Source organism: Microcaecilia unicolor, chromosome 8, assembly GCF_901765095.1.
Source record: "Microcaecilia unicolor chromosome 8, aMicUni1.1, whole genome shotgun sequence".
Classification (NCBI taxonomy): Eukaryota; Metazoa; Chordata; class Amphibia; order Gymnophiona; family Siphonopidae; genus Microcaecilia; species Microcaecilia unicolor.
In genome coordinates this window covers 229,863,850-229,935,938 of record NC_044038.1, presented here as the reverse complement: position 1 = coordinate 229,935,938, position 72,089 = coordinate 229,863,850, and the positions used below count along the sequence as shown (strand labels likewise).

The following is a 72,089-nucleotide window of genomic DNA, read 5'->3' as shown; positions in this document are numbered from 1 at the left end:
TGAATCATGATACATACATAATCACAGCCTTAATTTTAAGAGTATGCATAGAATGCTGCTATCTGTCCTCTTAACTCCGTTTCCAGGGCTTCCTTTCCATTTATTTCTTTCCTTTCCTCCTTTCTTCTTGATTTCTTGCTCTATATCCATTTCCAGCAATTTCTCCTCTCTCCCTGGGTCCTGCCCTCCCATCCATGTCCATCCTTGTCCCTCTCTGCCCTTCCCTCCTCCATCCAGAGCCAGCAATTCTCCTCTCTCCCCTCCCCTCCATTTCCAGCAATTTCTCCTCTCCCTGGGCCCTGTCCTCCCATCCATGTCCATCCTTGTCCCTCTCTGCCCTTCCCTCCTCCATCCATAGCCAGCAAATCTTCTCTTTCCCCTCCCCTCCATTTCCAGCAATTTCTCCTCTCCCTGGGCCCTGCCCTCCCATTCATGCCCATCCTTGTCCCTCTCTGCTTCCCTCCTCCATCCATAGCCAGCAATTCTCCTCTCTCCCCTCCCCTCCATTTCCAGCAATTTCTCCTCTCCCTGGGCCCTGCCCTCCCATCCATGCCTCTCTTCCCTTCCCTTACCTCAGCTCCACGCCCTGGGGCCTTTAAATCTTTTACCTCCGGTTGCAGCAGCGTCAGTGAAAGCGCTGCCAACGTCTTTGTTCCCTTCGCGCTCGTTGGTTCCCTCAGTGTCCCGCCTTCTTCTGCGACCGTCGGAGCCTCGGAGGTAAAAGGTTTAAAGGCCTCGGCGGCGCGGAGCTCAGGTAAGCGGCGAGGGTAAGCACTGCTTACCGTATTGGCACGGCCCTGAGTGAAAAGCTATTTTGACCCAGTCAGCTGCAGCAATGTGCTATCCTGTTCACTTTTATGCCTTGGGCTCTGCCAGAGAGATGAGTTTATGATGAGATAGAAAATAAGATATTGTTGTAGAGCTAAATATGAATGGGAGACTCCAACTAATATTACAGAAATGGGCACAAAATAGACAGAGGAAGGTAACACCTTGTATAGGTTGAAGCAAAAAAAAAAAAAAAACAACCCATAGAGTCTTTTGCCATTTTCTCAGCAACCTCTTTGAATATTAATGAGAATTTTATACACTTATTTAGTCATCGTACTTACAAATTAATATTTAAACAACATTTAGTGCTCTGCTTACTAAGATATACTAGTGTTTTTAGTGCACAATTAAAAGTAGTGCATGCTAAACACTAGAGACACCCATATATTCCTATAGGTGCCTTTAGCATTTAGTGAGCACTGAAAACACTAGTGTACCCTTACTGCTGATTAGTAAACAGGGCCCTTAATTATCTTAAGCTATGTTAATGTTACTTTAATTTTTTATCGTTATTACCTAGCGATTTTTGTGTATTAGAAATGTTTGAGCTAAAGCACGATACCATAATGTCATTTAAATGATACAATTAACGATGTGTCAGAATTTTGCAGTCACTGTGACTGCTCAAAGTGTCCATCCCAAGCTTTAACACAGGCCTTCAGTCGCTTTGGGAAGTTCTTAGCAGGCTTGTTGGCTGCTCCCTGTTGCAGGAAGTTCGTATCCAATCAGTTCACAGCTGTAAAGTGATGTCATCAGGGAAGCCCTGCAGGGAGGAGGAGTTGGGACAGCAGCCAGCCAATGAGAGTCCATCTTCAGTGAGATGGGTGTTCTAGGATGTCAGCCAGCCAATAGAAGGAAGCAGCAGGAACAGCTGGGGGTGGAACCAAGCCCGTGTCCCACAGACGCTGTTTTTTTGATGGACCCTTAACTTCCTTGCATTTTTGGTAAGTCACCATTACTTTTCTGCTTTACATTTCACTCCCCCCCCCACCCCCACCAATTTCTTGCCAGAAAATGTAATTTGAAAAAGAAACATATGTGGCGCGACTTTCATACACGCAAAGAAGCTGCGTGTATGCTGTTATACTATTTTTTTTGTGCTCCATCTTCCCTGCCTTGATTCTCCCCTTCTCCTACTTGCAATAATGAAGAACCGGCAGGTCCACACCTCATGTTAAAATTTCCATGGTAAAGGTAGGGACTGCTTGTGATAGGCCTCCAACATTGTTCCAGCACTGTGAAGTCATTAACACCCTCCTGACATGTTTCCATCACCTCTGTTTGGTTATGTGTTACCCATTTTGTTTTTTTTTTCTCAAATAATGGTAGTTTTTACACCCACACATTTTTGAATGTGTGAAAATCGCTGGGTGGTCACACTACAAAGTCTATAACCTCACCGTGTTTAGAGATAACCTCATTCCAATCCACAAATAAAGGTAGATGGAGTTTGGAAAGGGAGAGATAAGGGTTGCATTGTTCAGTTAACTGACAGCTGTGGCGGTAAGAGAGATCAAAAGACAGGATGATCACAGAGTAGTTAAGTCATCACAGATGAATTTATTGGGGTTCTATGTCCCCCAAGTCTCTAATTGTATAGAGAAGGCTGTTACCTCTTTCATCTGACTCCTATCTTTGACCCCTTATTTTCTGGTCATTATTCAACAACACTAAACCAAGCATGTCACTGAATAGTATAGAAAACTCCCTATTAATCTCTTACAATCCCCTAAGTCTGACGGAGATGTGTACTTTCTCTTGTCTTACATTAGACTCTAGGAACTTCTAAAAGAACCCCTACTTTTGCACAGATGGCCGAATGGCACAGGTGTCAGAATGACACTTAACCGAAGATTTGCAAATTTGATATTTTTACACTTGGAAAAAATCCTCTACCCTTTCTGACTTCTGCTTTTCTTCATGCACCTGCTATACGGCTCCTCCCTGCTATCTCTGTGCTCAGAGTCTATTTTCATCATTCTAAACTGTCAACCTAATGTCACAGTTAGAAAATGCTTTTTGATTTCAATTCTTCCTTGACCTATCTTCCTTTCCCAGTAGCCTTTGAGGCCAGGCTCTTCCAGTCGGTCCCCAAACTGGGTATTAGCTCTCAGGCCTGTACTGTGTGGCAGAGACTGGGAAGTGAGAAACTGATTTAATCTAACGAACCCCTCCAGTGCTCGGGTTTTATTATGTGGTTTCTGAGGTCAGGTGATAGTAGTTGGGCCAGATCTCAGAACCCACTGTGAAACACTGGAGAAGTTGTAGACTCACTAACCTCGTCTTCCATCTTTGTAAGGCAGAAGACGAAAATTAATCTAATTCAGGATAAGAATGTTAAACTTCCCAATATTCAGTGGCTCCAGACACGAACTGCTGAAAATCTCTTGTACACTTTATTCAATATAACAAGAAAAATTTAAGATAAATGTACATTACAACAAAATTTGAATTAAGAAAAATTTACTCTATATATTTTCAAAAACTACAATAACATTAACTCAGGTTTTCTTTTCTTTACAGGTTAATTCAACACAATATCAATTTCACATGTATCAGATAAGTATTTTGTATTTACTTCCCTTAAAGCTCTATTCCTAAACTAATATATTTAACTAAGAGTCAATTAATATGTTTAATTAAAACCAATGCAAGAATTTGATTCTTTGTGTATATTTTTCTCTTTCTAGGATTCTCTCTCCTCCGATGGAACCCAGGTTTTCAGGTAAGTATGTGTAATTAAATTGTTTTGTTTCACAGGTCACTTAGCTGGCTTCCAGGTAGATTTTCTCTGTAGCTCTGAAGTCTGTCTTGCGTTGGGGCCCAGCTGTATTTTCCGCACTCCATCCAAACGTTCCTCTCTTCACCCTACACGTTTCTTAATAACCAAAAGGGAAAGAAACCCTTTCTCCCTAAGGGAACCCTCCTATAAAGCTCCTAGGTGTTATTAGGGAAATACTTTGGCCATATATATATATATATATATATATATATATATATATATATATATATATTCAAAAATAAATTAAATTAAATATCCCTATTCTTCCAGATCTATTCTATTTTTTTTTCCTTCCCTGCACTAGAGGAGCACTGGAGTCTTTCACTCATACCTCACTCCCACTTCAGTCAATCCACTCTAATTCCTATTAACTCCCAATCCAATCCCTTTAAAATTTAACTTAAATTCCCTATGACACCCACCTTACACACAATTTTCCCCTTACTCTACCAGCATTCAAATAATTTTTATTATTTATTTCCCCAATCACACCATTCAGTCACATTAAGTCCTTATACACTTTCTCAGCACCCGACACACAACAAAGCACAACCACTCTCCACGGTGTCTTCCGCTCCTCTGATCAACTGTCCACAGCCCCGTTGCCTAAGCAACGGAACTGTGGCCAGAGTTCCGGAGACCCCTCAGCCAATCAGTTGTACTCCCCAAGGTTCCGTGCCTTCCCGCTGACCAACGGAACCCTGGGCAGCACAACTGAATCTCCATTTTATTTTATCTTTTTCCATAGGAAATAATGGAAAAAATATTTAAACCTGAATTAAAAAGTCCCAATTCACTCGAATTTCACCAAAATCACCCCCACATACTAAACACTACCTCCTCTTTTAAACCCTGTTTTTAAAATTTAAATCTAACATTTTTTTCCTCGTCCGCCCTATTTTTGCTCCCAAAACACCCCCTTAAAAATCCCAAAATTATTTTAAAAATACCCCAAAAATTCACTCACTTCCCCCTTAATCTACCCCATCGAATTTAAAAAATTAACCCTTTTATAACCACCTAAAACTAAACCCCCTCCAAAAGACCCCTTAAAAATATCAAAATTCAAAAATTAACCCGGCAGAAAAATCAACAAAAATTCCCCGAACCCGAATCTGAAAACAGAATTTAAATTAAACAAATCCCTGATTTTTAAAAAATAAAAAATCGCATTTACACAATTGTAAAATAATTAAATTAAAATTTTGGGTCAACAAACCCCTTACCTCCTGAGCCTGAAATGACTCCGATGTAGTTCTTCAGTCCCGGAGACGCTCTCAGTCATCCCCGGGACTCCAAAAACAGCGACTGCCCCAATCGTCTCCGGGACCCTCCCTTAAAAAAAACCCCGAAACCGGCCAAAATGGCCCTCTCCACCTCTCTCCTCCCTGACGCTACGGAGCTAACAGCGCTCCCTCCAACGGGCCTCACTACCTAACCCACATTGATCCCGGCCCCACTAGGCTCCTAAAATGGCCCCGGAGCCCTTCCAGGTAAGTAAAAAAAACTTTATATTATTTTTTTTCCCGCTCTTAACCCCCTGTCACATTAAATGTTCTAGGGAGTCATTGAAATAGCTGAAAGGGATGTGCAGGGATAAGGGAGTGTGACAGGATAGAAGGAAAGTGTGGACTGGGAAATTCTGAATGTAGGAAATTAGATCTGGGTTGCCTGTAGTGAGGTGTTCTGGAACAGTGGGAACAGCTGTGCTGTGAGTCTAAAAGTTGTGATGTGTGATTTAATGGGGAATTGATAGGGAGAGAGTTACAAAAATCTGCATGCTGTGGACTGGAATGGTTGCAACAGTGTATACATGCTGAGTGTGTCTAATAGAATAGGGAAAACAAAGTACAGACTAGGTTTTAGAAGTAAGGGATTGTTTGGTTACTTTTATTTCCTGCAAGTTTACTGAGGCCCAGTATTTCTGAAAAATTATTAAAGCCACCTAGTGAAGTGATTGTTAAGTCTAAGGAGTTAGGGTATTGCTTCCATTTCATTTGGTTAAAGTTGAAGTGAAGGGAGAAAAAACCGAACAGGAGGACGAGAACCTGGATCCTATCCTGGGCCCAGTGGCGTACCAAGGGAGGGGGGCGGTCCGCCCCGGGTGCACGCCGCTGGGGGGTGCCGCGGCGTGCGCCTGCTCCTCCGCGTTCGCTAAACTTTGTTCGTTCGCTGCAGCTCCCTGTGCCACGGAACAGGTTACTTCCTGTTCCGGGGCAGAGGGAGCTGCAGCGAATGAACGAAGTTTAGTGAACACGGTAGAGCAGGCGCGCGCAGCGGCACCCCCCAGCGGGGTGCACTTGGGAGGGGGTGTCATTTCGCCGGAGGGGGGGGAAGGTGTCATCTAGCAGGGGGGGGGGGCGCATCGGCGCTCTGCCCCGGGTGCCATCCAGGCCAGGAACACCACTGCCTGGGCCCCCAAGCAAAAAAGATTACAGAGGAAAACAACCTATAAAGAAAATCAGCCACAGCTAAGTTGCAACAAGGTTGAAGGACAAAGAGAGTCAGATACTTACCTGAGTTGAGAGGTGGAGGGTGCACTGAAGTCCTGGGAAAATACAAAGAGAGAGCACAAAGAATCAATTCTTTGCAATTAAAGGGGTTAACTATTTAGAATATTTAAGTACATATATTTATCTGATAGGGATGAAGCAGGTACCGAGGAAAGATTCTGTGAAGGAAAGAGAATAAAACAAAGACTGTAGGATTAATTCTATACTGTGTTAAAATAAAAGTGTTGAGTTTAGACTGAATATTGGGAATTTGGAAAATTGGGGAACAAGAACCACTGATAAATATGAATGTTATAATAAAATTACAATAGATGATAAAGGTTGATAGAAATATTTATTCTTACCTCATTTTGAACAAAATAAAAAACTATTGTTATTTATTCACCATTATTCAGTTTGGTTCTCTTCTAAGCAGGACAAATCCTAATTTAGTTTATTTTCCCCTCCCATTCTTCGGGAGTGAGAGGCGAGGTTAGTTTTGTTGTTCCCTCTCCGTTCCTGGGTACTGGGTTCCTGGAAAGCTGCCTCGACTACTAACATCAGGCTAACCGGAACCCTGTTCTTATCATACATCTCACCCCAAAAAAGGCAGTTTTTACAGGCGTGCTGAAAAATAGATCTGCATGCATCCAAAACAAGTGCCTTACACTAGCGCAGGCCATTTTTCAGTGCACCTTAGTAAAAGGACCCTTTAGTTTCAAGGTTCACTAAGGTCTTTTCTCCAGTTGCTGATTCCTGCCTCCTGGTGGCTTATCCACCTTTCTTTCTTGCCAGCCTCAGCAGCATGAACTTGCACCCCTGTACCCTCATCCTCCAACCCCTTCAAAGTTTAGCCCCTTTTCCCGGTCACTGACATACAGTGGCCAAGTGTGAATATTACAAAATATTAGGAACAGCTGTGATTAAGCAAACATAGAAAAGCTTGAACTGCATGTTAGAACAGAGATGTTTACTTTAAATAGTGGGTGGAAAGAAATGAGTACAGTAACAGAGTAGCTTGTTCAAAAGTGGAAAGTATTAGATATGTGAGCATAAAGGAAGAGAAGATGTTATGGTAACAAGTAAAAACTTGAAAAAGATTGGGAAAGGAGCCTAAGGGTCTGGTAGTTGGACTTTAAAAAATTGGGACCTGAATTGTGCAGACAGGTGGAATGAGTAAGGCTGTATCCAGCCTGCTCCTTTATTCTACTTCAAATGCTCAATGTATTCAAATGCTCAACTAGGATGTTAACATAGAAATCCGGGAACATTGGTACACTATGTTCATTTGATTATCATCCAAACACGTTGTACTGTCAAAAACTGAATGAAGAATGACTTAAGAGATGGAGCAATTAAATATAACCACTTTCTTCTCCTGTGCATAGGGTTATATGGCTTGGACTGGACACCACCAGCTTATGTAGAGGAAAATAACTTCGATCCAATTCTCCAAGCGCCCAAGTTTCAGAATATATGATGGCCAAAATTATAACAAGATCAAGATTTGTATCCAAGTGCTACAAAATGGGAAGTGTATTTCTTTTGCTTAACATATGAATATGGTCTGTGCCAGAACCGGTGGTGGGAGGCGTGGATAGTCTGGGCAGACTTATACGGTCTGTGCCCTGAAAAGGACAGGTGCAAATCAAGGTATACACAAAAAGTAGCACATATGAGTTTTTCTTGTTGGGCAGACTGGATGGACCGTGCAGATCGTTTTCTGCCATCATCTACTATGTTACTATGTATATGAATGGATGCCAACTATTTGGCAGTTCTGAGGCTTCAGCCACTATAGACTTAGTTTTGCAGGTGTCCAGTAGCCATGAGCCAAGCCAAATCCTTCTCCTTACAGAAGGATACCATTTCTGCTATTCAAGGCACTGTTTATTCTAAACCCAGCTCTCTTCCTCCCGTTCTTGTAAATTCATCTTTTGGATGGTAGATGTAGAAGAAAACCTATCCTTGCTAATTGAAGTACGACTATCCCTCACCCACTGTACACACTAACCTTTCTTAGATCCTTTCTGTCATAGCTGTAATGGGGAAATCAAGATGGCAAAGTGATAGAAACTGTTTGCTAGCTGTTTAGATTATCACAAAGATAGGTGACCAGATCTACAGTGTGGGATCAGTAATAGAAAAAGCCTGAAAAACATTTTCCAAAATGTTTACCCTCTCTCACAGGTTCACATAATACTTCAACCAGGTTTCATCCCAGGTTTCCAGGGCCTGAAATCTTGCCTCAAATGTTGCAGTTTTGCTTTCAAACTCATCACCCCTTGTTTTCAAGGCAGAAGATTCAACAACTACAGTTTCTAAATGTGAAGGTAGCTTCTGCAGCTGGGTGTTCAGAATAGCCTAAAGACCAAAGATTGCTTTCCAAACAGTCTCTGGATTAAATATCTGAAATTGTGGCCAAGATCAAATTTGCCACCCACGTGAAGAACTGGAACACTCCAAGTATGTGTCAGACAATTGTCTATGGAATTTTCCTTTAGGAAGCCATCCAAACCTTTTTTACGCCCTGCTAAGCTAACTGATTTCACTGCATTCTCTGGCAATGAATTCCAGAGTTTAATTACACGTTGAGTGAAAAAAAATGTTCTTTGATTCATTTTAAATTTACTACTTTGGAGCTTCATCGCATGCCCCCTCGTCCTAATATTTTTGGAAAGAGTAAACAAGCGATTCACGTCTACCCGTTCCAGTCCACTCATTATTTTATAGAGCTCTATCATATCTCCCCTCAGCCATATTTTTTCCAAGCTGAAGAGCCCTAGCCATTTTAGCCTTTCCTCATAGGTAAGTCATCCCATCCTCTTTATCATTTTTGTCGCCCTTCTCTGCACCTCTTCTAATTCCATTATATCTTTTGGAGATGCGGTGACCAGAAGTGAGCACAATAGTTGAGGTGCGGTCGCACCATGGAGTGATACAAAGGCATTATTTTTGTTTTCCACTCCTTTCCTAATAATACCTAACATTCTATTTGCTTTCTTAGCCGCCGCTGCACATTGAGCAGAGGGTTTCAACATATCATCAATGATGACACCTAGATCCCTTTCCTAGTCGGTGACTCCTAAAGTGGAACCTTGCATTACGTAGCTATAATTTGGGTTCCTTTTTCCCACATGCATCACTTTGCACTTGTTCACATTAAATATCATCTGCCATTTAGATGCCCAATCTCCCGATCTTGTAAGGTCCTTTTGTAATTTTATACATACATAAGGAGCCCTTTTATCATTTATTGTGTGCTGTTTGAGCTAAATGTCATGTGACCCATAGGTAAAAAATGCGATGTGCTGCAATATCAATTAGTGAACAATAAGGGCATAGGTGCCCAGTGTAAGAGGCTTGGGGAGGCTAAGCCTCCCCAGATGCAGCAGGATGGATCAGCTGTTTCTCATTCTCCGACGGTCTTTATCTTTTCCGTTCTCCGAGAGTAGACGAGTCCTGACTGACTCCAGTCCTCTCTCTTCTTTGCAGTGCTGCCAGCTCACCATCACCTGAGCGCCATGCCCATGCCCAATTCCGCCCGCCCGGGGCTACTCGGTCTCTCACCAGCGCGCCGCGTCCCTCTTCCTCCTCTTTTGCCTCCACACCGCCGATCTGCCTTAAACTGGCTTTGGGCTTCCCAACGTCACCGATCATCATCATGATGTGCTTCTTCACCTCAGGCTCAGCCAGTCAGAGTCAGCCTTCCCTACGAGAGCTCCCCTCCCATCATGATGCAACTTCCTGTTCCGCATAGGCGGGAACGCGCGGGAAGGGCCGTCACTGAGTAGGGAAGGATCAAGACTGGTTAAGAGTGGCTGTCTGAGGTGTTCCCACTTCCTTACCAGACCCAGACCATAATAATTTGAGGAAATTGTGGCATGCAGCGCACGTTGGATTTCAGGAGAGGTAGGTGCTGACTCTGAAGGTTTTAAGTCAAAATAAAAAATAAATATTTTGATCATAGTAACATAGTAGATGATGGCAGAAAAAGACCTGCATGGTCCATCCAGTCTGCCCAAGAAGATAAATTCATATATGCTACTTTTTTATTTGTACTGTCCTCTTCAGTGCACAGACCGTATAAGTCTGGCCAGCCCTATCCCCGCCTCCCAACCACGAACCCCGCCTCCCAAGCACCAGCTCTGGCACAGACCGTATAAGTCTGCCCAGCACTATCCCTGCCTCCCACCACCGGCTCTGGCACAGACCGTATAAGTCTGCCCAGCACTATCCCCGCCTCCCAACCACCAGCCCCAGCACAGACCGTATATGTCTGCCCAGGACTAGCCCCGCCTCCCAACCACCAGCTCTGCCACCCATTCTAGGCTAAGCTCCTGAGGATCCCTTCCTTCTGCACAGGATTCCCTTATGTCTATCCCACGCATGTTTGAATTCCATTACCGTTTTCATCTCCACCACCTCCCGCGGGAGGGCATTCCAAGCATCCACCACCCTCTCCGTGAAAAAATACTTCCTGACATTCTTCTTGAGTCTAGATCTCTTTTGTTTAAACATAACTAAATGGGCTATAAGCCCCTAATGCTTTTAGTTTCCTATATTTTGTTTGTGATGACTTTTACTGTGCCAAAATTGAAATCTGGTTGTTAATAAAAGGAGCTCATTGTGAATACTATCCACCCTAAAAGGATGTTTTGTGGCTGTACATGAGAATTGTGATATGATCCCTTGTTTCATATTGTTGACGGTTTGCGATGTTGTCCGTTTGGGTGGTATATTGGTGTATTAGGGTCTGCCCAGTGTAATATTTATCTGAGGTGGCACCAAAACATCAGAAAGGGTTTTAGAGCCTAAATCATGACACACTACTTCTTGAAGGATCTACATATGGTCGTTAATAAAAGCAGCTCATTGTGAACACTATCCACCCTAAAAGGGTGTTTTGTGGCTCTACATGAGAATTGTGATATTATGATCCCTTGTTTCATATGGTTGACGGTCTGTATTTTCCGTATGGGTGGTATATTGGTTTATTAGGGTCTGCCCAGTGTTATGGTACAGTAAGGTTTATGAGTTTGTTTTTGCACAAAGTTGTGCATAGTGGTTTGCAGTTGAGCGATTGTGGTTAGTATATGCTTTGAGCAACCACAATATTCTTTGACATATGATACATATCTAATATCTAAATTTTAAAATGGTATTAATTGTGACTATTTTATTTTTACTTATTTTTTTCTGTGTGTTGTCAAACAATTATGGAGGTAAGCTCCGCCCCTGGCCCAACCTCTAAACCCGCCCCTTTAGCCTCCCCAAACAGTTGGGCCACCGACTGCCTATGAATAAGAGTCCTTTTACTAAGGTGAATTAATAGATATAGCACACACTAACAATTAGCATGCACCAAATGGTAAGACACCCATAGGAATATAATGACTTCTTATCACTTAGCACATGCTAGTCATGAGCATGTGTTAAACCCATTAGCGCACCCTAGTAAAAGGACCCCTATGGGTTAGTGAAAAAAAGCCCTAAAGTGTCCAGATGACATAAGTACAGGTAGAATTAGACGTCGTCAGTAAGATAAGATGTTTCTGTTTTCACAATTGCCTTTCATAGAGCAATCAACTCTTACATTACTTTCAACTTTGTTCAGGTAAATGTCAATATTTTAATATTTAAACAAATACCCAATGCACATAGCTCTTAGACAAAACTCACAGTCAAAGTGGATGCTTTATATAGATACCAAGTCCAAAAAACTAAGTGTCCTGTTTACTAAGGTGCGTTAGTGTTTTTAGCACGCACGCTAACCATGTAGACGCCTATAGGGATATTGTAGGCATGTACATGGTTAACGTGTGTACATGAGTAACACACGAGCCTATAACGCTGCTTAGTAAGCAGGGCCCTAATTCAAAATAACTAAGGGGGAAAATGCCTCAGAAAGGCCGTAGTAATACTGCACCCTATGGACTGGTCTGTGCTAAGCAATATTCATTCAGACCACGTTCTATTAAGGGGCCAGAAAAGCCCCTTAATCCTATCAATTTTTATTTACAATTTTTATTTTTCATTCTTTATAAAAAAAAAAATAGCGCACCACCAGGCTTCCTCAGGGATACAACGCTCTATCACTGGTGGTGAAACAGGTCCCGTCTGTAAATTGAGTGTGCTATGAAGGTTAAAAGTGTTATGGAAAGATAAGTTGGGCCGGCAGTAGTCCCAGAAGAGCGAGTGGTAAGTCTGTGTTGGGCTTACCACCGCTCTGTAATAGGGACCATAACTGTCCAATTAAACCTTTTCCTTTCATTCAGCACTGAGGATAATCACAAATCTATTTTCCCGCCCCCGCTCAAGCACACTTTCTGGTCACAGATTTTGAGAAATAAATCAGCTTTTGCCAACAGATTGTGAATTCTCTTGAGCACAGCAAAAGGTTGTAGAGAGACTGACTCTCCCAGTTACGTTTGTTTTCTTACAGGATAAAGCAGCACTTTTGTTAGTGTTTTTTTCAATCATGTAAGCTGGATGTTCTGGGAGGTATAATCTCTTTGTTGGCCTCCCACTTACCACCTTATAATCGAAAGAGAAAAACGCCTATATTTCGACCCAAATCGGGAGATGGGCATCTTTCTCGCAAAAACACCCAAATCGGTAAAATGGAAAGCCGATTTTGTTCGTTTTCAACTGCATTCAGTCGCAGGAACGAATAAAGTTGATGGGGGTGTGTCAGAGGCGTGGTGAAAGTGGGACTGGGGCGTGGTTATCTGCCGAGCAGAGATGGGCGTCTTTAGGTGATAATGGGAAAAAAAGGCATTTTCAGCGAGAATTTTTGGACCCTTTTTTCTCACGAACAGGTCCCAAAAAAGTGCCCTAAATGACCAGATGACCATCGGAGGGAATTGGGAATCACTTCCCCGACTCCCCCAGTGGTCACTAACCCCCCCCCCCTCCACCAACAAAAACCCACTTGAAAAACCTTATTTCCCAGCCTCTATGCCACCCTCAAATTCCGTACCCACCTCCATGACAGCAGAATGTGTTCGATCCTGTCATAGCCTTTCCCTGGGTCAGATGTGGCTCTCGGGTGCTCTGCAGGGTCACATCAGCAATGCAATGTGGTGGATGTAGGGTAATGGCCTCCTGATTTCACTAGCTTGTGTTACAGTCTCACGATGTTGGTAGTTGGTAGGCTCTTCTCCCATGCTGCTTTTCCCCCTGCTGACCTGGGTCAGAGTGTGCCCTGGTTTGTTTCCAGTAGTCCAATAGGTAGTGGCCATGTTTCTAAGTCCGTTTTAGATCCCTTTCGTGTGTTAGCCACGTTTCAGAACTTAGTTCTTACATTGAATGTTGCTGAAAGAGGGCATTGTACAACATTCTGCCAGCTCTGACCTACTGCTAATCTCAGTACCAGGGAGACTCGTTGCCAGTGGGGCACAACCTCTGATCTGCAGTTAACTGTGAGTAAAGGTGCTTATTCAAATAAAGGACGTTTTCAGCGAGATTAGTCTTCAGGTATCAATTGCTGTGCCAAGGTTATACAGCAGCAACAAGTCCTGTCCCTGGAGCACTTTTAGTGGGTACTGCAGTGCACTTCAGGCAGGCAGACCCAGGCCCACCCCCCCACCTGTACCACTTGTGGTGGTAAATGAGGCCTCTAACCACCCCCCCCCCCAAACCCACTGTACCCACATGTAGGTGCCCCCCTTCACCATTAGGTGCTATGGTAATGGTGTTGAGTTGTGGGGAGTGGGTTTTGGGGGGGATTTGGGGGTCTCAGCACCCAAGGTATGGGAGCTATGCACCTGGGAGGTAATGTAATGTTTTTTTCTATTTTTTAAAAGTGCCCCCTAAGGTGCCCGGTTGGTGTCCTGTCATGTGAGGGGGACCAATGCACTACGAATCCTGGCCCCTCCCACGACCCAAAGCCTTGGATTTGGTCATTTTTGAGCTGGGACGCTTCGGTTTCGATTATCGCCCACATCCAATGCATTTGCCTGGCACAAACAGTATTTTCGAAACTAAAGATAAACATCCATCTTTTTTGAAAATACGATTCGACCCACCCCTTCACGGACCCGTTTTCGGAGATGGACATTCTTAAATATGGGCGTTTGCGTTCGATTATGCCCCTCTTAGTCACCTCTCCCCTCTCCAATCGGTTCAAAACTCTGCTGCCCGTCTCATTTTCCACCAGGGTCGCTTTACTCATACTACCCCTCTCCTCAAGTTGCTTCACTGGCTCCCTATCCGTTTTCGCATCCTGTTCAAACTTCTTCTACTAACCTATAAATGTACTCACTTTGCTGCTCCCCAGTATCTCTCCACACTCGTCCTTCCCTACACCCCTTCCCGTGCACTCCGCTCTATGGATAAATCCTTCTTATCTGTTCCCTTCTCCACTACTGCCAACTCCAGACTTCGCACCTTCTGTCTTGCTGCACCCTACGCCTGGAATAAACTTCCTGAGCCCCTACGTCTTGCCCCATCCTTGGCCACCTTTAAATCTAGACTGAAAGCCCATCTCTTTAACATTGCTTTTGACTCGTAACCACTTGTAACCACTCGCCCCCACCTACCCTCCTCTCCTCCTTCCTGTACACATTAATTGATTTGATTTGCTTACTTTATTTTTTGTCTATTAGATTGTAAGCTGTTTGAGCAGGGTCTGTCTTTCCTCTATGTTTGTGCAGCACTGTGTACGCCTTGTAGCACTATAGAAATGCTAAATAGTAGTAGTAGTAGTAGTTCCCCGATATATGTATAAGGACGCAGAATAGAAGAAAACAGTATGTTTGCAGCACAATGTTTTGTCCTTAAAGGCAAAATTTCAGTTAAAATATCCATGTAAATGCATTGTGGTATATGAAAATATTAAATGTGTCTTCTATAATGTAGCACAATTACATTTCTTCCTCTTGAAGGTAAAGTTGTTGCCAGCTAGACTATTTTGACTTCTTAGGTACAGTATATCAGTATTAGGCGGTATTTGATTTTTGACTGAGTTGGTCTTACCCAATATTATTTAAACGGTTTCTACTGTAGTCCTGCTTCCTTTGGCATTTCCTAGTATCTTGTCCCTTAGTTATGTGGACTTAAGGCCTTTAGTTAGATAGATTTTTCCTCATTTTTAATACTTATATTTTGCAAAATTTCAATGCATTATCTCACATATCCTGTTCAAAGCATCTTTGATGTAATTATATGTGAAAAGTATATGTGAATCATCTAACAGATGATTCCATTCTAAGATGTATAGGAATCTACTACTACTTATCAATTCTATAGCGCTAGTAGACGTACGCAGTACTGTACACTTGAACATGAAGAAACAGTCCCTGCTTGAGAGAGCTTACAATCTAATCAGGACAGACAAACATGACAAATAAGAGATAAGGGAATATTAAAGTGAGGATGATAAAATAAGGGTTCTGAACAAATTAATAAGGGTTAGGAGTTAAAATCAGCATCAAAAAGGTGGGCTTTTAGCCAAGATTTGAAGACGGCCAGAGATAGAGCTTGACCTACCGGCTCAGAAAGTCTATTCCAGGCACATGGTGCAGCAAGATAAAAGGAACGGAGTCTGTACGACTGGTAGTGCTACAGAAATGATTTAGAGTAGTAGGACTAGGTGACTTTATTTCTTGCCTGCAGGTAGATGTAGCAGCAATCACAGCTAAGCATGTGGTGATAGGTAGGCAGTCTGGTACAGGGCCTGACCCCAACTAAAAGGCATTTCCTTTCGGTATTTCAGCATATATATATGCACATGGTTTATATATATATATTCCATGACCTGTTCCATATATCATGTTCCATGTATGTATGCACCTAAACGCAATACCATCTGTAATTCTGTTATCCAGAAATGGCAGCCGCCATTACGGCAAATGTAAGCCACATTGAGCCTGCAATTTGGTGGGAAAATGTGGGATACAAATGCTACAAATAAATAAAAAATAAATAAGTTAAAAGACAACTTACCGAACACTTTTGTTTATACATATGGAACTTTTTTCCTTAAGCATTGTTAGAACTTGTGTTAAACTCCATAGATAGAAAAGAGGCCAGGGATGGGCTGAGTTCTCTCCAAGTGACCTTGACATAGACTGACCAAAGGGGTTAAGTGAAGATCACTGAATAGATGCAAGGATATGTTTTATTTGATAAAACAGAGATTTTGTGCCTGCAGGAGCCTAAGGATTTACAAAGACAGGTATTCACGATCACTCAGCTCACACCAATGAGCTGACGATCCTTTACACTGCAAAGCTCTTCCCTTGAAGTGGTAATAAATGCAGCCTTGTCATTGGCAGTTGGACAGCTAGTGTGTGGTACCAACCCACATTCTAGATGTCACAGCCGACCACTCCTCCAACCAGCCCACGATATGCCTACCTCTCACTCTTATCTACATTAGACAACTAGTGTAGGTTTCTGTATTGCATTGCTAGTTAGAAGACATGGTAGATGTTGGCTTAGGTATACGTTAATGTCTACTATGTGGTAAAACCCAAGCTGGCTGCTTATAAAGCTTAATACAAGACACCTTTAGATTAGATGCTCTATAGTAGCAGAGAGACATGGAATGTGATGCAAGTAATTATTATTTTAATGAAAGAATGAATACAGTACAGGCATTAAGCAATAAGAAAACAATTCTTTACAATATGAAAATAATACTAGGGTCCTTTTACTAACACAATAACAGATTTAGCAAGTGCTAAATGATAATATACCTGTTATATTCCTATGGGCATCTTATCATTTAGCGCACACTAATTGTTAACACACACTAATTCTGTTAGCGTGCCTTAGTGAACGTTTTAATGATTTTCAGAAGGTAGGATGAGAATACAATGCCAGAACACAGAAAATTTATCTGAAAGGTGATTACAAAGATATAATGACCAATTTTTAGCCTTGACCTTGTTCCAAAAATGGCTTATGAGATTGTGCCAGTAAATATGTGTATTGCAGGTTAAGTGGTGGTTCATCTCTGTCTTCTTCTAATTTGGAAATGGTTTTATAAAGGGGTCTGAATCTTTGGAGGCACAGCCTTATATGGAAGCTGACTCCTAGCAGTAGAATTGCAAGACTACAGCTACTGGATCAGTGCTGTCAGTTTGAAACTGGAGCCAATGGGGCAGGAGAGGAAAGGGGACCACTCAACCCCCATCCCACTAGACACCAGAGATCAGAACCTGGTAAGTCCTGAGGGGTCCAGAGGGCAGCAGTTGATGAATTGGTGATAGAGTGGGGGGTTTGGATATGTGATAATGGGGGATTTTTAAGGGGGGATCAGATCAAGGAGCTAGGGGAGAGCGGAACAACGAGATTGGGGAACAGGACATGGACATGGAATTGGGGAGGGGAGAGGTATTGAAAAGGGAGCCAGGGAGAATTGGCACTGCTCAGATTTTGATTGTCTCAGGCTGCCTGGTTAAGTGCTGGCGTATATTGGAATCTGACATGCTCAGTGTTGTGTAAGAGGGTTTGAAGCCTCTCCTGCCCACTTAAACCACATTGAATATCAACCCCTTTATTTTTGATGTGTTAGATTTTGCAAGTATTTAAAAAGAAAGATGCTTGCTCATGAAATGCCTTTGATCACTGTCCTTAAGCATTCAGGAAACTTTAAGAAATTAGACACCATTAGCATTACAGAAGTTTCACTTTTTCCTTAATTTGATTCATTCTTGTTCCTAACCCTATAATTGCACAGTTAGGTAACATAAAAGTAATCAACATTTTGCAGGTTTTCAGCCAGAAAGATTCCTTCCTTCATTCACTGTTCAGGCTTCTCAACAACCAAGGTCTGGAAGAAATAAAATAAAATGATGAAATGAAGATGATTCAAAAATATATTTTGCTTTATTTGGGAGTTAGATGCAGTTCTATAACGATGTGGCAACAATTTTATAATGGCTTAATAATGCACCTAAACCATTATAGAATACTAGGTAAAAGACGTTGGCCTGCCAATTTTTAGGTGCAATCAATTAAGCAAGATCAATGACTGGCATAAGTGAGCATCCCTAGGGGGACCATTAAACACATGTAACCATAGTATTCCATATACCTAGTGGCTTGAGGTATATATTGAACAGAATAGATAACAGTATTGATCCTTGTGCTACACCAGATGGCGGAGCCCATGGTGGCGATGAGTTGCTGCCAAACGTTATGGATTGTTGTCTGTCTGATAGATAGATAGGATCTGAACCAGGCAAGTACTGTTCCATTGATGCCTGTTTCTGTCAGTCGTGTTAGCATGATACAATGATCCACAGTGTCAAAAGCTGCTGAGAAATCTAGCAGGACTATCACCAAAGTGAATCCCCTTTTTCAGTTCTGTGAAGATCATCTAGAAGGGATACAAGGACCATTTCTGTTCCATAACCGGGTCTGAAACCAGACTGACATGGATCTAGCCATTTTCTCTCTTCTAGCCAGTCATTAAGTTCAACATAGACTGCCTGTTCTATAAGTTTCCCTAGAAATGGGATGTTGGATACTGGCTGGTAACTTTCAAGTTTGTTTTGCTTTACCAAAGGGTGACTCACTGCCCATTAGAAAGAGAGGTATTCACAATTTTTGTGATGGCTTCTATGAGGCCCATACTTTCCTGCTGCACTATCTTTGATGAGCAAAGGTCAAGGGAGCAGGTAGTTTGTCGAAGGTTGAAGTTCTGTTAGGATTTTGTCAAGGCTCTCCTCTGTCATTGGGTTAAGTGTCTCATCTGTCTCTGTCAGGAGTTTGTGCACTCCTGGTTAACAGATTGGAGACTGGGTGGGATTGCCTGTAAATCCTGGTGGAGACTTTTAATTTTGTTGACAAAGTAGGCAGCAAAATCATGGCAGTTTAATTTAGACTGGGCAGGCTGGTTCTGTTGTGGGGGTTGCAGTAGGCTGTTTACTATACTGAACAACTGCTTGGTTGAATTGGCAGCCTGTGCAATGCATTGAGAAAAATATGTTTTTTTGGCTGTTGTCAAGGCTTGGCGTTTTTGTTGTTGTGTGTTTCCTCTAGTTTAGCGTGTCTTCATCCAGGCAGGATTTACGCTATCTCCTTTCCAGTTTACGTCCTTCGCGTTTAAGGATCCGAGGTTCTGGAGAAAACCAAGGTGAGCGTTTGTGAGTGGAGCATAAAACTGTTTATACTGGTGCCGTTTTCTCTTGGCTAAGTATGTATTCCAAATGTCAACCTGTTCTGACACTGTAGTTGTCTTTTCATCCACATGTGGATAGTCTAAGGCCTCTAGGAAATTCTCATCGGTCAGCTTTTTTTGTCTCTGATCTCCTTCCAAACTCTGGGAGGTGCCATTTGTTTCAGGTGGTCACTTAGGGAAAAGACTGCTACACCTCCACCCTGTCTTCCTGGTCTTGGTTGATGTTGGATGTTGAAACCTGTTGGGCCAGTGGTAAACCCACACTTTCATCTAGCCAGGTTTCACTTATTCTTAGGATGTCAAGATTCTGTTCATGTATGACATCATGGATCACCGAGGATTTCTTTGCAGCTGATCTGGCATTCACCAGTCCTATAGTTCCCAATGGTGGTCTTGGGATAGCTTTGGGGTGGCAATGAGGTGATCTTTTAAGTACTGTTATGTATGTGTTTGACCTCTTGCAATTTTGCCTTTTCTTTAGTTGGTGAGGATTATAGTTTCCTCTCCACACATCACTGGGATCCCCGAAGTCTCACAGTCCCCCTTAATAAAGCTATTAAAACTATATTATTTAATTGAAAAATCATTGATTTTTTTAATGAACAGTTTTGTTTATTTGTTTCTGCATGTTTTGATTTTTGTTTAACTGTATCTCTTTTTATTTCACTATATATGCTTTTTTTGTTAACATGTTCTGGGCTTCATTGGAAGGACAGGCTAAACATTGAAATAAATAAATAAATAAATAAATAAATAGAACCAGACTTACCTACAGCCATGAATAGACTACCTATTTAACAGTAATTCAAGAATGGGCTAAAAACAATAAACTTTGCCTGGACCCAAGTAAAACAGAGCTCCTGTGAGTACCGAACACAAGTGTGCACATACTTGACATCAAAATATATTTTTTTGGAGATATAAACTTCTTCATAAACCGCAAGTCAGGAACTGTGGAATACAATTAAACACTTGCATTGATCCCAGCAACTTTCAAGATCAGCCAAACCTTCAAGAGCTGTTTCTAATCTTTGCAACAACTATGCTGCCTCTCTCTATACATTGAGATGGCAAGTCTTGTCAGAATGACTCATGCCATGATAACATAAGACTGGACTACTGTAATGCACTCTACACTGGTCTGATTACAATGGGTTTGCACCAGTTCCAACTGATTCAGAATGCAACAGCAAGACTGATAGAAGGAAATAAGACATAGCCACATCAAACCATTTTTGCAAAAACTTCATTGGTTATCAGTACAATACAGGCCTAAACATAAAACTGTGATCTACAAGACCCTTAAAGGAAATGGGCCAGAGCTCCTGAAGAACAGGATCTCCTTCTCCACACCTCCAAGGTTACTAAGGTCCTACCAAGGAGTAACCCTAACACAATCTCTGCAAAGGATATCATGTGATTTGATACCTGCCAATGAGCCTTCTTTGGTGTAGCCCCCATTCTGGAATGCACTCCCTGAAAGGCTTCACTCAGCACAAGGCTATCTCTGTTTCAGGAAGCAAATGAAGGCTAGGCTCTTTTCCCAAGCTTATAACAGAAGAAGTAATTAGCTTACTAGTCACACACACACAAGGACTAACACTGGTCTCCACTGGTCTACGCATACTGCAGCAGGCACTGTTCCCTTTAATCCAGTGGTTCCCAAACCTGGTCTTGGAAGCACCCCAGCCAGTCAGGTGTTCAGGATATCCACAATGAATATTCATGAGAGAGACTGCATGCACTGCCTGCTAATCTCTCCTGGAAACCTGAATGGCTGGGATGCCTCCGGGACTAGGTTTGGGAACCACTGCTCTAATCTGAGAGGGTGTCCTCCATCTATAGCCCTGCCAGTGGGTGGAGCTGTTTCACTATTACATTTTCAATAGTGATGGACAGACAAGCTCTGCAAGACTCCAGGGAACCTGCCTGTCTCTAGCCATTAAAAACACAGTATTGAAATAGCGCCCCCACTGGCAGCAGTGTAGTTGGAGGACCTCCGCTCAGCTTAGAGCGAAAAGTGGTAGCAGGACTCCTTATCCATTCCTACCCTAGTTGAGATTATATTCATGGACCTTTCTGATTAGATGTGCTAATTTATTTTTTAAAAAAATGCTGACTGCCACTGTTACCCTCAAAGATGATTTTACCCTTTCCTGTTTCTATGATTATAACAAAACTCACTATCACATGCATGCTAATGAACCTGAAGAGAGAATGTCAACAAAAATTTGGAACACTTACTGTTGACTCCACTTTCCGCATTCATCATCGTAAGGCCACTTGTGAATGCTCCAGGTAACTGTGTTTGACAAGGGTAGAGGAGAACAATTCAACTTTTATAACTATTAAATAAGAGTCAATGCTGAAGGACCCTTTCTTATTGTCATCAAATGTGAGCAGTATAAAGTGCACAAGAGATGTTGAGTATAAACCACAAATGGGCTTTTTTTTTTTTTTTTTTTACATTTACCTCATTCTACCAAATCTGTTAGTTTCTCTTATTTCTGTTGTCATTTCATCATCTGTCCTTCGTGGCCAGGTGGGCAGCAATATAGTCCCACCAGTATTCTCATTCTCTTTATACACGGAGAGGCCGACATTCGGACTGCAAGAGTTATATTGGCTAACTTCTGTGGTCGGAGCTAAAACTGGTTATTCAATGAGCGGCCATTTTCGGTGACTCGTATTGACTATCCGGTTTATTTTTGGCCAATTTAAAGATAATTGGATTAGTCAATAGTGAATCTTAACAGTTATCTTTAAACCGGTCAAAGACATCCCACGTTATCATGTTGCCAAATATGGCGGCTAATCTGGATTTAGATATAGGCGTCTAGCAAGTTATATCAGGCAATATAACCGGCTGTCTGCTAGCCACTAACCTGGAGTATTCACAGCTGGTTATCCCCCATTGAATATAGGTGGATAGCTCGTTAAATGCTATTTAATCGGTCAACAGCCATTCTGGCCTGTTAAATAGCATTATATATCAGGGGTGGGGGATAGGGGAGGGATTTCTATGTAGAACGATTCCACATTGCAATCTGTTTCCTGATGAACTGTTATTTTCTTTGACACAATTTTCTTTTTAACATATAACATTATCCTCCCTCCAATTTGACCCACTTTATCATTGCAATAATTTCTACTTTGGGATCACAGTGTTCCACTGGGTATTTTCCTTCCACCAGGTCCCTGAGATGACTAAAAGACAGGGCAACAACATTAGGAGCTGATAAACCCGCTAATACCTTAATTTTCACTGTTCTAGGGCTCTTAGAATTCTGTGACAAATCTAAACTAAGGCAAAATAATTTTAGATTTTTTAATAAACTAATAACTAATGTTTGTTTGTTTTTTATGAAATTAACTTGGGTTTTATCAGTAAACCTACAAATTTTCCTGTATCCCAAGCTTAAATCACTAAGGGGTATTTTTACTAAGCAGTGGTAGGCACTAATTTTTTTCTTTTTTTTTACTCTTTCAAAAAGTACAAAGATTAGGGAACACTCAATGAAGTTGCCTGGAAATACATTTTAAAAAGAAGAGGAGGAACAAGCTCTGGAAATATATTTGCATAGGATGTGGTAACAGCAGTTAGCGTATTTGGGTTTAAAAAATGGTTTAGACAAGATCCTGGACTAAAATTCGTGGGATTAGTAGCAAGGAATCTTACTACTCTTTGGGTTTCCAGAATTTTGTTACGCTTTAGGATTTTGGAATCTTGCTATACTTTGGGATTCTGCCATGTACTTCTGACCTGGATTGGCCACTGTAGGAAACAAGATACGAGGCTAAATGGACCATTAGTCTTATCTAGTATGGCTATTCTTATGTTCTTATGGACCATGAAATCTCCCTGCAAAACAATAATCACATCCAAAGAGTCTTCTTCTTTTGTCAGATATCCATGTAAGATTTCTCTTTGTAAGTCATATTAAAAAATTGCTTTTAGATTTCCTTACTCTTAGAAATAAATAAGTACATAAGTAATGCCATACTGGGAAAAGACCAAAGGCCCATTGAGCCCAGCATCCCGTCCTCGACAGCGGCCAATCCAGGTCAAGGGCACCCGGCAAGCTTCCCAAACGTACAAACATTCTATACATGTTATTCCTGAAATTGTGGATATTTCCCAAGTCCATTTAGTAGCGGTCTATGGACTTGTCCTTCAGGAAACCGTCCAAACCCTCTTTAAACTCTGCCAAGCTAACAGCCTTCACCACATTCTCCGGCAACGAATTCCAGAGCTTAACTACACATTGGGGGAAGAAATGTTTTCTCCTATTTGTTTTAAATGTACTACACTGTAGTTTCATCGCATGCCCCCTAGTCCTAGTATTTTTGGAAAGCGTGAACAGACACTTCACATCCACCTGTTCCATGAATATGAATACTGGAGAGTACCTAGCTTCAAGGGGCTCCTGCATTCATTTTGGGGGGGACTGAGCAAGCTTGGATATTTGATTTTGAGTGGAGGTTTGTAGGTGGGAAGGAAAGGCCAACATAAGAACTTATCTACGCCTCAAGAGATGTGCATTAAAACATATTAAATATTCATGAACTGAGCTGATTTGCATGTATTTGCATGTAGTCATCTCTCTTCAGTATTGACATTGTATTTTATCTATATTAATATTAATTCAATTCAATTTAGGTCTTACATACTGCTAATATCCCTTGTTATGCATCAAGTAACACAAGCATTTAGCCCATGTTAGCTCACTTTAGAAAACAGGACGCTGTATTTTTACTTTCTTAAAATAGAACAACTATTGCCTCACATTTTAATAACAGGCATACCCACATGTCTTGTGGTCTTTAATGAAATATAACTTACCTGATTCAAGATAGTTTCAAGAATTTTCTGAGCATTTATGCTGTCTCTAATGTCTATTCTAAATAAATAGAATGGAAAAAGAGTTCACGTTATTGCTGGTAGTAACAGAATCAAATTACATGCAGTGTACTAGAGCTGGTCAAGATCAAATTGAAATAACCTTATCCATCCTAAAATCAGGGTTGGTTAAAACACCACTGAGTTTCAAAGCTTAATGTAAGAGTATAGATGCAATCAAATGCATTTGCCTTAATCTGTGTCTATTTCTTTCTTCCTGGGCATCTGATTTTTGGGGGGCTACTGGCCAGTTAACTTGTCCTCTCCCCTTTTTATGTGTTTCATTTTTATATTACCATTGTTGATGGGGTTTGATGTTGTGCTATTCGTCTTTTGCCCCTTTTGAGATTTTGTTCATTTTTGGTACAACTTTGTATTAGGGCAGTTAACTATTTGGAACTTGAACACTGCCACGTCTATTCTTTAGACTTTGAATGGCAGTATATTAAACGGTTAGTTAATAAGATTATCTCACTCAATGATAATGATTTTCCTATCTCAGAATATATTCATCAAAATCATATCTTGTTGGAGAAGACAAATAGTGGCAAATTTGAATAAAACGACGCTGCTCATGCAAACAGTTATTTGAGAGAAAAAAGGAATCTTGCTATTCTTTGGGATTCTGGAATCTTGCTGCTCTTTAGGATTCTAGAATCTTGCTACTCATTGGGATTCTGGAATACTACTACTCTTTGGGATTCCGGAATCTTGCTACTCTGAGATTCTGGAATCTTGCTGATCTTTGAGATTCTGCATGCAATTTAATTTTTTAAGAAGCAATCAGCGCTGATAATTGGCCGCTAACAAGCAATTATCAATACTAATTGCCTCTAATTAGAATTTATGCGTACAACTTGATTTGGGATTCCGGAATCTTTCTACTCTTTGGGATTGTGGAATCTTGCTGCTCATTAGGAATCTGGAATCTGGGATTCTGGAATCTTGCTGCACTTTGGGATTCTGGAATCTTTCTACTCTTTGGGATTCCGGAATCTTGCTGTTCTTTGGGATTCTGGAATCTTGCTGCTCTTTGGGATTCTGGAATCTTACTACTCTTTGGGATTCCGGAATCTTGCTGTTCTTTGGGATTCTAGAATCTTGCTGTTCTTTGGGATTCTGGAATCTTACTACTCTTTGGGATTCCGGAATCTTGCTGTTCTTTGGAATTCTGGAATCTTGCTGCTCTTTGAGATTCTGCATGCAATTTAATTAAGAAGCAATCAGCGCTGATAATTGGCCGCTAACAAGCAGTTATCAATACTAATTGCCACTAATTAGAATTTACGTGTACAACTTGCTAAGCTTGTTCCATACAGTGGTGCTCATAAATGCTACCACACGGATCTCAAAATGGGGCAAGGCCATGGGAGCAACATTGGTGGGTCTTGAGCATTCCTAAAATGATGTTAGGTGTGGGTATTTACACCAGATTTTAATTGGTGAAAATGGCCACGCCTAAATGTTTGTAACAAGGATGGGCGCTATGTGTATTCTGTAAACCGTGCCTAACTTTATAGAATAGCTCTAAGAGCTTTCCTTTTGGGAGGGGGCAATTTTTTCAGCACCATATATAGAATTCCCCCTAATTATAAATATTCAATGGCACTATCCAGTTAAATAATGCTGAATATCTATGCTTAGGTCCCAGAAAAGTGATTTCAATATTGACCACAGAGAAGGTAATTTTCTTATAACATGTGCAGCCAACACATGAGTTGCACCGTTTTTCAGTGGGAAAGTATTTGTATACTTCACCTTTTGAAAATGATGTCACTGAAAATATTAATACACTGCAATAGCTACTGTTTAATGCACTCAAAAGGGCCATGTTTTAATTCATGAAAATGTTCTCAGGTTATTTATTTTTTGCACTTGTATCCCACATTTTCCCACCTATTTTCAGGCTCAATGTGGCTTACATAGTACCGTGATGGCGATCGCCAATTCCGGTATGAGAAATACAGGGTGGTATTGCGTTAAAGTTCATAAGTGACAGAGTAAATTAAGTAGTAAGGATAAAGAGTTAAGTTTTGTTCAGTTATGGTGTGAGTTTTGTTGTGTTGCGGGGTTCAGGTGTTCAAGTTGGATCATTATGGTATGCCTTTTTGAACAAGTTGGTTTTTAATGATTTCCGGAAGTTTGTTAGGTCGTGCATTGTCTTCATGACGTTTGGTAGTGCATTCCATAGTTGTGTGCTTATGTAGGAGAAGCTGGATGCATAGGTTGATTTATATTTTAGTCCTTTGCAGCTAGGGTAGTGGAGATTTAGGTATGTGCATGCTGATCTTTTTGAGTTCCTGGTTGGTAAGTCAATGAGGTCTGTCATGTAAACCGGGGCCTCGCCGTGGATAATTTTATGAACCAGGGTGCAGATTTTGTTCTTTGATTGGGAGCCAATGTAGTTTTTCTCTTAAGGGCTTTCGTATTTCGTTTTTCCAAATATGAGTCTGGCTGTTCAGGAATCAACAAGAGGGGACCAATTCAAAATCTAGACCTTTGCGGAGCTCATGATATAGTGCAGGAGGTAATGGTGCTGGGGCCACTTGATAACAGCAAACATAACATGATCAGATTTGATATAATCTCTGCAGTAATACACACAGGAAATCCAATACATTAGTATTTAACTTTCAAAAAGGAGGCTATGATAAAATAAGGAAAAGGTTAAAAAAAAAAAAAAGAAAAACAAACCACCTCAGAAAAGCAGCTGTAAAGGTAAAAAAATTTACATCAGGTGTGGATACTATTCAAAAATAACATACTGGAAGCCCAGACCAGATAGAGTCTATGCATTAAAAAGAGGAAAGATGGCCAAACGACAGTTGGCATGGTTAAAAAGTGAGGTGAAGGAAGCTATTAGAACTAAAAGAAAATCCTTCAGAAAATAGAAGAATCTGACTGAAAATAGGAAACAGCATAAAGAATGGCATTTTTTGCAAAATTTAGCTAGGAGATGCGAATGAGCTCTTAGCTCATTTAAATCCTTACTGAAAGTTTAAATGACATTTTTCTTGCAATACCACAGTCAAGATTTTCATACACTCTGGGATGACAGCTGGTGAAAATAAAAAGCCTTTTGCCAGGAACAGAGTTCCCTTACATTTGTCTCCTGAGGGGAACTTCCACTCACAGATGGCCCAGTCAGCCTGGTTCCACACACCTCTGCATCAACACAGGGTTAAAACGTTTTAAAAGCTCCCCTCCCCAAAGCCACACCCCTTTCCTGAGGTAAAGACTCAACCTGCTCATTCCCTCTCTACTCCCATTCCCCTCCATCACCACACTCTTACCCCACTGGCAAAGACAGTGAAATGATATTGTTAGCTGAGGGGAAAGTCCTTTCTCAGATACTGGCTGCAAAGCACTGCTCAGGGACTGCATCAGGTACTTTCCCAAAGTTGTCTTGTGCAGTTCACACTTATATACATAGGTGATCTTAGAATAGTGTAAACGCATGCTTCTGAGCTTCCCACTGCAATTCCGTTCCCAGCATAGAAAGGATGTGCTTTTGCTACATCAGCAGGAAACTAATCAGGCTGCAGAAACATAAGGATGTCAGATATATCTATCATGCCCTGGTACACAATCAGGCTTATTATCGAAAGTGATCACCGGCGATCTTCCGACATAAATTGGGAGATGGCCGGCGATCTCACAAAAGCGGAGAAATCGGTATAATCGAAAGCGGCGTTTTTGACAACATCGCCGCTTTCCCGTCGCCGCACCGGTGAAAGTTCAAGGGGGCATGTCGGCGGTGAAGCGAAGGCGGGACATGGGCGGGCATGGGCGTGGCTACCAGATGGCCGGCTCTTGCGGATAATGGAAAAAAAAAAGCAGCATTAATCAGTATTTCGCTGGGTTTACTTAGTCCTTTAATTTTCACGACCAACCCTCAAAAAGATACCCCAACTGACCAGATGACCACCGGAGGGAATGGGGGATGACCTCCCCATACTCCCCCAGTGGTAACCAACCCCCTCCCATACTAAAAAAAAATAAAAAAAACTTTATTGCCAGCCTGTATGCCAGCCTCAGATGTAATACCCAGCTCCCTGACAGCAGTATGCAAGTCCCTGGAGCAGTTTTTAATGGGTGCAGTGCACTTCAGGCAGGCAGACCCAGGTCCATCCCCCCCCCCCTACCTGTTACACTTGTGGTGCTAAGTGTTGAGCCCTCCACCCCCCCCCCAAACCCACTGTACCTACATTTGGTGCCCCCCTTCACCCATAACGGCTATTGTAATGGTGTAGAGTTGTGGGGAGTGGGTTTGGGGGGGATTTGGGGGGTGCAGCACCCAAAGTAAGGGAGATATGCACCTGGGAGCTATTTGTGTATTTTTTAAATATTTTTAGAAGTGCCCCCTAGGGTGCCCAGTTGGTGTCCTGGCATGTCAGGGGGACCAGTGCACTACAAATGCTGGCTCCTCCCATGACCAAATACCTTGAATTTTGCCAGGTTTGAGATGGCCGGCATTTTTTTCCATTATTGCTGAAAAACAAAACCGGCGATCTCAAACCCGGCGAACTCCGGCATTTGGCCGGGCTTAACCGTATTATCGAAAAAAAAGATAGCCGGTCATCTTTTTTTAAAATACGGTTCCGGCCAGCTGTTGCGCCACCGCCAAAATAGATCGCCGGCGACCTATTTCGCCAGCGAAGTTCGATTATGCCCCTCAATGTCTGTATAGCAGATGGTGGTATCGTGTTTCGCTATAAATCTGCAATGGAGCTGGGTGAGGCCAGCTGCAATGAGTTATATCTACTGACTTGATAAGGCTATCAGATTGTGAACGTACAGGGTCATGAATAGTTCAGGGTACTTGCACAATATTGCTAACTGTAAAGGTATTATGGTGGAGGGCTATCACACTAGAAGTCAGCTGGCACCATTCTGATCTTGGTATCTTCTGGGGCTGGAGCGAATTGTCTCTGGTGGGTAATAGAATGGGAGTTATCGTCATGATTATTATTACACTGTAGAACTGATACTAATAGGCTGGAAGGAGAGTTGTGATCTGGGTTAGCTGAACTAGCAGAAGAAACAGGAGACAACCTCTGCAGATACTCACAGGCAACACAACAGCAGAGGTGATACAGGGAAATGAAGACAAGCTAGAGTTTGCCACTAAATTGGGCAATGCCACTGAATATCCAGTCTGACCAGCCATTTTTGAAGTTGGCAGGAGAGGGGCTTTCTAAGGGCAGAGTTGGGGACGGATTGGCAACTGTGCATGTGCCGCCAATATTCAATACTGGTGCTTACATAGCTAAGCAACCAAATAGGGCCCCATAAATAGCAGCCCTCACTTTGTGTGCTTAAGCTATGTGGATGTTGGCACTGACTATTGGCTGGAACTCGCAGAGCTATCAGTTGGTCTGAAACTCATTCTTTCCCTTCCTTCCCCCAAAGCAGCTTCAATCGCCCTATGAGCCCCTGAAAGCAGGTTCGTCCTCCCCTCCTGCATCTGAAGTATCTCCAATCCTTCCTCCCGCCCCAAAGCAGTTCTAAACAACCTCCCAACACCGTCCTAATCTACTAAAGGTCCTGTTGGGCGTACATGCCATTGTTCTGGTGGCCTAGTGGTCCTTGGGCCAGGAGTGACCCCACTCATTCTGGCCTCTCATTGTGCCTAACTGAAAGTGCAACCTCTAGTGGTAGCCTTGCACTACTTGCCACAAGGACCACAAGACCACCAGAGCCAAAATGTAAGCCTACATAAGTACATAATAAGTACATAAGTGTTGCCATACTGGGACAGACTGAAGGTCCACCAAGACCAGCATCCTTTTCCAAAAGTGGCCAATCCAGGTTACAAGTACCTGGCAAGATCCCAAAACAACAAAATACATTTTATGCTGCTTATCCTAGAAATAAGCAGTGGGTTTTCTCCAATTCCATTTTAATAATGGCTTATGGACTTTTATTTTAGGAAGCTATACAAACCTTTTTAAACCTTGCTAAGCTAACTGCTTTTACTACATTCCCTGGCAACGACTTCCAGCGTTTAAGTGAAGGACTATTTTCTCCGATTCATTTTAAATTTACTAATTTGTAGCTTCATTGAGTGTCCCCTAGTCCTAGTATTTTTGGAAAGAGTAAACAAGCGATTCACGTCTACCTGTTCTACTCCAGTCAGCATTTTATATACCTCTGTCATATCTCCCCTCAGCCGTTTTTTTCTCCAAGCTAGAAAGTCTTAGCTGTTTCAGCTTTTCCTCATAAGGAAGTCGTCCCATCCTCTTTATCATTTTCGTCACCCTTCTCTGTGCCTTTTCTAATTCCACTATATCTTTTTTGATATGTGATGACCAGAATTGTACACAATATTCAAGGTATGGTCGCACCATGGAGTAATTCAAAGGCATTATAACATGCTCATTTTTATTTTCCTTTCCTAATAATTTTCCTTTCCTAATAATATCTAACATTCTATTTGATGTTCTTGCCACCACAGCACACTGAGCAGAAGGTATCAAAGCATCAACAATGACTCTTACATCCTTTTCCTGGTCGGTTACTCCTAACGCTGAACCTTGCATCACTTAGCTATAGTTCAGGTCCCTCATTCCCACATGCCTTCTGATGACTGGAGTGAAGGTGGGAAGGGGGATCAGAGCTGCTTCAGGGGGAGGGTGGGAGGAGAGATCAGAATTGTTTTGGGAGGAAGATAGGGTGATCAGAGCTCTTCGGAGGTAGAGGGATTGGAATGCTTGGCAAGTGGGAGGGGAGAAATTAGCTTTGGGGTTTGTGTACTGCATTTATATGGGTCCCAACTGAATATTGGCTGGGACCTGGATATTTAATGCCAGTGCCCCCACATGGCCCGACATTGAACATCCAGGCTAATTTAGCTGGCTGAATGTTGACTGCTGTGTGTCATCTGCAGATTTGGTCAAATTGGCCTTTGCTATCTTTCCCTGCCCAGACCCCTGAGTCACTCCTCTATTTACTCCTTTCCGTTGAAAACCTAGGTATTTATTCTTACTCTTAGTTTTCTATTTTTTAATAGTTACAAATCCACATAAAGATATTGTCATGTTTCCTGTTACTCAAACACCTATATTGTTAATTGAAAGAAAAATAAATCATCTGTTTTGGTCTGTACGGATGGGAAACATATAACTACGAACTTTATATCTTCATTATATAGATGAACATAAGTACTTACCTAAATGATGAAAATTCAAGGTGCAGCTCCCCTGCTTTGCTAATATTTAGTGGCACAAGCTTTGTTGTCCCATCTGGGTTCTTCTGTACTCCAACAATTGCATTAAGTTCAATCCAGCCTGATGCTCTTAAAAGTTTAATACCTAGACTGTGTGAAAATACACAAGGATGAGGAGTTACCCATGATTGCTTGCATGGATCTGAGATGCATACATCTAAAATGAATTGTCAATAAGAATTATATGTGTGGTTGTTCCCCAGGTTTATATACCTATATTTGTGGCAGAGCGTGGGGTTTTTTTTTAAAAGAAGTTGTGAACTACAAGTACTCTGAGGCAATAGGGCATGCAGTCACCAGCACCAAGCTTTAGGGAAGGAGACAGCAGAAAACCAGCTGTTTTAATCAAGGAGTCCTGTTCCAAAAGACCAGGTGCTCTCAGCTCCACTAATTAACTGTCTCTCCTTAAGGGTCCCTTTTACAAAGGCACGTAGGGGCCTACATGTGTCCAAAGTGCATCTCTTTGAAACTACTGTTTGGCTACTGAGTGTCCCTGGCAGTAATTAAATTTTTTACTTGCATCCTAAAGAGCATCAGAAAATAATTTATATTTTCTACCGCGTTGTGCTAACCAGGTGGTAATTGGTTGTGTGCGCGCTGACAATTACCTCCCAATTACTGCGTGATACCTTACCATTAAGTCCATGGGTGGCGGTAAGATCTCAGGCTAAAAATGGTTTTAATTTTGCCACGTGTACATTTTCGGCCAAAAAGACTTTTTTCCAGGCGTGCATCCAATGAACGCCTACACCAGCGCAAGACATTTTTCAGTGTACCTTAGTAAAAGGACCCCTAAGTGCTACGAGCTGACCTTAAGGTTTTATTTTACTTCTTTGGTGAGGAGGGGAAAGATGTAAAGGGAAGAGAGGCAGCATTCCCTGAGTCTAGAAAGAGGCAGAGAAGGAAAGATGCTGCATTCTCTGGGTCTAGAAGAGTGGAATTCCAAGGACCTGTGGAGTGGCATAATGGAACTGGGCGCCCAAGCTTTCTTGAAGGAGTCCTCGCAGGACATCCTCGGGAAGGGGTGGGGAAACCCGTATTATCGAAACAAGATGGGCGTCCATCTTTTGTTTCGATAATACAGTCGGGGATGCCTAAATCTTACCATTTAGGTCGACCTTAGAGATGGTCGTCCTTAAAGATGGTTGTCCCCGGGTATCAAAGGGAGATCCAAGATGGCGCAGCTCTATTAGGACGCTCCGAACCTCATTCCTGTAGAGATGCCTAAACGTAGAGGGAGAGTAGCGGGCAGAACTTCCCCGCTTCCATCCCCTATATCGGGTCCGATTGATCGTTACCTGAGATTCGGAGCAGCTATACTTGATAGCGGAACGCCTCCGGTAGGGAACGCCAGCGAACGAGAGATTTTGGCTTCCCCCGGACTCGAGACAACATTGAGCCCCGCTGCACGCACTCCTCCACCTCAACCGCTCGGCGCGAGTTCGTTCCTCCTTGACCCGACGGGGTCTCCCTCGGAAGGAGCAGGAGACCCGGAAGAGCTTCGGGGTGAAGTTTTGCTTTCATCGGAGGACGGAATAGAGGGCAGTTTGCCCATATCGACGCCGAGCAACGGGTTGAGAGAAGCTGAGGGACTAAGCGAGACGAGTGTAAAGACTTCAGCAAGGTTTGATTTTCCTACTGAATTAGTGACTAAACCAAAAGATGTGACTTTAGATTCCCTGTGGGATTTGATGTCTAACCTGGGACAATTTTTTCTTAAACAATTTAATGAAGTTCTACCCAAGGTGAATAACATTGAAAGTGGCTTGCAAAAACAAGAGGAAGAGATTAAAGCTTTAAATGAAAAAATGGAGAAAATTGATCAAAAAGTTATGAACTTGGAAACGCAGCAAACTACGATGATAAAGGATTTAACAAATCTTAGGCAAAAAATGGAGGTTTTTGATAATTATACTAAGAATCATAATCTGAGATTTGTTAATTTTCCTAGGTTACAAAATGTTCTTCCACTTGAAATGTTGAAACGTTATTTCCTTGAAACTTTGAATATTTTGGAAAAAGATTTTCCACCTTTTTCACAAGTTTATTATATCCCGGAGAAAAACACGAATCCAGAATCTGAAAAACCTATTGATGTTTCCCTTTTGCTTGAGACCTCTGATTCAGAATTGGCGACGGCTGCCACCTTGGTGGCAACCGTCGCATTGATTCCCGACAAGAATTGGATTTTCCGTTTGTTTTTCCGTAATAAGGATAAACCCTTTTTGGGTTTTAAAGTAATGTTATTTCCAGATGTCTCCAAGGAGACGAGACGACGGAGGAAACAATTTTTGATCCTCAAGCCTGGGGTTTTGCACTTGGGGGGTACCTTCTTTTTAAGATACCCCTGCAAGTGCATAATCAGGCTCGGGGGACAAAAGTATGTCTTTACTGAAGCTGGACATTTGTCTTCGCTAATCATCTCAGCTAAGAAGGATAAGCATTAAAGATAATGTATAGTTCCTAATAGAGAAGGATTTCCTTATATTAGTTCCTGAGTTACAGTTCTCTCTAAATTTAAATTCATGGATCTCTAATTATGGACTTGAGTGTCTTATGATTGAAAGTTGAAAGTGTAAAGATTTATTTGCTCTTTCTTATTTTCTCCTTTTTTCCTGTTTAAAAATTATTTGTTAAGACTCTTTCCTAAACAAGATGGTTTCTTGTAAAAATTGTTTAAATGAATAAATAATAAATTAAAAAAAAAGATGGTTGTCCCCGGTTTTCGGCGACAATGAAAAACTGAGGACATCCATGTCAAAAACGACCAAATCCAAGCCATTTGGTCATGGGAGGAGCCAGCATTTTTTTTAGGGTGGGAGGGGGTTAGTGACCACTGGGGGACTCAGGGGAGGTCATCCCCGATTCTCTCTGGTGGTCATCTGGTCAGTTCAGGCACCTTTTTTTATTTATATATTTTACAATAATTTTTTCAAGCATACAATCTTGAAAGAAAGTGATATATATAATATAAATGCAGAAATCATAATGATATCATCAAATTTACAGAATTCACTCAAGTCCTCAGCTAGGATTCCAAGACTTAAAATAGAGGAGTCAAATTAACACAAATTAGAAAAAAAAAAGTAAATAGCTATTCGCAAAGGATTATGGTGATATAATATTATGTTGACCCAGTTGTTGACTTAGAAGCAATTAGTTTGGAGAGCTGAGGTGGATCAGTAAAGTAATATTTAACATTATCAAGCCAAATAATACACTTACAGGAGTACCTAAAAAAAAAAGTTTCCCCTGCTTGAACTACAGCCGATTTCATTATGAGAAATTGTTTCCTTTTCTTTTGTGTCTCTTTTGAGAAGTCTGGGAACAAGGGAATCCGCAAACCAAGAAATGGTTTCTCCTGATGCTTAAAAAACATCTGTTAGAGCCATTGCTTATCAGGAATTAGGGCCACAGTTGCATCCAAAGTCGCTGGTGTGGCCTGGTGAGTATCCAAGGTCTCAAGAAAGGCTGAAATATCCAAAATCTGTTGTATATTTTGTTTTGGAATTTTTTGAGGTTAGTTTCAGGTATACATAAACTCTCCAATAAATATCTCTTCAACATATCTCCAGGTTTTATCATTGGTATGTAGGGAAAATTAATGACATGTAAATTTTGATTCCTGGCATAGTTTTCTAAGTTCTCAGACTTAATTCTTAAGCTGGATACATCTTTCAAAAGTGAGAACTGAATATTCTCCAATTTCTTTACAGTTTGTTCAATTGTAGTTAGTCTAGGAGTCATTTTTTCAACCTCAGTTTTTTGTTTTTCAATCTTTTGCTCCAGCTCATTTATTAATAAGGAATGGTTAGTTGTAGCAGCTAGAAACATTTGTCTCAGTCGGGACATAAGATCCCACAGTGAATCCAATGTTACCTCCTTAGGCTTGATAGTGAGTTCTGCAGGAAATGTAAATTCTTGATCAGCTTTCCTCTCTCCAACCGCTTGTAGCTAACCCACCAATTCTATAGGCTGGCGAGTCTCTCCTGGAGGTAATAACCTCCCTTCTCTCGCTGCAATGAGCTGGATCTGAGTCCCTTTTGCCGTTGCTACCTCACCACTTTGGGCGGACGCCGACGCACCAGGAAGCAGGGAACTCGCCGCCATTGGTTGCGGGGGTGGAGCTCTCTGCTCGGGACTCAAAGTTGTTTCCAATTCGAGGGACGCCGATAGCTCCTCAAACCCCCCAGCGTCTTGCCTCGAAATGGTCCCGGAGTCCTCACCAGTCCTCCGCTGCATCAAGAACCGATCTATCGGTCCAGGAATATGGGAAGGGGTCTGGGGAACTCGGGCAGGCGCCCTTCCTCGACGCTTAGGCATCAATGCAGTAATGCGATAGTGCAGCAGCAAGTCACGTTAACGTGCAGCCATCTTGGAAATCTTAAGTAGTTCAGGCACCTTTTTGAGGCTTGTTCGCAAGAAAAAATGGACCAAGTCGGCCAAGTGCTTATCAGGGACGCCCTTCTTTTTTCCATTATCGGCCGAGGACGCCCATGTGTTAATCATGCCCCAGTCCTGCCTTCGCTATGCTTCCGACACGCCCCTGGGAACTTTGGTCGTCCCCGCGATGGAAAGCAGTTGAGGACGCCCACAATCGGCTTTCGATTATGCTGATTTGGGTGATCCTGGGAGAAGGACGCCCATCTCCCGATTTGTGTCGAAAGATGGGCGCCCTTCTCTTTCAAAAATAAGCCTGTAAGTCTCCTTCTCAGTGCCAGTTTTTTGGGGGGTTCTAGTAGGATCCCCAAGAGGCACTGTAACCTGGGATAAGAGCATAGAAGGGTCCCACAGCCAAGAGCTAAGATAGAGACACGTTGGTATGGGAAATATGCTGCTGAAGGTCTCCTAAGGGTATGGGCACTGTCAGGGTGCAAAGAGAAGTTAATTCCCTGTGGAAATTGTCTAAGCCCTGATATGTTAGTCTTGCTTCTGCAGCCACTACAGCAGCCGGAGAGCTCAGATATGAAGGCAAGAAAGGGGTTATATATGTTTTTCATTCACTTCAAGAAAAATGAGGCTCAATTAAATTGTTTTGAGAAAAGAAGGATGAGGGGTGCAGCTTGCAAGGTAAGAATGTGAAAACCCCTAAGGAATATCATCAGCAATTTTAGTTCTGAGGTGGGGTTTGAGAAGGAATTTAAGTAGCTGGCCATGTACAGGGATTTCCGAACCTGGGAAATAAAGGGTTCCTGTGTCATAACCTCTGTACAAATAATGGTTTGAAAGGTAAATGTGTCGAGATTTGATAAATCAATTTACATATTATATATAAGTACTTATTTTTTTGAATCTGTGGCAATGGAGATCTATTCAAGTATGGCCAATATTCAATGTCAATAGCAGACTTATTATCTGCCATAATTAGAGCAGCATTATATGCAGTCTAACATTGACTATCAACAACGTCAGATAACTTTTGGGTCTGTCCCAGCTCTGTCCCCGAAGTGCTCGGGTACTAACTGGGTAATGTCATGGTGGTCTGTTTGAATACTTATCGGCAATATCTAGGTAAGTGCTGGTGTAAATCCAGGTAGAGCCCAGTCACTGGATAAGTCCCACTTGATATTGACAGTATTATTATTATTATATCTATCCCTAGCTGAGAAAGGAATTTTTAAAGAGATTTACTGGGATAATGTGGGCAGACTAGACATTGTATTCCTCTAGACATTGTATTCCTCTAATGCATAGAACACATACATGTAGACACTTTAAAAAGAGAAGCTCCAGTGAACTCTGGTGGATCCTCTTCAACTTCCATCCCGCTTTCTGTTGGCGTGCCTCAGGGTTCTGTCCTTGGACCCCTCCTTTTCTCCATCTATACCTCTTCCCTTGGTACCCTGATTTAATCCCATGGCTTTCAATACCATCTTTACGCTGACGACTCTCAGATCTACATCTCCACCCCTGAAATCTCAACCTTGATCCAGAACAAAATCTCAGCCTGCTTGTCCGACATTGCTGCTTGGATGTCTCAACGCCATCTAAAGCTCAACATGACCAAAACTGAACTTCTCATTTTTCCTCCTAAACCCACCTCCCCTCTTCCCCCTTTCTCTATCTCTGTTAATGGCTCTCACATCCTCCCTGTCTCCTCGGCTCATAACCTTGGAGTTATCTATGATTCCTCTCTCTCCTTCTCTGCACATATTCAACAGATTGCCAAAATTCTGCGGCATGACTTATTTTCCGCCAGAATCGTTATACCCATACTAGCCCACTCCTCAAGTCGCTGCACTGGCTCTCTGTCCGCTTCCGCATTCAGTTTAAACTTCTCGTACTGACCTTTAAATGCATCCACTCTGCAGCCCCCCATTACCTCTCCACTCTCATCTCTCCCTACATTCCTCCCCGTGAACTCCGCTCACTGGACAAATCTCTCTTATCGTCCCCCTTCTCCTCCACCGCTAACTCCAGGTTTCGTTCCTTTTCCCTCGCGGCAACTTATGACTGGAATAGACTTCCTGAACCTGTACGTCTAGCTCCATCTCTACCTGTTTTCAAATCTATGCTGAAAACCTACCTTTTCACTGCTGCTTTTAGCTCCTAGCCAGTACTCAATTGCCCTCCCCTTGTCCTTTCCTTCCATCTCACCCATTTCTTCCCTCACTTGTAACTGACTTGTCTGTCTGTACTATTTAGATTGTAAGCTCTTTTGAGCAGGGACTGTCTCTTTGTATCAGGTGCTGAGAGCTGCGTGCATCTGGTAGCGCTATACAAATGCTAATAATAATAATAATAATAATAATAACATGCTTATAACAGAGAAGTGGACCAGTATATATGCAACTGATTATATACAGTATCTCTATTGATTAATTTGTCTTTTAATCATTTTTAGCTTCTCAAATTAAGGGCCTGATATTCAGCTCGCAGTAATCAGTGTTTTGCTGACTGCCAATGGTTTTACTCCCAAACGTTCAATTCTGGAGCATGTCTGGGTTTGCAGAGCCAGATAACACATAGCTGGTTGAGTTTGATATTCAGCACTTATTTAGCTGTTACCACATAAAGATAGGATTGACCTTAATGCTGCCCCATTTATGTAATTAATCTGGCCTGTTAAGTTCTGAATATCAGCACTTAACCTGCCAAGTGCCAATTCCGTACCCAGAATGCTCCCTAAATAGCTCGTTTTCAGTTTTTTGCTTACTGGCTATTTTCAGTTGCAGTAACAGGTTGTGACACTGAAAAATAGGTATGGCCAATATTCAATGTCTATAGCAGACTTATTATCTGGCTATAATTAGGGCAGTCCCACTTGATATCGACAGGATTATTATTATATCTATCCCAAGCTGAAAAAGGAATTTTTAAAGAGATTTACTGGGATAAAGTGGGCTGACTAGACATTGTATTCCTCTAATGCATAGAATACATACATGTAGACACTTTAAAAAGAGAAGCTCCTGTGAGCATACTTATAACAGAGAAGTGGACCAGTATATATGCAACTGGTTATATATTATTATTTTATTTATTTGTTGCATTTGTATCCCACATTTTCCCACCTATTTGCAGGCTCAATGTGGCTTACATTATTCCATAATGGTGATCGCCATTTCCGGAATGAGAAATGCAAAGTGGTATTGCATTAGGTTCATAAGTGACAGAGAAGGGCATAATCGAACGGGGCCGGCCATCTATATGGCAGGCCATCTATTTAGTTGGTGCCGTAAAGAGCTGGCCACAACCGTATTATCGAAAAAGATGGACGGCCATCTTTTGTTTCGATAATACGGTTGGGGCCGGCCAAATGTCAGAGAATGCCAGGTTTGAGTTGGCCGGCATCGGTTTTCGCCGATAATGGAAACCAAAGCCGGCCATCTCAAACCCGGCCAAATCCAAGGCATTTGGTCATGGGAGGGGCCAGCATTTGTAGTGCACTGGCCCCCCTAACATGCCAGGACACCAACTGGGCACCCTAGGGGGCACTGCAGTGGACTTTAGAAAAAGGTCCCAGGTGCATAGCTCCCTTACCTTGGGTGCTGAGCCCCAACCCCCCTCCAAAACCCACAAATGTACACCACTACCATAGCCCTTAGGGAAAAAGGGGGGCACCTGCATGTGGGTACAGTGGGTTTCGGGTGGGTTTTGGAGGGCTCCCATTTACCACCACAAGTGTAACAGGGTGGGGGTGAGCGGGTTCGCCTGCATGAAGTGCACTGCAGTACCCCCTAAAACTGCTCCAGGGACCTGCATACTGCTGTCAGGGAGCTGAGTATGACATTTCAGGCTAGCATAGAGGTTCGCAAAAAATGTTTTTTGTTTTTTTAATGTTGGGAGGGGGTTGGTGACCACTGGGGGAGTACGAGGAGGTCATCCCCGATTCCCTCCGGTGGTCATCTGTTGAGTTGGGACACCTTTTTGAGGCTTGGTCCTAAAAATAAATGGACCAAGTAAAGTCGGCCAATGCTCATCAGAGCCGGCCTTCTTTTTTCCATTATCGGCTGAAGCCGGCCATCTCGTGAGCATGCCCCCGTCCCGCCTTCGGTACACTGCCTACACACCCCCTTGAAGTTTGGCCAGCCCTGCGATGGAAAGCAATTGAAGCTGGCCAAACTTGACTTTCGATTATAAGCAGGAGAGTGACTTAAGCTGTCAAGTATGGAGAATTCATTTCCAGAATAAGAAATAAAGTGGTATTGCGTTAAAGTTCATTAGTGACTAAGTAAATTAAGCAGTCAAGTATAGAGAGTTTGGTATACAGTATCTCTATTGATTAATTTGTTTGATTAATTTTATTGATTAATTTATTTGATCAATTTGTCTTTTAATCATTTTTAGCTCTCAAATTAAAGGCCTGATATTCAGCTCAAGGTGATCAGTGTTTTGCTGACTGCCAGTGGTTTTACTCCCAAAAGTTCAGTTCTGGAGTATGTCTGGGTTTGCAGAGCCAGCTAACACATAGCTGGTTGAGTTCGATATTCAGCACTTATTTAGCTGTTACCACATAAAGATAGGATTGACTTTTATGCTGCCCCATTTATGTAATTAATCTGGCCTGTTAAGTTCTGAATATCAGCACTTAACCTGCCAAGTGCCAATTCTGCACCCAGAAATAGCTCGTTTTCAGTTTTTTGCTTACTGGTTATTTTCAGTTGCAGTAACGGGTTGTGCCTCTGAAAATGAGTGGTTAACCCCAAACAGTTGATGTAACCAGACAGGAGCCATTTCTGGCTGGGATGAATCACTTTGAATATCAACCCCTATGTAATTTTAACATATTATGGCAGAAGAAATGTTTAACCACAGTAAATACTTACATTCTGGATAAGAGTTTCACGTCACCCTTGCAAAACACTGATAGGGATCCATTCTCCAATACTTTCACTGATAATGTATTAATGCTGAAATCTTCAACATTAGTACTGAATGAATAAAAAAGAACAGACTTAAAACAAGGATTTGCAAACTTTCATGTGTTTCCAACCAATTTTATAAAATCTTTGCAAAGGTAAAGGATGTAAATTTTCAGTTTCAGAAATTAAACTTCCTGGCTTTTAAAAGCCAATTTTCCATTTAATCCCAGCCACGAGAACTGCTTCCAGTTAACCTGACCTACTGTTGAAGCTTCATTTTGATGTCAATTCTACGTTATTTTGCATGTTTCTTTCGGTACTAATTTCTCTTCATTCCAATTTTTTCCTTGGCCCGTGCTAGGGATAGAAGAGGCCTGAGACTGTATCATTAATTACAATGGCCCCAAGTAGGACAGGGATAAAGCACTGACTGAATCTTTACTGCTTTGCTGCATTGTCTCCTAATATCTAGCTAGATCTGAGAAAAGCAGGTAGGACATCCGAATCACAAGCAATTTATTGAATTCTTATTACCCGTTCGTCAAAGGGTCACTGGGAACTGACACATATGTGTAGATTCTTTAATATTTAGCAGCAACGTTGTGAAATTGTCTTCCTTATGCTCTCTGGAACATCATTCTATGAGTTTTCCTCCACTGCTCTTTATTGTATTTTTTACCATGCTGAGTATTTCTTTGAATACTTGTTTAGTTTTCCTGTCAAGTTATTGGAGTTATTTTCTGCATTTTGTGTGTATATTATTTTATTGCCAACCTCTGAGTTTAAAAACTTAAATGTGATGCAGTTGTAAGGATGTTCAGGGCCAGAGTTTGGTTGGAGCACTGGTGGACTCAGCTGCACCTGTTTACACATAAATATTTCCTCCTGCCTCTGAGCGGTTGAAAATGTGTGCTGATCTATTTAACTTGTGGTTTGTGCAAGATTTGTGCTAATGTTTTATAAAGACACATAAATTCTTAATCTGTGTCCACATGACCTCCCCATCTTGGCAGCTGTGGGTGGCACGGGGGTTGATGTGCATGGGGGGGGGGGGGGTTGTTGATTTGCTTCAGGTGGGGGAGGGGGTGTTTGATGTGCTTCGGGGGGGAGGGGGTGTTTGATGCGCCGGGGGAGCTTGGGTGATGCGCCGAGGGGGGGGGGGTTCTGTGGTGTCGCGCTTGTAGTTTTTCAATGCGCCGCTACCTACCACTGCTCCGAAGTGGCAGGTAGCGGCGCACTGACAGCTGATTCCCAAACGGGGAGGAGCGTGTTTCCCTACTTTTCCCCCTGCCTGGGAATCAGCTGTGAGTGACATCATCCTGGCTACAGAGCCTAGCTCAGCAACTCCAGGAGCCACGGACACAGGCAGTCCCACATTAGAACGTTGGTGGTGAGAATTATTATATAGGATGATGATTAACTAAGCACATAATATTTCTTGTTGAAATTCAAATCGACTTCTAAGAAAACTTCAAAAATATGCAGGGGGTTACTTGAAATGCAAGTCATTCTAAAATAAAACCCAGAATAATCTTTCAGAGTATGCGCTGCTTATTATACTCTAAAATAACCAAACATGTTTTATACACTGACTGCATGATCAATACTTGTGCAAAAATCTTGATAGTGTTGTAGAATTTTCACTCACTCTAATGGGGAAAAAGGCATCAAGAGAGGGTCAAACAAAACTTTTTTCAATTCCAGGTTGAGAATATCCAAGTTATTCATAAAAACTACAAAAAAAGTCAACAGATTAAGTTTACAGTTTAGGATAATAGACCAAAGCAATAGAGAGAGAGAGAGAGAGAGAGAGAGAGAGAGAGAGAGAGAGAGAGAGAGAGAGAGTCACTTCTGAGGACATCAACACAACATGCAAAACAACTCAGGTTTCTCTGAAACTCCAGTGGCTACTGGAACTCTGCACTGCTTAAAGGACAAGAAACTTTGGAGTAAATATTGATATTGAGATGTTCCTGCCTACTTAAATCCCAATCAGTGGATGTCCCAGGATATTGAGTGACACCCGCACAGGGCCACTGACTATTCCCTCTGACCGCCATGGCACTGGGTGGTCCATGGGCAGAGACAGGGAGGATTTGGCACCCCTGCTGGCAGGACTGCAGGTGGAGGACTCCCACACAGCTTAGAGAGATCAGTGATGCTGAACGTTAGCTCTGATCATTGCAGCAGTGTCTGGTTAGTGGCAGAGTGGTTCAGGATGGAGTTGGGGCTGAACGAAACGTTATCCTGGCACCGCTAATATTCACTGCCGGCACCTGGATACATCTCTGGTGCACGTAGCAGGTGCACGTTAAGTGGCTTTCTACGCATGTAGGTCAATGGCTGGAGATAAGGTCTCAGACCCAAAATGGATGTGCGCTAATTTTTATTTTGCCCAATGCCCAATTTTGGCAAAAATTTAAAAACGGCCCTTTTTACAGGCGCGCTGAAAAATGGATCTGGACGCCCAAAACATGTGCCTACACAAGTGCAGTCCATTTTTCAGTGCACCTTAGTAAAAGGACCCCTGTGGGGGGTTTTTGCCACTGAGTAGCAAACTTTGACATTGTTTTATGAATTCCAAGGAACCTTTCTTTCTTTCTTTCTTTCTTTCTTTCTTTCTTTCTTTCTTTCTTTCTTTCTTTCTTTTATACTTACAATGTTCCATTTTTTTCGCTTTACATTCACCATTCACAGGAGCAGATAAAGCAAACAGACCCAAGAAAATGGCCAAACTCCACATTTTCAACATCTTTGGTTTTACTTTCTGGACACTGCAGCAGCCTGTTGGAGATAAAGGTGGGGGGGGGGGGGGGGGACCTATCAAAATTGTATTAAGCTAACATCATAGGATTGCCAGCTAGTTCCAGATTTTCATAACAACCTCATCTACAATATTAACAAGGAAAAGAGAGCTTCAAGAATATACTGGTAATGGAGTAAAACCATTACTGGAAACTCTTTGTGATAGTGATAGAGAGAAATTATGTTATTATTCTTTAATGGTCAATTATTGCCATAATAGAATTCACACTTAGGGCTCCTTTTACAAAGCCCCGTAGTGATTCCCATGCAATAATTGTGATGAAACCCATAGGAATTGAATGTGCTTTGTCACATTTGCTACACCGGGAATCACTTCACAAAATTTCACCTTCTAACTTTAGGTGACCTTGCTTGAATTGACCCCAAAGTGGAAATGGTGTGCACTATGAGGAAATACAAATCACTATTTCAGAAACAGTGTAAAATCTTTGCCAGCAGTGAAAGCACCACAGATACACGAACCATGAGAAGTACTACACATGCAGAAAGCACTGTGCCTGTGAAAATGAGTACACAAAGTCAGAGAAAGGGTGTGTACCATGATGAGAAACTGGCAGACTGACAAAATGGCCGGAAAAATATGAAATTTTCCACAACATCATGGAAAATAATATGATGCAAGAATTTTGAAGCTTTTGAAAGGGATAGAGAGATGGATTATAAATAGAAAAATTAACATGATTTATTTCACAATTCCATTTCATTCTAGTTTTAGTAGATTCATTAAAACAGCATTTCAACATAGCTGAAGCCAAGTCAGCCATCAGTGAACTGTTTGACTCAAATATTTATAGCAAAATAATCTGCATCTTCTTTCCTTTCTGTCAATCACCAAGATCTTTGAGTTCTTGAAAATCCCATCCGCAAAGGACATGACTGGAAAAATTACAAAAGTGAGTTATTTTGCACTATACAATGGTCTGACTACAAAGGGCCTGCAGCAGCTCCAGTTGATTCAGAATGCAGCAGCAAGACTCATAGAAGGTTGCACGCGACGTGACCACATCACACCATTTTTGCAAAAACTTCATTGGCTACCACTACAATACAGGGCTAAATTTAAAACTCTATGTCTGATCTTCAAAGCCCTGAAAGGAAACAGCCCTGAGTATCTGAAGAATAGGATGATCCTCCACACACCGCCAAGGACACTAAGGTCCTCCCAAGGACTTTCACTAACTACACCCTCTCCAAAAGACATTACACGATGTGATACCTGCAAGCGAGCCTTCTCCGGAGTAGCTCCCACACTCTGGAATGCATTGCCTGAAAGGCTCCGCTAAACACAAGACTACCTCTACTTCAGGAAGCAGGTGAAAGCTTGGCTCTTCAACCAAGAATTTAATGGAAGAAGTAACTAACTTGTTAGTCTCACTCATACACACACACACACACACAAGGATTGACTCGGGCTGCACATACTGCAGCGGGACATGTTTATCCACTCCTACCCTAGCTGAAATAATATTTAACCATCTCTCTGACCTCACGTTCAACTTTCTTCAAATCAATCACCTTCCTTTCTTACTCATCTATATGTTACAACCTTGCCTTACCCTTCACTAGCAATTATTATTATTTTTTATTTTTCTTACATTTGTACCCCGTGCTGTCCCACTCATAGCAGGTTCAATGCGGCTTACATATTATATACAGGTACTTATTTGTACCTGGGGCAATAGAGGGTTAAGTGACTTGCCCAGAGTCACAAGGAGCTGCCTGTGCCTGCAGTGGGAATGTTCTAGTACATATTGTGTTGTCATTGCAAGTAGTATACCATGCCATACTTTGTATTGTTTGAATATTTTTACTTCTCTAATTGCCTACTACTCATGTTTGATCTATTCTTACTGTGAATTCCTTTTTAAAAGGCGGTAAATAAACATAATGGAATCCTGTTCAGAAGGAAGGGATCCTCAGAAGTTTAGCGGAGATTGGGTGGCAGAGCCGGTGTGTGTGTGTGGGGGGGGGGGGGGGGGGGGCAGGGCTGGTGGTTAGGAGGCGGGGCTAGTGCTGGGCAGACTTCTATGGTCTGTGCTGTGAGGATGGCAGATACTAATCAAGAAACAAAAATTAGCAAATCTGTTTAGAGCAATAAATTAAGAAACTTGTAAATAAATGCTCTAAACAACAACAAATATGTCACTGGTGTATATGTAAAAGGTAATATCTTAGAAGATATTAAATAAAGGCCTCACAAGCCTAGGGTACCAACTCAGTGGATACACCTATAAGGGCTTACATCATAGGCCAACCACCACCTCCGAAAAAACCTGCAGAATGTAATCACTGTGTCCATCTGCAGTAAAAAACGGAGGGTGGTGTAATATTAAATACCTACACAATATGCACAAGTAATATCTTAAATATGTATTATCGGAAAGATAATAATCAAGACAATAGGAGCTATATCATGGGAACATCATTCGGGACAGTCTGAACTGCAAAAGATGAAGTATTTAGCTTCAATCAAAAGGCAGATAGTTCACATCCATAGGGCATCTCGAATCTTGAATGATAGCGAAGAAGCTTCAAAATGTTCCTACGAAGTATGGTTAGAAAGGCACTCTCAATCACTCTCAACAGTTGTAGAATTCTCGCTGTTTCGTTGCTTCATCAGGAGAGGATATGCATAAACATTTATCTTCCATATTGCATACAAAACAAGTCAAAATGGTGAATGCTTATAAAGACACTCCGACGGGTGCACATTTTAATGAATTGACGTCACTTCCTGCAAAGTCTGATCTCGAGACAATCAATTAAAGGTGTTTAATCCTCAATCAATTAAAATGTTAGTAAAAAAACTTCCCATTCCATTGGGCCATTCAGACCATTGGGAAATGTTGTATGTAAATGATATATCCATCTTTGTTCTTTTTGGTGTAAAACCCTGGAAATATCACCTCGTCTACCGTTATCCTGTATTTGCTCAATCACTGTACAGCATAGCTGATCAAACATATGTTTTTCATGAATGCAGCGTTTTATATTTTAACAAGACTGATGAAAACAGGAAGATTGAAAAAGAATGGCCTGGATTGCTCAGGTTCAGATTCACCCAATATAAATAGTGAGGATAGTGTACTCAGGAAAGTCTGTGCAAATAAAAACTTAACTTTGCAGGCTACGTCAATGCAAAATAATTCTCAATTACGTATTTATTTATTTGTGACATTTTTACCCCACATTAGCTCAAGAGTAACACAGGTTCAATGTAGCTTACATAACAAACAAATGATTATAAATGATATATATTAAAAACTATATAAACAGTGTAACCATGGTCCTCCTTCCACGAGGGGGCCAGGACTAGCCCTGCTTAGTTTTAACTGTCTCCATCCAAGGTATGGGATCCAAACCACCTCTCCTCTGTCAGGCACTCGTCCCGGTCTGGCTGCTCTCCGGCTGGCCTGAGCCTTTTTCCTGCTCACGGCAGGGACACACAAAAACTCAGCATTCTCATAGTTTCTTGAAAACATAGGTTTTTATTTTCTCAAACCCCTTTTCTTCAATGCAGCCTTCGTCTTCACTTAGTTTCATCACCAACAATGAAAGATTCAGTTCAGGTTTTCACATTCACCTTCTCAACACAGTTCAATCTTAATTCAGAATACCACAAAGCAGTAAATCCTTGCTTTGTTCCCAATTGTAGCATAACCCTCACAGGCGCTATCTTCTAATCTCAGATAGTTAATGGGTTAGCTTTCTCCACCAGCTCCTTCCCCACTGTATGATTTTCTCCTCTCCAACTGACCACAGTTTAGGCCATACTGACGCCACAAAACCCTTTACCTTTCCTGCTGGAGTCTGAGCAAGACTACTACTACTACTAGTACTACTACTTATCATTTCTATAGCGCTACAAGGCATACGCAGCGCTGCACACCATACACAAAAAGACAGTCCCTGCTCAAAGAGCTTACAATCTAGATAAGACATGAGACAGACAGAACAATTAAGGGTAGGGGAATAAAGAGGTGAGGATAAAGGATAGGGCAAAAGTGAGGGTACTGAGTAAGAGAGTCATGGTTAGGAGTCGAAAGACCTGAGACCTCCATGCACTTCTCCTCCCCCTCTTCCCCTACTTCCTCTTTATCCTATTCCATGTCTTCTTCCGTCCATGGTTCCCCCAGCTCCTGCTCATTCCCTTGATCAGAACTCATTTCCCAATCATTCACTCCTCCCTCCATTTCCTGAGAGTCCTTTGAGATTGTGTTTGGCTGTTTTCCAGTGTTTTCAGTATTAGATTACCCAAGTGGATACACTGCCCATACTGTATATTAAAGTGAGTCCTGCTGGTCTCCCAGTGGTTTCTGGGGATGGTAGTTTCTTCCCCTAACTAGTGGTTTCACTGGCGTTTTGGCCACTAGAAGGCGAACCTTTTGTCTAGAAGGAATTCTCCGAGGACAAGCAGGCTGCTTGTTCTCACTGATGGGTGATGTCCGCCTCAGCCCCTCCAATCGGAAGCCTTTGCTAGCCCTCGCGCGCCGGGTAATCTCGCTCACTGACAGGCACGCTTCGTGTCTTCGGTGTCTGGGGGCCGAGCACCGCCCTCAGGCCTGTAGTCTGTGTTCCCTTTTACAGAAGCGGACTCAGGTAGCGAGGTTAGCCCAGTGGAACTTTTTGTTCTCGGGCTCTTCGTCGGCATCGGCACCGGGGGTATCGAGTGCATCGACGTCTTCAGCGTCCAGACCTTCATCCTCGGCCGCCAGTGCATCGAGGCATCGACCCTCTGCATCGGCGCTGAGACATCGGACGACTGTATCGACGTCGGTGGTACCGGGACCTCGTCTGCTGATGTCGTCGGACGGTGGTGCTTCGTCTGGAGTGCAGGTGAGGGCTGTCCATTCCCCTGCTGGTGGCGGTGAGCCTTCGGGTGGGTCTCCCCCTACCCTGAGGGCTCCTGCGGTACAGCCCCCCCGAGATCGACTCTCTTCGGTCTCGGCCCCGAGGAAGAGACGGCTGGATTCTACGTCCTCCTCGTCGGTGCCGGGAAGCGCCGGTGACGTGCTTCGCAAAAAATCTAAGAAGCATCGACACCGGTCTCCTTCCCGTGTCGGCACCGAGAGCTCTGGGTTGCCGAGGGAGTCGGCACCCAGCAGGCATCGGCACCGAGAGGACCGCTCACCCTCTGTCCAAGAGGTGTCGATGCGCTCCACTCTGGACAGCCCGGAACAGCCTCCACGCCCGGAACAGGTTCTGACGTCGACGCCTGCATCGACTTCCATGCCTTTTCTGCAGCCGCTCTGAACGAGAGCCTCCGGGCCGTTCTCCCAGAGATTCTGGGAGAGCTGTTGCGCCCTACCCCTCCGGTACCGGCGGTGCTTGCGCCACTGGTACCGTCAAGCTTGGCGCCGGCTGGTCCATCGCCCGGGGTGAGGTCGCCGGCGTCGATGCCGCGTGCGGTACCGACTGCCATCGCCTCCCAGGAAGGCTCCCCGACTACGTCAGCGGAGGGAGCTTCACCGATGCGGGCGAGGGAGTCTACCTTTCGACGCCCCCATCATGGACGTGTCTCCACGGAGTCGAGCCGGGCGCGGTTGCAGACACAGGTTTGTGAGCTTGTGTCTGACACCGAGGGTGAGGCCTCGTGGGAGGAAGAGGAAGACATCAGATATTTCTCTGACGAGGAGTCTGAGGGTCTTCCCTCTGATCCCACTCCCTCTCCTGAAAGGCAGCTTTCTCCTCCTGAGAGTCTGTCTTTCGCTTCCTTTGTCCGGGAGATGTCTACGGCCATCCCCTTCCCGGTGGTTGTGGAGGACGAGCCCAGGGCTGAAATGTTTGAGCTCCTGGACTATCCTTCTCCGCCTAAGGAAGCGTCCACAGTACCCATGCACCATGTCCTGAAAAAGACATTGCTGGCGAACCCACATTCCCAAGAAGATCGAGTCCCAGTACCGGATCCATGGGGACCCAGAGCTGATGCGCACCCAGTTGCCTCATGACTCTGGAGTTGTGGATTTGGCCCTAAAGAAGGCTAAGAGTTCTAGGGAGCATGCTTCGGCGCCCCCGGGCAAAGACTCTAGAACCTTAGACTCCTTTGGGAGGAAGGCCTACCATTCTTCTATGCTCTTGGCCAAAATTCAGTCCTACCAGCTCTACACGAGCATACATATGCGGAACAATGTGCGGCAGTTGGCGGGCTTGGTGGGTGCGCTCCCCCCTGAGCAAGCCAAGCCTTTTCAGGAGGTGGTCAGGCAGCTGAAGGCGTGCAGAAAATTCCTGGCCAGAGGGGTGTATGACACCTTTGATGTTGGTTCCAGGGCCGCTGCTCAAGGTGTGGTGATGCGCAGGCTCTCATGGCTGCGTGCCTCCGACCTGGAGAACAGACTCCAGCAGCGGATTGCGGACTCGCCTTGCCGTGCGGATAACATTTTTGGAGAGAAAGTCGAACAGGTGGTAGAGCAGCTCCACCAGCGGGATACCGCATTCGACAAGTTCTCCCGCCGGCAGCCTTCAGCATCTACCTCTACAGGTAGAAGATTTTTCGGGGGAAGGAAGACTGTTCCCTACTCTTCTGGCAAGCGTAGGTACAATCCTCCTTCTCGACAGCCTGTGGCCCAGGCTAAGCCCCAGCGCGCTCGCTCTCGTCAGCAGCGTGCGACTCAGCAAGGCCCCTCGGCTCCCCAGCAAAAGCAAGGGACGAGCTTTTGACTGGCTCCAGCAGAGCATAGCCGACATCCAAGTGTCAGTGCCGGGCGACCTGCCAGTCGGAGGGAGGTTGAAAGCTTTTCACCAAAGGTGGCCTCTCATAACCTCCGATCAGTGGGTTCTCCAAATAGTCCGGCAAGGATACACCCTCAATTTGGCCTCCAAACCTCCAAATTGTCCACCGGGAGCTCAGTCTTACAGCTTCCAGCACAAGCAGGTACTTGCAGAGGAACTCTCCGCCCTTCTCAGTGCCAATGCGGTCGAGCCCGTGCCATCCGGGCAGGAAGGGCTGGGATTCTATTCCAGGTACTTCCTTGTGGAAAAGAAAACAGGGGGGATGCGTCCCATCCTAGACCTAAGGGCCCTGAACAAATACCTCGTAAAAGAAAAGTTCAGGATGCTTTCCCTGGGCACCCTCCTTCCCATGATTCAGGAAAACGATTGGCTATGCTCTCTGGACTTAAAGGACGCCTACACGCACATCCCGATACTGCCAGCTCACAGACAGTATCTGCGATTTCAGCTGGGCACACGTCACTTCCAGTACTGTGTGCTACCCTTTGGGCTCGCCTCTGCGCCCAGGGTGTTCACAAAGTGCTTGGCTGTAGTAGCAGCGGCACTTCGTAGACTGGGGGTACACGTGTTCCCATATCTCGACGATTGGCTGGTGAAGAACACATCCGAGGCAGGAGCCCTGCAGTCCATGCAGATGACTATTCGCCTCCTGGAGCTACTGGGGTTTGTGATAAATTATCCAAAGTCCCACCTTCTCCCAGTGCAGAGACTTGAATTCATAGGAGCTCTGCTGGATTCTCGGACGGCTCGCGCCTATCTCCCAGAGACGAGAGCCAACAACTTGTTGTCCCTCGTCTCGCGGGTGCGAGCGTCCCAGCAGATCACAGCTCGGCAGATGTTGAGATTGCTGGGCCACATGGCCTCCACAGTTCATGTGACTCCCATGGCCCGCCTTCACATGAGATCTGCTCAATGGACCCTAGCTTCCCAGTGGTTTCAGGCTGCTGGGGATCTAGAAGACGTGATCCACCTGTCCACGAGTTTTCTCAAATCCCTGTATTGGTGGACGATTTGGTCCAATTTGACTCTGGGACATCCTTTCCAAATTCCTCAGCCACAAAAAGTGCTGACCACGGATGCGTCTCTCCTGGGGTGGGGAGCTCATGTTGATGGGCTCCACACCCAAGGCAGCTGGTCCCTCCAGGAACGCGATCTGCAGATCAATCTTCTGGAGTTGCGAGCGATCTGGAACGCTCTGAAGGCTTTCAGAGATCGGCTGTCCCACCAAATTATCCAAATTCAGACAGACAACCAGGTTGCCATGTATTACGTCAACAAGCAGGGGGGCACCGGATCTCGCCCCCTGTGTCAGGAAGCCGTCAGCATGTGGCTCTGGGCTTGCCGTCACAGCATGGTGCTCCAAGCCACATATCTGGCAGGCGTAAACAACAGTCTGGCCGACAGGTTGAGCAGGATTATGCAACCTCACGAATGGTCGCTCAATTCTCGTGTAGTGCGACAGATCTTCCAGGTGTGGGGCACCCCCTTGGTAGATCTCTTCGCATCTCGAGCCAACCACAAACTCCCTCAGTTCTGTTCCAGGCTTCAGGCCCACAGCAGACTGGCATCGGATGCCTTCCTCCTGGACTGGGGGGAGGGTCTCCTGTATGCTTATCCTCCCATACCTCTGGTGGGGAAGACTTTGCTGAAACTCAAGCAAGACCGAGGCACCATGATTCTGATTGCTCCTTTTTGGCCGCGTCAGATCTGGTTCCCTCTTCTTCTGGAGTTGTCCACCGAAGAACCGTGGAGATTGGAGTCTTTTCCGACCCTCATCACACAGGACGAAGGGGCGCTTCTGCATCCCAACCTCCGGTCCCTGGCTCTCACGGCCTGGATGTTGAGAGCGTAGACTTTGCCTCTTTGGGTCTGTCAGAGGGTGTCTCCCGCATCTTGCTTGCTTCCAGGAAAGATTCCACTAAGAGGAGTTACTTCTTTCTGTGGAGGAGGTTTGCCGTCTGGTGTGTCAACAAGGCCCTAGATCCTCGCTCTTGTCCTACACAGACCCTGCTTGAATACCTTCTGCACTTGTCTGAGTCTGGTCTCAAGACCAACTCTGTAAGGGTTCACCTTAGTGCAATCAGTGCATACCATTACCGTGTGGAAGGTAAGCCGATCTCAGGACAGCCTTTAGTTGTTCGCTTCATGAGAGGTTTGCTTTTGTCAAAGCCCCCTGTCAAGCCTCCTACAGTGTCATGGGATCTCAATGTCGTTCTCACCCAGCTGATGAAACCTCCTTTTGAGCCACTGAATTCCTGCCATCTGAAGTACTTGACCTGGAAGGTCATGTTCTTGGTGGCAGTTACTTCAGCTCGTAGAGTCAGTGAGCTTCAGGCCCTGGTAGCCCAGGCCCCTTACACCAAATTTCATCATAACAGAGTAGTCCTCCGCACTCACCCTAAGTTCTTGCCAAAGGTTGTGTCAGAGTTCCATCTGAACCAGTCAATTGTCTTGCCAACATTCTTTCCCCGTCCCCATTCCTGCCCTGCTGAACGTCAGCTGCACACATTGGACTGCAAAAGAGCATTGGCCTTCTATTTGGAGCGGACACAGCCCAACAGACAGTCCGCCCAATTGTTTGTTTCTTTTGATCCCAACAGGAGGGGAGTGGCTGTAGGAAAACGCACCATATCCAATTGGCTAGCAGATTGCATTTCCTTCACTTACGCCCAGGCTGGGCTGGCTCTTGAGGGTCATGTCACGGCTCATAATGTCAGAGCCATGGCAGCGTCGGTAGCCCACTTGAAGTCAGCTACCATTGAAGAGATTTGCAAAGCTGCGACGTGGTCTTCTGTCCACACATTCACATCTCACTACTGCCTCCAGCAGGATACCCGACGCGACAGTCGGTTCGGGCAGTCAGTGCTTCAGAACCTGTTTGGGCTTTAGGATCCAACTCCACCCCCCGAGGGCCCTGTTTGTTCTGTTCCAGGCTGCACTCTCAGTTAGTTGGTAAATTTTTTAGGTCAATCTCAGTTATGTCCTCGCCGTTGCGAGGCCCAATTGACCATGGTTGTTGTTTTGAGTGAGCCTGGGGGCTAGGGATACCCCATCAGTGAGAACAAGCAGCCTGCTTGTCCTCGGAGAAAGCGAATGCTACATACCTATAGAAGGTATTCTCCGAGGACAGCAGGCTGATTGTTCTCACAAACCCGCCCGCCTCCCCTTTTGGAGTTGTGTCTTCCCTTCTCTTTGTCTTGCTACATATGAGACTGGCCGGCACGAGCCGGTTTCGGGCGGGAAGACGGCCACGCATGCGCGGTGCGCATCGGCACGCGAGGGCTAGCAAAGGCTTTTGCTAGTGAAGATTCCGATTGGAGGGGCTGCCGCGGACGTCACCCATCAGTGAGAACAATCAGCCTGCTGTCCTCGGAGAATACCTTCTACAGGTATGTAGCATTCGCTTTAGTGAAGGAGAGTCATTACATCTAAAGGGAAAACATCTCCCCCGTCCCTGTTTCGGCAGTACCGGAATTAGACTCCTTTCAGACCCCTCACATACCCCCCTGCTTAAGTGATTGCTAGTATTCTCTTGTCCTTCAATAGCAATCTGAGATAATACATCTGCATTTGTCAATAGCTTCCCTGCCCTATGCTCCACTTGAAACCAGTAGGGCTGCAAGACCAGATACCACCGAGTGAGTCAAGCATTGCTATTCTTCATATGCCCTAACCATTTAAGTGGTGCATGATCAGTCACTAGGGTAAAGATTCGCCCATCCAAATTGAAATAACACATCTGTATAGCCCATTTGATGGCTAAACACTCCCTCTCTATTGTATATTGAAGAGTAACGGGTTTCATGCGGAAGCAACTTTCGACTCAGATACATGAGAGGGTGTTCCTGCCTCTCATGTACCTGAGATAATACCGCACCCAAACCCACACCTGAGGCATCAGCCCGCAGAACAAAGGATTTGGAAAAATCAACTGCTTTTAATAGGGGTTCTTGGCACAGGGTTAGCCTTAACCTATTGAATGCCTCTAGCCTCTTCTCATCCCATTGAAGTCTATTTGGAGCCTCCTTTTTAAGCTTGTTTGTTAGCAGAGTAGCCCTAGATGCAAAATGAGGTATGAAACGTCGATAGTATACCACTAATCCCAAGAAACTTCTCAATTTCTTCTTGTTCCTGGGGCATGGGAATTCCTGAATACTCTCTACTTTGTTACACAGGGGGGTTATCTGCCCATCTCCTACCCTGTATACCAGATACTTCACCTTCTTTTGGCCGAAGCGGCACTTTTGAGGATTCAATGTCAAACCTGCTCGCCAGAAAGCCCCCAGCACCTCCCGAACCCGTACAACATGTGAGGGCCAGTCTTCACTATGGATCATTACATTGTCTAAATATGCAGCAGCGTATACTTGGAACCTCATCCAGGAGGCGCTGGCACAAGGCCGCAGCCAAATTAAGGCCGAACGGCATCCTCCTAAACTGAAAAAGACCAAAGGGAGTTGAAAAGGCAGTCTTAGGCCGGGCCTCGGCCGTCAGGGGAATCTGCCAATATCCTTTGGTCAAGCCTAGTGTGGATAGGTACTTGGCAGTTCCCAACCGGTCTAGGACCTCCTCAATACGCGGCATCGGATAGGCTTCGGGAGTGGAAAGGACATTGACCTGCTGGAAGTCGATGCAGAACTGCCAAGTACCATCCAACTTGGGAACCAGTACAACCGAACTTGACCAAGGGCTGAATGACTCCTCAATAACCCCAAAACCAAGCATCTCCTGAACCTGATGAATGACTTCCTGTTTTTTTTTTTGGGGGGGGTGAGACCCAGTAGGGTCTTTGCTTGACCACTTTGCCTGGCTCTGAAATGATATTGTGCATTATGAGATGCGTTTCTCCTGGACAGGGAGTCAGAACATCTCGAAATTCGGCCAAGAGTTCTTGAATTTTTTTCTGCTGTCCATCGCTAAGAGTAGCAGCAATTTAGGGCTCCCCAGCCTCAAAACTTTCTGTAATCTGGGGGCCTAATTCTTCCTCTGACTCTGCTACCTCCTGGCTCCACAACCCTCTCCTCTCTTGCCAAGGCTTTAAAACATTAACATGGTATGTCTGTTCCCTAGCTTGCTCATTTTTCACCATGTAGGTTATGGGCCCCAGCTTTCTCTCTATCGTAGCTAGACCCCTCCAGTTACTTGTGAATTTATAGGGAGAATCTGGTACCAATATTAATACTTTATCTCCTACCTCAAATACCCTCTCTACACTCTTTCTATTGTAATACACCTTCTGATAGTTCTGACTCCACTCCAATTGCTGTTGGGCACAGTCACTCAGCCTACGTAACCTCTCCTTCAACTTTACCAAATAGCTAGCCACATCACGGTCCTCCTTTTCTGAGAGTACCCACTGCTTCTTTAGAACATCTAACACCCCTCGGGGGTGGTCACCCATACATTAACTCAAATGGGGAGACTCCCAGGGAGGCCTGAACATTCTCCCTATATACATAGAGAGGAAAAGGAAGCAACAGGTCCCATTCTTCATGGCAGGAACCCAATCCCTTCCTTAACAACAGCTTTAAGATTTTGTTGAATCTCTCAACCAGACCATTAGTTTGAGGGTGGTAAGCAGCAGTTCGGATGTGATGTATACCGAAAGCCTCCCACACTTGAGCTAAGGTATGCGAAAGGAAGTTTGTTTCCATATCAGTAACTACCTCCCTTGGGAAACCCACCTCACAAAATATATGAATTAGCTGTGAAGCAATTACTCTTGCTGAGGTGCTACGAAGAGGCATTGCCCAGGGATACCGGGTTGCCATATCCATTACCACTAGAATATATAAAAAAAAACCTCTCCTGAATCTAACGATAGGCCCAATCATATCCATGGCTAGGCAGGTCACTGGGGTTCCTATGCGGGGTAGTGGTCGTAATGGTACCCATCCCGAGATCTGCTCGGACACTTTCTGACACTGGACACAAGAGTTACAAAACTGCTCCACCCCTTTATACACCCCGGGCCAATAAAATCGGTTAAGTACCTGTATGAAGGTATTCTGAGCTTCTTTATGCCCGCCTAAGGGATGGTCATGAGATAACCATATCATTAAGTCCCAAAACCCCTGAGGTATCACCAGTTGTTTCTGGGGTTCTGCTCCTGTCCCTACACGAGCCACTCTAAACAATAACCCCTGTTGCTCAGTTAGGCTGCTCATCCAACTCCACGTACAGATCAGAACGTTCTTTTTTTTTTCTGAGAGAGCTGATAATATGTGAGTTATCTATATAGGAACTCTTTTCAACACAGCCCTACTACATCATGATAAAAATAGCCAGGAGACGTTTCCTGATTTATGCGACCCAGGACGAAAGTCCTGGAGATGTGAAGAAAATGGGCTTGTTTTTATTACAAAAATAGAGTGGAGGTGTAGGATAATAGCACAGTGTGTTGAGAACTGGGGGGAGCTGGGTTCAGTTCTCACTGCAGCTCCTCCTGATCTTGATTGAGTGCGCCCATTGGATAATTTTATTTATTTATTTGCTGCATTTGTATCCCACATTTTCCCACCTATTTGCAGGCTCAATGTGGCTTACATTATATAGCAATGGCATCACCATTATCAGAGTAAGAGGTTCAGCATATTGTTACAATTAATGTACAAGAATAACAGGTAGGTAGGGAAAATATAATGATAATACATAACATACATGATGAGCTCTGAACCATCAATAGCCAACCAATTATTGATAATTGGCACTCATTAAAACTTGCGAGCGCATCTGGATGTGCGCTATACTAGAAGGCACAGTGGTTAACTCCCACGGTGCATATCTCAAAATGGGGCGTGGCCATGGGTATGACAGGGCGTACTGAAAAGTTGCATGTGGAATTAGAGAATACCACCTAACTGCGCCAAAAATGGACACCAGCATTTACACTAGGTTTCAGCAGGCGTAAAGTCTGGCGTCCAGAAGTGAGGCGCGAGATCTACCCTAACCGCTGTTCTCTATAAGGTGCACACCTTTTAAAGAATTTGCTTAGCGCTGAATTTTTCAGCACCACTTATTGAATCCCTTTCTTAGGGGGTCTTTTACTAAGCCGTGGTTGCGAAATTAGCTTGGCGTCTTGGCGTTTACCACCAACTGATTTCTGCCACGAGCCAAGAATGCTACCGTGGCTTAGTAAAAGACTCCTTTCAGCCTTCCGTTGTGCTAGCTACAAAACTCAGATTGTAAGCCCACTAAGGAAAGAGATATTCCCTGCGCGACTCATTTTCTGCCAAAGTCGCTATGCCCACATTAGCCCTCTCCTCAAGTCACTTCACTGGCTCCCTATCCGTTTCCGCATTCAGTTTAAACTTCTCTTACTGACCTATAAATGCATTCACTCTGCCGCTCCCCAGTACCTCTCCACTCTTGTCTCTCCCTACGCCCCCCCTCGGGTACTCCGTTCTGTTGACAAATCTCTCTTATCTGTCCCCTTCTCCTCTACTGCTATTTCCAGACTCCATTCCTTTTATCTTGCTGCACTTCACGCCTGGAATAGATTTCCCGAGCCTGTGCGTCTAGCCCCCTCTTTGGCCGTTTTCAAGTCCAAACTTAAAGCCCACCTCTTTACCACTGTTTTTGACTCTTAACCACTGCTCACTTGCCCTGTCCTTTTATCCTACCTCTTTATTCCCTTACTCTTAATTGTTCTGTCTGTCTGCCTGTCTTATCTAGATTGTAAGCTCTTTGAGCAGGGACTGTCTTTTTGTGTTTGGTGTACAGCGCTGCGTATGCCTTGTAGCGCTATAGAAATGATAAGTAGTAGTAGTAGTAGTATCAATGATGAAGCGCGGAAAACTCTCCCTCTCGTCCTGCCCGCTCCCAGGCATATCGCAGTATTTTGTCAGACTCCTACTCCCTGGCGAAATAAGGGAACCTCTCTAACAACTGTCCCGGGTCACCTGGAAACTCCCCCTGACCTAGAAGGTCCCTTAAATTCCCCCTTCTCTGCTCCTGAGCCATTTTCTTCTGTTGAGAGCTCATCCTTGTTTTCCCCGGACCCCCAAGGATATCTCCGTGAAAAGGAAAAACCTGTGACAATGGCATTTCAGGGATTTCTGCCTGTTTCTCTTGAGCTCGGGTGGCCACTAACACCTGCCATCCCCCAATGCACTGTGAGAAAGAGGCCCAGTCTCGCCCCAGAATGAGATCCTGTGGGAGCTGCAGAAGCACCGCCACCAAAACCCGATGGATCCCAGCCTGACGCTTGATCTCCACCTGCCTGACCGGGTATTGGGAAGTGGCTCCATGTATGCATTGAATGGACACTGACAGGTCACCCCCTTTTACCTTTCTCCCTTTCTTCCTCTCAATCTGATCCCACAGAGCTTGGGAGCACATAGTTTGATCCACCCCAGAGTCCAACAGCCCTTCCACCGGGGCACCCCTAATCTCCACCCACTTGGTGAACCGTGGTCCTTTTTGTGAGGAGGAGTGAGAAGTTAGGCCTAACTTAGTCATACAATCCCTTCCAACAATGCCCCTGTCGCCCGCAGCGGTAACATATTCTTTCCTCCCCAACCCACCTCTCTTTACTCAACAGGGAACCTCTGGGAGCTTTAACCCTAGACCACTGCGAGACCACCTCTTGACCCCCTGAATACTGTGACTCCAGAAAACACTCCATCCATTTGATAGCTTCTTCTAGAGTCTCATACCCTTTCCTCACCAAATTCACCTTTATCACCTCAGGAAGAGCCTCCAGGAACTGTTCTAGTACCAGTTCTTGCATAAGTTGAGCCACTGACCTCTTGTCGGGCTCCAACCATTTTGTAGCAAAGTCCATAAGCTTCTGCGACAGGGCCTTCGGGGTGTCCCCCTCAGACTACCTCCAGCTTTGGAATTGACAACGATAAGTTTGTCTGTTTACACCATATCGGTCCAAAATAGCAGTTATTAACTTGGCGTGGAAGGAAATAATCGAACGTCGCCGGCGAAATAGATTGCTGGCGATCTATTCTAGCGGCGGCGCAACAGCTGGCCAGAACAGTATTATTAAAAAAGATGGTCGGATATCTTTTTTTTTTCGATAATACGGTTTGGCCCGACGAAATGCCTTGGATTTCGATGGGTTTGACATCGCCGGGTGTGTTTTACCGCGATAATGGAAAAAACTGCCAGCGATCTCAAACCCGGCGAAATCCAAGGCATTTGGCCATGGGAGGAGCCAGCATTTGTAGTGCACTGGTCCCCTTCACATGCCAGGACATCAACCGGGCACCCTAGGGGGCACTGCAGTGGCCTTCATAAATTGCTCCCAGGTACATAGCTCCCTTATCTTGTGTGCTGAGCTCCCCAAATCCCCCCCAAACCCACTCCTTACAACTATGCACCACTACAATAGCCCTTAGGGATGATGGGGGGCGAAGGGGGGCACCTACATGTGGGTACAGTTATTTGGGGGGGAGTTAGAGGGCTCACATTTACCACTACAAGTGTAACAGGTAGGGGGAGAATGGGCCTGGGTCCGCCTGCCTGAAGTGCACTGCACCCACCAAACACTGTTCTAGGACCTGCATACTGCTGTCAGGGTGCTGGGTATGACATTTGAGGCTGGAATACAGGCTGGCACAAAAGGTGTTTCTTTTTCTTTTTTGTGTGGGAGGGGTTTGGTGACCACTGGGGGAGTACAGGGAGGTCATTCCCTATTCCCTCCAGTGGTCATCTGGTCAGTTGGGGCATCTTTTTGAGGCTTGGTCGTGAAAATGGAAGGACCAAGTAAACCCGGCGAAATGCTGATTATCGCCGGGTTTAATTTCTACATTATTCACGAAAGCCGGCCATCTGGTAGCCACGCCCATGCCCGCCCATGTCCCGCCTTCGCTTCACCAGTGACACACCCCCTTGAACTTTCATTGGCGATGCGAAGGGAAAGTGGCGATGCTGTTAAAAAGCCAGCTTTCAATTATACGCTTTTCGCCGCTTTTGCGAAATCGCCGGTGATCTCCCAATTTGTGTCGGAAGATCGCCGGCGAAAAGTTTTGATTATAAGCTGGATAGTCTGCTACTTCTCCCGGGGATAGGCTCCGAAAAGCCACTAGGTCTTCTCCTGACAGTGCCGGAGCCAGCCGGATTGTCCACTGCTCCTGTGGCCAGGCTGCGGCTAGAGCCACTCGTTTAAAAGTTCCCAGGTAATTCTCAATATCAACGTTCTCTGCCAGCTTACCCCAGGATAGCCAATTTACATTCCCAGGTTTTCCGGGTCCACGAGAGCCTCTGACTCCCGCTTCCTCTGATAGAGTACCCCCTCATCTCTGCATCTGTCCCGTATGCATCATCTCCTGAACCAAGTCCAAAAGGGGCTGTTGTTGAGCTCGAGAGGCTGCCAACGAATCCTCCATAAGTTTCTGAGCCATTTCTTGCTGCTTTTGGATTTGGTGGGCCATAAATGACAGCAGCTCCTTAGGATCCATGCTCTCTCTCCGTCCAGTAGCCCTTAAAAGAAGGATTGAAAAAACAACAACCTCCAAGTGTGGCTTTCCAACAGCTTAGGTCCTCCAGAGAAACCCCCCTTCCGGTTACCCACACACAATCCGATGCGAGAGATCCAAGATGGTGACCTGAATGGAGGAAGACGAAGCAGCTCCTAAGCCCGTCTTATTACCTTTTCTATACTTAATTAAAGAAATGCCTAAATGGAGAGGAAGGCAAAGGCCAAGCCCTGCGGCGTCTTCCTCACCTTTAATCGGGGCTATGGATCGCTTTGTTGTGCCAGGAATTCAGGGAGGATGTGATTCTTCGCTGATTGTAGAAACGGAGAAAGGAGAAACATTTCCACAAGAAGAAGTAAACACCACACTCAGCCCCGAGCTGAGGTATTCGCCGCCAATGCCAGCGTTCGTGCAGGAAGCATATGTGCAGATTTCTACACCTCCCGAAGAGGTGGAAGTAGTTGCTGCAGCCGGGTCAGACTCCTGCAATCGATCACAGATTGCCCCAATGGAGAAGGGCAGTGACCAGCATGGCGACGGCGTCTCTGAAAGAAAATCTAACGAGTTGGAGAAGAAAACTTTCGAAGCTCCTGAGTATTCTTCAGCAACACTCAGTAAGTCTTCTCTTTTGCCTAAACCCTCAACCATTACTCTCGAAACAATATGGGAAGCACTTTTGACTTTGGAAACGTCTTTTTCTCAGAAACTGTCATTCCTATCCCAGAAAATACAAGCTCCAAATGAAGCCATTTTTAAAATTGAGAAACAAATTAAAGCTATAGAAGAAAAACTGAAGAAAATGTTAAAGACATTAAAATATCTCAGCAGATACAAGTAGATATTATAAAAGAAAATAAATGGCTACAGACTAAAGTGGAAAACGTAGAAAACCAACAAAGATCAAAGATCCTACGAGTGATAAATTTTCCTAGACAAGAAATGCTGGCATCTTTGCTGACTTTTAAAAAGTATATGTTTGATATCTTAAAAATTCCAGAACAGGCTTGTCCACCAATATCTAACATCTACTATTTACAGCCATATAAAAGATCAATTATAGATGGACAACTTGAATCTGAAGGAATTGAACCAGTAATTGAGACTTTGAATCTTTCACAAATAATAGAAGCTGATAATTTGGGTTTGGAACCACGATCTCTTATTGTAACATTTGTTCTGCAACCAGACAGAGACTGGGTGTTAAAACAATTTTTCAGACATAGGAAAGAAACTTTTTTGAATTTCCAAGTATGAATATACCCAGACGTTTCCAAAGTAACACAAAAGAGACGTCAAAATTTCCTTAAATTACGTCCCACTGTGTTTCAGATGGGAGGTTTATTTTGGTTGAAGTTTCCCTGCAAATGTGTAGTGAAGCTGAATTCAGTAAAATATATTTTCTTTGATCCTCTGCATTTAAACTCATTCTTAGAATCTAAGAAAGTAATTACCCCACACTTAAATTCAGAAACAGTCCCGACATCGACTCCTTAGTTAACAAGATTATAATCCTGTGTACCTCCTCTTCAGGCCTCTGGATAGAGTTTAAATACTATTATTACTTTATATCATGCCTTATTTCTCTCTCTTACTTGTGGACTAACATAAGAGGATTGTGAACTGTTACCAGTATTTTTTTTTGTTTGCTTACTATTATTGTGAATATAATCTTCTTTTTTCTGTACAAGATATCTTCTTGGATTTTAATATGAAATATAAATAAAGAAATTTTAAAAAAAACCCACACACAATCCTTCCCCGGGTTCTGTATATGCTTACCAGAACATGGAAAGGTATGTGCTTCTTTTACTGGCGGGTTGTCCAATCAATCCCACCACTGCCACCATATGTAACCAGGGTCCTCCTTCCACGTGGAGGCTAGGGCTTACCCTGCTTAGCCTTAGCTGTTTCCCTCTAAGGTATGGGATCCAAACCACCTCTCCTCTGTCAGGCACTGGTCCCGGTCTGGCTGCTCTCCGGCTGGCCTGAGCCTATTTCCTGCTCACGGCAGTGTCACACAAAAACTCAGCATTCTCATAGTTTCTTGAAAACACAGGTTTTTATTTTCTCAAAACCCTTTTCTTCAATACAGCCTTTATTCTTCACTTAGTTTCATCACCAACAATGAAAGATTCAGTTCAGGTTTTCACATTCACCTTCTCAACACAGTTCAATCTTAATCCAGAATACCACAGTGCAGTAAATCCTTGCTTTGTTCCCAATTGTAGCATAACCCTCACAGGCACTATCTTCTAGCCTCAGATAGTTAATGGGTTAGCTTTCTCCACCAGCTCCTTCCCCACTGTATGATTTTCTCCTCTCCAACTGTCCACAGTCTTGGCCATACTGACGCCACAAAATGATGATATGTGAAGTTTCTTCAGTATTGCTGAGGTGAAAAGATACCTTAAACTCAGCCTGTTCCTTACAAAGGGATCCTGTCAACATGGTAATGTAAATATTGACTTCCTGATACTTACAGTTTAAAGCACTGGATGTGAGAGCTCAGATAACTGAGATTCCAGGGACCTTGCCCCACGGGAAAAGGAAATCTAGATGAATTTTTATATTTAGAAGAAATTAAGATATTTTGTGTACCTTGAAAGAAAATTTTATATTTACATCATTTAGGAGTTAAGGTTAATTATCCACAAATACTAATGTGAAAGACAGTTTTTTGACATATAGTTAATTTATGCAGGGAAGGAAATAATTTTTGTAAGAATCATGGCTGTCTAACAAGTGTTTACCCCTATGCAAATTGCCTGTACTTTTATGAATAACAGAGTTTATGCAGAGTACCGGATTTCTTTATGCCATGGTAAAGGAATCTAGGAACACAGCTGATTATGCTGTGTTTGTTTCTTTTAATAAAAGCCTGTGAGTTAGGACAATTTAAGGCTGTAAATATTTATAGGCACTGGATAGAGGGGATTTCTAATTTCTAATTAGTTTTTTGTGCGCAGTTGTGCAATATAATTCATGGTACTTGGAAGCGAATGGAGTAACTGTGACAGAACTGTAGGGACACTTTGGGGAAGATCTGTGTTGAGAGAAATATGTGGATGGCGATTTTTGCTGAGAGAGGGTTGTGTTGATGGTGGGTAATTGTGATTTGTTGTGGTTCGTTGGTTGCCATTTTGAAGGTTGTGATGGCAGCGTGGCAGAGATGGAAAAGAAAATAAGATGATACCTTTTTTATTGGATATAACTTAATACATTTTTTGATTATTGGGAATATTTAGACTTAGTGAGAAGGAAAGTTAGCAATATCAGTTTTAAAAGTTAAATCAAGTGAAAATTCCTGCTCAGACTGGACCATTTGGGTCCATTCAACTAGAGCATTGCCTTGATCACAGCAGCATTTAGCTGACACTTTGGGACTTATATTCCCACCCTCCCACCCCACAACCCACCCACCCCAGGGTTTGCCACTCATTTATAGACAAACCAGTCCTCATTAACTTTACCCAATCATACACAGGCAGTCTTGCAGGCTATTACTCTAACATAGTACACGTGTTCATACCCATTTCAACCAATCAGGATGACTTTTATTCTCTGCAATAATTGTGATGCTTTACTTTCAAGGCCAATCATCTGGAGACTTAAAGCTTGTCCTATCTGTCTTCAGCTATCTACTTTAAGACAAGAGCTCTTTAAAGTAATGCAAGAATTAAATGCAATTAAAGCAACTTATAGGACTCTGCAGAATCATAACTTCTCACCACTGCCTCAAAGAATAAAACCACATAACAGATGGTTCACAGTAGGCTCGGGCAGACTTCATCATGTGACACAGAAGCATCCACCCGCACAAGTGTTGTCACTACAAAATTCTTTTGCTCCACTACAGCACTCTGATGTTCCTGAAAATAAAACTGAAGCGGAAAAAGAAGAAAAAGCAAGGAAGGGGGAACAAAAATATGAGAAGGTACCCAAAGAGAAAACACCCTCACAAATCACTAAAACCATAACACATACTAGGAAATGTACATGGAAAGCGATGACCACAAATGCTCGCAGTCTAAGCAATAAAATTCCTGACCTTCAAGCCCTGATTTTGGAGTCTGACTTGGACATAGTTGCAGTCACAGAGACATGGCTCAATGGTTCCCATGAATGGGATGTAAACATACCAGGCTATAATCTTTTTAGGAAGGATAGAGAGGGACGTATAGGTGGAGGAGTAGCCCTGTATGTGAGAAATGATATCCCAGTGACTGAAATGACAGGGAACTGGGGAAAGGAAGAAGCGATATGGATCACCTTAAAAAGAGAGGATAGAACATTGGTCCACGTGGGTGTTGTCTATAGACCCCCGACACAATTGGAAGAACTAGATAAAGATCTGATCGCTGATATTCAAAAGTTGGGGAAGAAAAGAGAGGTCCTGTTGTTGGGAGATTTTAATCTGCCGGATGTAGATTGGAAGGTTCCGTCTGCAAAATCGGAAAGAAGTAGAGAGATTATGGATGCTTTCCAAAGTGCTCTGCTCAGACAAATGGTGAACAAACCCACAAGGGAGGGAGCCATGTTGGATCTTGTGCTCACGAATGGGGATAGTGTGTCAAATGTCCAAGTGGCTGCGCACCTGGGAAACAGTGACCATCAAACGGTTTGTTTTGATGTAACGGCTCATGTGGACGGCGGCCACTCTAAACTTAAAGTCCTGGATTTCAAGCGAGCTGACTTTAACAAAATGGGAGAATACCTGAGGAAGGAGCTGATGGGCTGGGAGGACGTACGAGAAGTGGAAGGACAGTGGTCCAGACTAAAAGAAATAATAAACAGGGCCACAGACCTTTATGTAAGGAGAGTAAATAAAAGCAAGAGAAAAAGGAAACCAATATGGTTCTCAAAGCAAGTGGCTGAGAAAATAAAGATTAAAGAGTTAGCGTTCCAAAAATATAGAAAATCTCAAGAGGAGGAACACAGGGAGGAATACCGGATGAAACTGAAAGAAGCCAAGAGAGAGGTACGACTGGCGAAGGCGCAAGCGGAAGAACACATGGCTAGAAATGTAAGGAGGGGAGACAAAAACTTCTTCAGGTATATTAGTGAAAGGAGAAAGACTATAAAGGGAATTGTGAGACTAAAAGATACAACGAAACGCTATGTAGAAAATGATGAAGAAAAAGCCAATTTGCTAAATAGATACTTTTGTTCTGTTTTCACTGAAGAAAACCCTGGGGAAGGACCGAGAGGGACTAGCAAAAGTACACCTGAGAATGAGGTGGATAGAGCGCCGTTCACGGAAGAGAGTGTGTATCAACAACTTGGAAAGCTGAAGGTGGACAAAGCCATGGGGCCGGACGGGATCCATCCCAGAATACTGAGGGAGCTCAGAGAGGTTCTGGCAGGTCCTCTTAAAGACTTGTTTAATAAATCCTTAGAGACGGGAGAGGTTCCGAGGGATTGGAGAACGGCGGAGGTGGTCCCTCTTCACAAAAGTGGGGATAGGGAAGAAGCTGGAAACTACAGGCCGGTAAGCCTCACTTCGGTTATTGGAAAAGTAATGGAAGCGATGCTGAAGGAAAGGATAGTGAATTTCCTGGAAGCCAATAAGTTGCAAGATCCGAGACAACATGGTTTCACCAAAGGGAAATCGTGCCAAACGAATCTCATTGAATTCTTTGACTGGGTGACGGGAGAATTAAATCAAGGACGTGCTATGGACGTCATCTATTTAGATTTCAGCAAGGCTTTTGACACGGTTCCCCACAGGAGGCTCTTGAATAAACTAGACGGCCTGAAGATAGGACCCGAAGTGGTGAACTGGATTAGGAACTGGTTGACGGACAGACGCCAGAGGGTGGTGGTGAATGGAGTTCGCTCGCAGGAGGGAAAGGTGAGTAGTGGAGTGCCTCAGGGATCAGTGCTGGGGCCCCTTCTGTTCAATATATTTGTGAGTGACATTGCCGAGGGGTTACAAGGTAAGGTTTGCCTTTTTGCCGATGACACCAAGATTTCCAACAGAGTGGACACCCCGGAGGGTGTGGAAAACATGAAAAAAGATTTGAAGAAGCTAGAAGAATGGTCTAACGTTTGGCAATTAAAATTCAATGCGAAGAAATGCAAAGTGATGCACTTGGGGAGTAGCAATCCAAGGGAGACATATGTGTTAGGCGGGGAGAGTCTGATAGGCACGGACGGGGAGAGGGATCTTGGGGTGATAGTATCTGAGGACCTGAAGGCGACGAAACAGTGCGACAAGGCGGTGGCAGTAGCTAGAAGATTGCTAGGCTGTATAGAGAGAGGAGTGACCAGCAGAAGAAAGGAGGTTTTAATGCCCCTGTATAAGACGTTGGTGAGGCCCCACCTGGAGTATTGTGTTCAGTTTTGGAGGCCGCATCTTGCGAAGGATGTTAAAAAAATGGAAGCGGTGCAAAGAAAAGCTACGAGAATGGTATGGGATTTACGTTCCAAGAAGTATGAGGAGAGGCTTGCTGACCTGAACATGTACACCCTGGAGGAAAGGAGGAACAGGGGTGATATGATACAGACGTTCAAATATTTGAAAGGTATTAATCCGCAAACGAATCTTTTCCGGAGATGGGAAGGCGGTAGAACGAGAGGACATGAAATGAGATTGAAGGGGGGCAGACTCAGAAAAGATGTCAGGAAGTATTTCTTCACAGAGAGGGTGGTGGACGCTTGGAATGCCCTCCCGCGGGAGGTGGTGGAGATGAAAACGGTAACGGAGTTCAAACATGCATGGGATATGCATAGAGGAATACTGTGCAGAAGGAATGGATCCTCAGTAGCTTAGCTGAAATTGGGTGGCGGAGCAGTTGGGGGGAAGAGGGGGAGGTGGTTGGGAGGCGAGGATAGGGGAGGGCAGACTTATACGGTCTGTACCAGAGCCGCTGATGGGAGGCGGGACTGGTGGTTGGGCTGGGCAGACTTGTATGGTCTGTGCCCTGAAGGGGACAGGTACAAATTCAAGGTAAGGTATACACTTATAGGTTTCTCGTTGGGCAGACTGGATGGACCGTGCAGGTCTTTTTCTGCCGTCATCTACTATGTTATGTTACTATGTTGATTAGCTTTCGAAGGTTGCCCTTCTTCCTCAGATCAGAAATAATCAAAGAACTGTGTTTTAAATCCTGATGTGGAGATGAGCCCAAGTTCAGGCCTCTTAGGCATAAGTTGTTTTTCTGGGAGAATGATTTTGTTTTTGTTTAGCACCTGTTGTCTTGAATTGAAGTTATTTTGCTGATGCTGCACTGTTAAACTGTTCAACTGAGTTCCTTCCTGTCTTTTGTTTGAAACTGGTATATTCTGCCTGATTTTCTAGCTGACACCTCTGAGAGTAAAATATATAGAAGGGTAAAAGGCACGTCAGGGTTACACCAACTTGTATTGACTCCAACTTGTCTGCCCTCCTTCTAGGTAACTAAACACAAGTCTATACAGTAGCTAACAGTGTCCATCAGAGTCAGAAGGCTGTTGATATGAGAAGAAGCATTTTATTATAACTTACCAATTATGGGTATACTGGCATATGATAATTTCCCTCAATCAATTAGGGTTCAAATATCAATAACCTGGTGTTGGTAATAATAGTAATTGAACAATTACACTAGCTGTTCATTATTAATTCAAATAATGTTATAATTTTTATAATTTTTTAATTTGCAGTGCTCAGTAAAGCTGTAGTGTCTTAACCACCATATGTTTATGGAACAGGTACTCAGCCGCCAAACGTCACAGCACTATCCCTTCCTCTCTTCCCTTTCCTGTCTTTCATATAATACAGGCAGTTGTTTTTCACATATCTTTGCTGGATTGATGTGCGGTTTGAGTCATTGTCCATATCACCCCTGCTTAGTGCATTGTGTTTAAAAAACAAAGTTCCTTCTTTATTGCCTTTTGTTGACTAAACTACAAACTATATATATAATCACATCTCTTCATTTTCTATGATCATATTATAAACTCATTCTTAAACATGGTTATGTTGAAAAATAGTTTTCAGCTTACCGGGAGAGATCACACCGCTCGCACCTCCCTGTCTTGATGAACCAGAGTCTAAGCAAGACCCTCTAATATATATGTCATATCCCTGATAATTAGCGGATATTACATCATTTTACATCACATTATTTTAAAGCGACAACCATTCTATTTCTTTGTTTAAACCCTTGGGGTATACAGTGTCCCATGTATATATGAATCTTTGTTTAAGCCGCGTAAGAACTGAAGTGATATCTCCTCCCAAACGTAGTTGCACTCGAGTTAGCACAACATATTTTAATTCTGATTCTGAGTGGCTCATGTCCTGCCAGTGTTTTACTAACCCGGATGTTACTAAGGTGCTCTCATAAGCGCAATTTTACTTTTCTGCATGTATGCCCGATATATCACTTTGTGCACGGGCAGCAAATGGCATAAATTGCCTGGGCCGTATTGCAGTCAGTTTGATAACGCAAATCAAATCTTCTACCAGTAGCAGGAGTAGGTCACGCTGGTCACATTCAGTGCATGGCTGCCATATATGCAGTTCTGACAACTACTGTGTCCTCTTTCTGCTGATGCCGGCTGATCATGAATCTGTCTAGATATGGAGAGAAACTCCCCCATATTCCTGCCCCTTTTGTACGCTGTTCGCGGTCTATTCTTAAACTGTGGATACAATTGTAAAACCGGCCAATGTTTTTGTATGATCTTTGCAATTGCTATGTCTGTAGGAGAAAACGGCAATTCACATTGCATAGATTTCATTGATGTCATGGGTTGTGAACGTGGGTTAAGAAGCCACTCTCTATGAGCGTTATGTGCTCTTTTCCGTGCTTCTTTTAACACTTTGTTCACATATCCCCTCTGTTTAAATCTATTTGTCATTAATTTGGCATGATGCATAAAAGATGTTTTTTTCATTGCACAGGCACTTTACTCGGAGGAACTGAACAACTGGAATTCCATTCTTAAGGGGTGTAGGATGATGGCTGGAGTAATGCAATATTGCGTTCCTATCTGTAGGTTTTTTAAACAACGATGTTTTTATTTCTTCTTGATGTAATTCAATATGTACAGTATATCCATAAAATCTGCTGCTTCGTGACCTACAGTCGAAGTAAATTTAATATTAGGGTGACATTCATTAAGAGTGTTCAAAAAAATCTCTGATCTGACAAGCTGCTGTTCCACATAAAAGTTATGTCATCTATGAAACGATGCCACAGTACGACATTTGAAAAAAACCTGTGAAGTGTAAATATAAGATGTTTCAAATTGAGCCACATATAAACAGGCTACCGTGGGAGCTACAATAGCTCCCATGGCCACTCCTTTTCATTGAAGAAAATACGTGTTTTCCAAGCAAAAATAATTTTGACACAAAATTAGTTCTGCTATAATATTCAGAAATTGCTTTTTTTCAATGGAGATTTCTAAATCATTTATATATAGGTCAAGAATCTGCAGCACCGCAGAATAAAGGGGAACTTTGGTTTTTAAACAAGATGCACTAAGCAGGGGTGATATGGACAATGACTCGAACCATACATCAATCCAGCAAAGATAAGTGAAAAACAACTACCTGTATTATATGAAAGACAGGAAAGGGAAGAGAGGAAGGGATAGTGCTGTGATGTTTGGTGGCTGAGTACCTGTTCCATAAACTGAGCACTGCAAGTAAAAAAATTATTTGAATTAATAGTGAACCGCTGGTGTAATTGTTCAATTAATATGATAATTTTAGTCAAATCAGATAAAATCAAGACAGTTCTCAAAGCTTTTCTCATAGAGAGTGGTAAACTGGACGCGAAGTGCGATTCCATAGTATAACTTCTCTAACTTCTATTGATTACATTTCTCATTTATATACTCTTTCAATCACGTGCTTTTGCGTCATACATATCCCTGTAAATCTGTCTTCTTGTATAGATACTAATTAGCGTCAGCATTAATTTACTTATTATCAGCATTTATGATTTTCCTTACAATCAGCACTTTATTTTCCTGTAACTTGCTTAATTTAACATTTACAGTAATTTCATTTATCAGCAGTTCATTTGGGTCATTCTCACTTTTGACATTAATGTCCCTAACCACATGTTCTTGTTTGTTCCCCACCTGTTCAATAACTTTTAAAATTCCCCTAAATTTACTTGGTCTATAAACCATTTTGTAATGAGATCATATTTCGGTTCCTTATTAAACTGCTTGCAATCCAGATTTCCTTCCTTGTTGGTCTGTGTTACTAAGGCCTCGAGACCATCTGTCTCATAAGCATTTCCAGTAAATGTACTCACTTGCAAGCAAGATACTGTTTGACCATTTAACCTTTTGAGGCCTAGCACAGCACACAATTGTACAGGTTATTGATCAGCCTGTACTATGGTCATATGGTCCTGTCTAGCATGGCCCATATATTCCATATTATTAACAAAAACCTTTCACCTTTCCTGCTGGAGTCTGAGCAAGACCTTAGACCTCCATGCACTCCTCCTCCCCCCTCTTCCCCTATTTCCTCTTTATCCCATTCCATGTCTTCCTCCGCCCATGGTTTCCCCAGCTCCTGCTCATTCCCTTGATCAGAACTCATTTCCCAATCATTCACTCCTCCCTCCATTTCCTGAGAGTCCTACTGGTGTCCCAGTGGTTTCTGGGGATGGTAGTTTCTTCCCCTAACTAGTGGTTTCACTGGCATTTTGGCCACTAGAGGGTGAACTTTTTGTTTAGAAGCAATTAGTGAAGGAGAGTCATTACATCTAAAGGGAAAACTTCTCCCCCCGTCCCTGTTTCGGCACTACCGGAACTAGACTCCTGTCAGACCCCTCACAACAGATTATAAAGTTCAATAAATAATGCTATAACATTAGCTTTGTAAAACTGATATAACATATGTGGTGAATTAACCTCATTTAATTATATTTTGTACCTTTTTCAATACATATAAGAGTTTGATTTTTTATCCACTACCTGGATCATCAACCAAAATGAATCATGATACATACATAATCACAGCCTTAATTTTAAGAGTATGAATAGAAACAGTTTTGCTTTGATTTTATTCTTTCATTCTGTGGATGCTGCACGTCTGCTGTTGGAATGATGGCCAGCAGTCGGGGTTCTTGAAAACACAAGGTTAGGGGCGCACACAGCCCCAGATTAATGGATGTTTTCAACGCAACAGGGAGGTTCTCAACGTTAGGGAGGGTGATGAGTGAAAACAGGGCCATGCCTAGGGTCTCTGGCGTCCCCCTGCAGACTATCATTTCCCCCCCCCCCCCCCCCCCCGTCTGGCCACAAGATGCAAAGGAAATAGGAGCTGAAAGATGGAGTGCATCTTTGTGGGATTACTCAACAAATAGATCACAAATAATATTTTATGATTTTTAACCGTGAAAATGATCGCTCACCACTTGCCACACTGACAGGAATTGTCAGCAATATTCTTAGAAACAAATTGCTATACATTGCA

At 43.5% G+C, this 72,089-nt stretch overlaps 2 long non-coding RNA genes across 2 annotated transcripts; both read right to left on the bottom strand.

Annotated features, from left to right (window-relative positions):
• Nucleotides 1–24,791: 24,791 nt before the first annotated feature.
• LOC115475495 lies at nt 24,792–42,406 on the bottom strand. Its single transcript, XR_003943048.1, has 5 exons — nt 42,322–42,406; nt 40,658–40,742; nt 37,351–37,355; nt 24,859–24,867; nt 24,792–24,802 (listed from the first exon to the last, which is right to left on the bottom strand). It is a non-coding gene; the product is annotated as an uncharacterized LOC115475495 (long non-coding RNA).
• LOC115475497 lies at nt 42,396–63,058 on the bottom strand. The gene is made up of 3 exons (XR_003943050.1): nt 62,438–63,058; nt 43,332–43,457; nt 42,396–42,406 (listed from the first exon to the last, which is right to left on the bottom strand). It is a non-coding gene; the product is annotated as an uncharacterized LOC115475497 (long non-coding RNA).
• Nucleotides 63,059–72,089: the final 9,031 nt, after the last annotated feature.